At 47.1% G+C, this 72,089-nt stretch overlaps 6 protein-coding genes across 6 annotated transcripts in view; 4 read left to right on the forward strand and 2 right to left on the reverse strand.

Annotated features, from left to right (window-relative positions):
* The window catches only part of LOC138363702 (nascent polypeptide-associated complex subunit alpha, muscle-specific form-like), a 1,767-nt gene extending 1,097 nt beyond the window's left edge, over positions 1-670 (forward strand). The window contains exon 1 of the mRNA XM_069323090.1: positions 1-670. This exon is cut by the window's left edge and continues 1,097 nt beyond it. Within this exon, the coding sequence (XP_069179191.1) occupies positions 1-670 (670 nt within the window).
* A 1,750-nt stretch (positions 671-2,420) lies between these two features.
* LOC138363703 (antifreeze protein Maxi-like) lies at positions 2,421-5,175 on the forward strand. The gene is made up of 2 exons (XM_069323091.1): positions 2,421-2,536; positions 4,425-5,175. The coding sequence occupies exons 1-2, from the start codon at positions 2,421-2,423 to the stop codon at positions 5,173-5,175; spliced, it is 867 nt and encodes a 288-aa protein (XP_069179192.1).
* A 3,802-nt stretch (positions 5,176-8,977) lies between these two features.
* Positions 8,978-10,030, forward strand: LOC138363704 (uncharacterized). The gene has a single exon (XM_069323092.1). The coding sequence runs from the start codon at positions 8,978-8,980 to the stop codon at positions 10,028-10,030; it is 1,053 nt and encodes a 350-aa protein (XP_069179193.1).
* A 14,333-nt stretch (positions 10,031-24,363) lies between these two features.
* LOC138363705 (nascent polypeptide-associated complex subunit alpha, muscle-specific form-like) lies at positions 24,364-28,080 on the reverse strand. Its single transcript, XM_069323093.1, has one exon. It carries the CDS (start codon positions 28,078-28,080, stop codon positions 24,364-24,366), a length of 3,717 nt encoding a protein of 1,238 aa, XP_069179194.1.
* Positions 28,079-30,268, forward strand: LOC123758211 (melanoma-associated antigen C1-like). The gene has a single exon (XM_069323094.1). The coding sequence runs from the start codon at positions 28,079-28,081 to the stop codon at positions 30,266-30,268; it is 2,190 nt and encodes a 729-aa protein (XP_069179195.1).
* Positions 30,269-44,627: 14,359 nt separating this feature from the next.
* Positions 44,628-46,097, reverse strand: LOC123758212 (proteoglycan 4-like). Its single transcript, XM_045742333.2, has one exon. It carries the CDS (start codon positions 46,095-46,097, stop codon positions 44,628-44,630), a length of 1,470 nt encoding a protein of 489 aa, XP_045598289.2.
* Between the last annotated feature and the right edge of the window lie 25,992 nt (positions 46,098-72,089).

The following is a 72,089-nucleotide window of genomic DNA, read 5'->3' on the forward strand; positions in this document are numbered from 1 at the left end:
CCCCGCCGTCACTGTCCTGGGGCCCCGCCGTCCGCCGCTGTCCTGGGGCCCGCCGTCACTGTCCTGGGGCCCCGCCGTCACTGTCCTGGGGCCCCGCCGCCGCTGTCCTGGGGCCCCGCCGTCACTATCCTGGGGCCCCGCCGTCACTGTCCTGGGGCCCCGCCGTCCGCCGCTGTCCTGGGGCCCGCCGTCACTGTCCTGGGGCCCCGCCGTCACTGTCCTGGGGCCCCGCCGTCCGTCGCTGTCCTGGGGCCCCGCCGCCGCTGTCCTGGGGCCCCGCCGTCCGTCGCTGTCCTGGGGCCCCGCCGTCCGTCGCTGTCCTGGGGCCCCGCCGTCGCTGTCCTGGGGCCCCGCCGTCGCTATCCTCCCCGCGTTCGTCGCTGTCAGGAGCGGTCATCGTCCCCGCCGCTGGTGTCGCTGTCAGGAGCGGCCGTCGTCTCCGCCGTCGCTGTCAGGAGCGGCCGTCGTCTCCGCCGCCGCCCCCGTGGTCATTCTACAGTACGTTAATTACCGCTGCGGTCATCCCCGCCGCCGCCAGAATCGCAATGTCTACCGTGGCCGTCATCACAACATTGTCACAGTCGGGGAGGCTTCACAAGGCATAATCATATCATATCAACAAATGGGTTTCCACAAGGGCCCTTCCAGAGACCGCTGGTGTTCTTGGTGAACGAGCTGCAGTATTAAAAGTTATGACAAGTTTTGTAATAATAGGTATTTGTATGGTCAGCACAGTAACCGGACCAGGCAATGTGATATAGTCGTTGTGGTAATTCGCCTTTGGCAGGTTAGTGAGACTGAGCCACTACCAGAATACTCAGATTGTAAACTCTGTGATAAACCTTTAATGCACTCACTAGAACACTATATTGTTGAATGTGAAACCGTAAAGGACTTTAGACCTCCTGGCCTATTGTACCACCAACTGTGTAACTATTTCATTGACTCTTCAAAGAATGAAGAACAATTTTATTTATATTACTTCTAAGCTGCATCACTTATGAACCCATCCCTGCCCTTGTGTGGCAGTGCACCACAGATTGTTATATTCACATATTCATACATTAAAATATTGATTGTAACCGTGATATACATGTGCTTCCGCCTACAGTTTAGACTTATTGTCTTATGTATGACCCTCTGTCCTGCGTGACAGTGAATACCAGCATTATCCTCACTTTAATGAGACTTAATCGAAATCCTCAGATTAGGCAAAATTGTAATTAATTTTCAATAAAGATATTAATAATAATAATAAGTGAAGGACCCGCCCGAGGGAGTCAGCTCACACATGTCAGTGGGTGCAGGCGACGCAGAACTAATGAAGAACGTAAAAACAGAGGAGACCTTCAGTACGTTACAGCACTTAGACCAACTCTAGGAGCGGTAGTAGTAGGCAGCCATCAGTCTCAGGAGACTATGGAGTTGCGCTCTGGTTGTCGGTCTGGAGTGGCCTCACCAGGACGCAAAGCCAGGGTAGGTTGATTCGGGGGAGAAGCTGTTACCCAGGCAGCAGGTCCCCCCTCTCCACGGCGCTGAAAGGCTCCAAAGGAAAGGCATACGCCAATACGATTGGTTCCAGCGCCGTCGCAGGAACTGTGAGTTCCGGGGTTGACCTCGAAGTTGGTGAAGAAGGGCACAGGGACCTCCAACCCCGGAGACCGCCGTGGTCGGGGCCGGAGAAGAACCACCCCATCAAGGATATGAACGACCCCAGCCTCCTGAAGCAGAGCCTGGGCCGCACGACCCTCGGGAGGTGGACGTCCCGGTCCCGCACCTACGGGTTCCAGACAAGGATCGCCACAGCCCCCCCCCCCCCCCCACCCGAGGCCGGCCTCCTTCAAGACCAAGTAGAAGGAAGAGTGATAATTATTAAATACAACAATTATTATTATGATTATTATAATAATAATCGTAAATGTTTGTTACTCAATTGTAAATATTTGACCACTCTAGGAGTGGTCAAACACAAATGGTTGCTAGACTTAAGCCTCAACAAGTGTAAGGTCATAAGGATGGGAAAACGAGAGATGGTTTTAGGTAAGAATGATGCAGATGATTGAGGCCAGAGCTATGAGGGCTAAAGTATGAGGCAGGGTTAGGGAACTAAACCTCACAGCTCTGGAGGAGAACACAGGAGCCATGATCGCAGCATAAAAGATACTGAGGGGAGTAGCCAAGGTAGACAAAGCCTCTCTAAGCTGACAGAAAGCTGGACAAGCGGACACAGGTGGAAGCTGGAAACACAAATCAGTTGAAGGAATGTAAGGAAATACTTTGTAACCAGTACGGCTGGTCAACAAGTGGAATGATCTGAAAGAGAACATGCACCACTGCTGTTCCTTATTCTCATATCAGATATAGACAAAAATACAAGTCACAGCTTCGTATCATCCTTTGCAGATGACACAAAAATCAGCATGAAAATTACCTCTGCTGAAGACATTGAAAAGCTACAAACAGATATTAACACAGTTTTCGATTCGGCAGCAGAAAATATCATGATGTTTAACAGTGATAAATTCCAGGTACAAAGGTACGGCAAAAATGAGGACCTTAAACATAATACAGAGTACAAAACACAATCGAATCTGCCCATAGTAGGAAAACAGCATGTCAAGGATTTGGGAACAATGATGTCTGACGACCTAACGTTTAGGGAGCATAACCAAGCAAATATTGCGTCGGCCAAAAAAAAAAAAAAATGATAGGATGGATTACAAAAACTTTCATATCCAGGGATCCCATCACAATGGTTGTACTCTTCAAGTCACTTGTGTTGTCCCGTCTCGAGTACTGCTCAGTACTCACTTCCCCCTTCAGAGCAGGAGAGATTGCTGAAATAGAGGGAATACAGAGAACATATACGGCACGCATAGTCGAGATAAAGCACCTAAATTATTGGGATCGTCTCAAAGCTCTCCAAATGTACTCACTAGAAAGGAGACGAGAGAGATACCAAATAATATACACATGGAAAATACTGGAGGGTCAGGTCCCAAATCTACACAGTAAAATAACAACGTACTGGAGCGAATGATATGGAAGAAAATGCAAGATTGAACCAGTGAAGAGCAGAGGTGCCACAGGCACAATCAGAGAACACTGTATAAACATCAGAGGTCCACGGTTGTTCAACGTCCTCCCAGCGACTATAAGAAATATTGCCGGAACAACCGTGGACATCTTCAAGACTGGACTGTTTTCTAAGAGAAGTTCCGGAGCAGCCGGGCTGTGGTGGGTATGTGGCCCTGCGGGCCGCTCCAAGCAACAGCCTGGTGGACCAAAATCTCACAAGTCGAGCCTGGCCTCGGGCCGGGCTTGGGGAGTAGAAGAACTCCCAGAACCCCATCAAGCAACAGGTCCGGCACTGCTTGGAGGAATAAATCTAGTTTCCTCTTGAATAATGTTAAATTAGTTAAAAAAAATATGATAACACAACAGTTACAACAAGGCCATTATACGGGGCATGAAGAGCTAGGCTTCACTCCCCCGTAGTCACTGTTAGGTAAGACCTCACTCCCCCCGTAGTTACTGTTAGGTAAGACCTCACTCCCCCGTAGTTACTGTTAGGTAAGACCTCACTCCCCCCGTAGTTACTGTTAGGTAAGACCTCACTCCCCCCGTAGTTACTGTTAGGTAAGACCTCACTCCCCCGTAGTTACTGTTAGGTAAGACCTCACTCCCCCGTAGTTACTGTTAGGTAAGACCTCACTCCCCCGTAGTTACTGTTAGGTAAGACCTCACTCCCCCGTAGTTACTGTTAGGTAAGACTTCACTCCCCCGTAGTTACTGTTAGGTAAGACCTCACTCCCCCGTAGTTACTGTTAGGTAAGACCTCACTCCCCCGTAGTTACTGTTAGGTAAGACCTCACTCCCCCGTAGTTACTGTTAGGTAAGACCTCACTCCCCCGTAGTTACTGTTAGGTAAGACCTCACTCCCCCGTAGTTACTGTGAGGTAAGACCACACTCCCCCGTAGTTACTGTTAGGTAAGACCTCACTCCCCCGTAGTCACTGTTAGGTAAGACCTCACTCCCCCCCCCCTGTACTGTGTCTGTGGCCAGTGTCACTGTACCGCTGTACTGTGTCTATGGCCAGTGTCACTGTACCGCTGTACTGTGTCTATGGCCAGTGTCACTGTACCGCTGTACTGTGTCTGTGGCCAGTGTCACTGTACTGTGTCTATGGCCAGTGTCACTGTACCGCTGTACTGTGTCTGTGGCCAGTGTCACTGTACCGCTGTACTGTGTCTATGGCCAGTGTCACTGTACCGCTGTACTGTGTCTGTGGCCAGTGTCACTGTACCGCTGTACTGTGTCTGTGGCCAGTATCACTGTACTGTGTCTATGCAGCAGACAGGGTAGGAGGGGCGGCAATAGACAGAGGAACTAGTTATTAACCCACTGCTACGGTGACTGACAGTGTTGTTGCTGCTACGGTGACTGACAGTGTTGTTGTTGCTGCTACGGTGACTGACAGTGGTGTTGCTGCTACGGTGACTGACAGTGTTGTTGCTGCTACGGTGACTGACAGTGTTGTTGTTGCTACGGTGACTGACAGTGTTGTTGCTGCTACGGTGACTGACAGTGTTGTTGTTGCTGCTACGGTGACTGACAGTGTTGTTGTTGCTGCTACGGTGACTGACAGTGTTGTTGTTGCTGCTACGGTGACTGACAGTGTTGTTGCTGCTACGGTGACTGACAGTGTTGTTGTTGCTGCTACGGTGACTGACAGTGTTGTTGTTGCTGCTACGGTGACTGACAGTGTTGCTGTTGCTGCTACGGTGACTGACAGTGTTGTTGCTGCTACGGTGACTGACAGTGTTGCTGTTGCTGCTACGGTGACTGACAGTGTTGTTGCTGCTACGGTGACTGACAATGTTGCTGTTGCTGCTACGGTGACTGACAGTGTTGTTGCTGCTACGGTGACTGACAGTGTTGCTGTTGCTGCTACGGTGACTGACAGTGTTGTTGTTGCTGCTACGGTGACTGACAGTGTTGTTGTTGCTGCTACGGTGACTGACAGTGTTGCTGTTGCTGCTACGGTGACTGACAGTGTTGTTGCTGCTACGGTGACTGACAGTGTTGCTGCTACGGTGACTGACAGTGTTGTTGCTGCTACGGTGACTGACAGTGTTGCTGCTACGGTGACTGACAGTGTTGCTGTTCTCTAGCAACAAGTTGCATTCATGGGAATCCTACTTTGCAAAATACACTGGTAAAAGTTATGAAGAACTTCCGTGAAGTTCCTCACTTGTTCTCTCTCTCTCTCCCTCTCTCTCTCCCTCTCCTCTCTCCCTCTCTCCCTCCTCCCTACACGCCTCAGGTGGTATATAATTAAGTGGGAGTGACTCCCAAGGCTCGGCGCCCCCCACAGGTCTCTGGTCACCTGGGAACTCAACCCCACCTGAATAATGTCAGAGCCTGGCGATTCCAGGCTGCTGGCGCCCTTGACCAGGGTGATGGTGGTGGTGGCAGAGGGTGACGGTGGTGGTGGCAGAGGGTGATGGGGTAGATTAAACGAGTGATGGGGTAGATTAAACGAGTGATGGGGTAGATCAAACGAGTGATGGGGTAGATTAAACGAGTGATGAGGTAGATTAAACGAGTGATGGGGTAGATCAAACGAGTGATGGGGTAGATTAAACGAGTGATGGGGTAGATCAAACGAGTGATGGGGTAGATCAAACGAGTGATGGGGTAGAGTAAACGAGTGATGGGGTAGAGTAAACGAGTGACGGGGTAGATCAAACGAGTGATGGGGTAGATCAAACGAGTGACGGGGTAGATCAAACGAGTGATGGGGTAGATCAAACGAGTGATGGGGTAGATCAAACGAGTGATGGGGTAGATTAAACGAGTGATGGGGTAGATCAAACGAGTGATGGGGTAGATTAAACGAGTGATGGGTAGATTAAACGAGTGATGGGTAGATTAAACGAGTGATGGGGTAGATTAAACGAGTGATGGGGTAGATCAAACGAGTGGTGGGGTAGATTAAACGAGTGATGGGGTAGATTAAACGAGTGATGGGGTAGATCAAACGAGTGATGGGGTAGATCAAACGAGTGATGGGGTAGATCAAACGAGTGATGGGGTAGATCAAACGAGTGATGGGGTAGATCAAACGAGTGATGGGGTAGATCAAACGAGTGATGGGGTAGATCAAACGAGTGATGGGGTAGATCAAACGAGTGATGGGGTAGATCAAATGAGTGATGGGGTAGATCAAACGAGTGATGGGGTAGATTAAACGAGTGATGGGGTAGATCACACGAGTGATGGGGTAGATTAAACGAGTGATGGGGTAGATTAAACGAGTGATGGGGTAGATCAAACGAGTGATGGGGTAGATTAAACGAGTGATGGGGTAGATTAAACGAGTGATGGGGTAGATCAAACGAGTGATGGGGTAGATTAAACGAGTGATGGGGTAGATCAAACGAGTGATGGGGTAGATCGAACGAGTGATGGGGTAGATCAAACGAGTGATGGGGTAGATCAAACGAGTGATGGGGTAGATTAAACGAGTGATGGGGTAGATTAAACGAGTGATGGGGTAGATAAATGGTGATGGGAGTGTTCTCCATTAGTGCCATTACCAATCTGCCACTAACAACGCTAGTTGCGTTGTTAGTTATGGAGTAATAAGCCAGTACCTGCAACGATGCGTGTTGGTTCAAAGTTTTAAATGGAGGTGGGGTTTCCTCCTTTTTCCCTGTTTCTTTTTCGCTTCTGTTTTAGTGCACTGGCTTTAGTCTTGTTTTAATAACATTATCTTGGTGACGGATGTTCGTGCAGAATGTTCACTAATGTGCTCCATTCTTCAACGGCTTTTCTAATCATTGTTGTGGCTGTGGAATGTGCATCTAATGTAGCTGCTGTCGTTGGATTAATGTTGAGTTTGATGCGCAGGGCTTCAGTAGCTTCACATTCCAGTAAGTAGTGCAATAGTGGCGCCTCTGCTTCTGTTCCACAGATATGACACTCTTTAACTATTGGGTTCATTACCTCCCAGCAGCACTTGTACCCAAGTCTGAGTCTGTGTATGGCTACTGCAATGTCTCTGGATATCTTTTTGCCAGGCTTGAAAGAGTAGTTCCCAGTGGCTTGTTCGTACCATATCGCAGTGGATCTTCCTTCCGCTACTTTGGCTCTGTGGCGACTTTTGATAGTTGGGAGTATTTTCTTCTTGATTTGCTCCTTAATCTGTGAGAAACTTGGAGGTATTTGAACCTGTACAACAGGTAGAGCAGTGGCAGATTTTGCTAGTGAGTCTGCCTTTTCATTACCATCTATGCTAATGTGACATGGTATCCAATTTAGGGTGATTGACAGCCCTAGATTATGGGCTTCTTTTCCTATATGTTGAATTTCTGTGAGGAGTTGTATATTATCTCTGTGCTGACTGGATAACAATGTCTGGAGCGAAGACTTAGAGTCTGTATGAATGATGACATCATGTAAATTATTCTCAATTGTATAGTTTATTTCCTCCTTCAGGGCATATAATTCTGTATGCAATGTTGAGCACGCACTAATCATGCTCCAGTAAGCTTCATGGTTGGTAGTGTAAACTGCTGCCCCAGCAGAACCTCTTTCTTGATCAACTGATCCGTCTGTTAAGATGTGAGTCGTTGTCGGTCTTGAGATGGTTTCCATTTGTTGTTCAGAGGCTTTAAGCCTCTGCGGGTCACATGCTGATTTTTTAACTGGTAATCCTTCAATGATTATCTGTAGACACGATTCTTCCCATGGAGGAGGCTGCCGAAAGTGTTGATATGGCCTATCTTCCCCTTTGTTATTAATGGTCCATTTAAGGTCCACTTTCTCTAGAATCTTAACCAAATTATCCGTCCATGCACTTGTTCTAAATTGAAGGTTTCTCTGAAGCGATCTGTGTAAGCTATCTTTGACTAACAGTCTGGCGGTGGTTCCAACAAGTTTTGCTGTTATAGTGGCTATCCTTTGTTTGATCCTGGTTTCCTTCTAATGGTAAGTTGCTTTCCATTCTTAGATTCTCTCTACGCGTCCATATAGATGCTCCCAGCATTGTTCTGAGGGCATCATTTTGAGACACTTCCACACTGAGGGCTGTAAGAGTAGGAGCAGCATAGTCAATGAGTGATCTAACTGCTTGATCGTAGAACATTTTGAGTACTGGTAGAGATGGGAAGCGCCAAGCCGTTACGACTATATAGCACTGGGAAACGGGGTCAGGATAAGGATTTTTGGAGATGGGACGCGGAGAAAGGAATGGTGCCCAACCACTTGTGTGGACAGTCGGGGGATCGAACGCCGACCTGCATGAACCGTAGCCGTTCTTAAAGCGAGGTTTTGATAGTTACAGTGGACCAAACTCTCACAAGTTAAGCCTGGCCTCGGGCCGGGCTTGGGGAGTAGAAGAACTCCCAGAACCCCATCAACCAGGTATCAACCAGGTTACAGCGACCGGGGTACAAGAGGACCACACCGGGTAACAGAGAGGCCGGATATAAAGAGGATAGGCAAGAGACCACCAACACCGGACCGCCGCGAGACGCTCCGGCCGGATACACGTCAATAGCCGGATATTCCCTTCTTCCCTAATGTAGGTATCCGGACACTTAAGTCTTTCTCTAATTCTTGATATCCGGATATTTCTTCTTCTCGTATATTGGTTATCCGGATACTGATATAGTGATCCAGGATACAGACTACAGGTTTACAGGATACAGGTTTACAGGATACAGGTTTACAGGATACAGGATACAGAATACAGACTACAGGTTGCAGGATACAGGCTACAGAATACAGGCTACAGGATACAGGCTACAGAATACAGACTACAGGATACAGGATGCAGGATACATGCTACAGGCAACAGGATACAGACTACAGAATACAGGCTAGAGGATACAAGCTACAGGATACAAGCTATGGGATATAGACTACAGAATACAGGCTACAGGATACAAGCTACAGGATACAGGCTACATGCTACGGGATACAAGCTACAGAATACAGGTTACAGGATACAAGCTACAGAATACAGGTTACAGGATACAAGCTACAGGATATAGACTACAGAATACAGGCTACAAGCTACAGGATACATGCTACAGGATACATGCTACAGGATACATGATACATGCTACAGGATACAGGATACATGCTACAGGATACATGCTACGGGATACAAGCTACAGGATACATGCTACAGGATACAGGCTACATGCTACAGGATACATGCTACAGGCTACATACTACAGGATACATGCTACAGGATACAGGCTACATGCTACAGGATACAGGATACATGCTACAGGATACATGCTACAGGATACAGGCTACATGCTACAGGATACATGCTACAGGATACAAGCTACGGGATACAAGCTACAGGATACATGCTACGGGATACAAGCTACAGGATACAGGCTACAGGATACATGCTACAGGATACATGCTACAGGATACAAGCTACAGGATACATGCTACAGGATACAAGCTACATGCTACAGGATACAGCATACAGGCTACATGCTACAGGATACATGCTACAGGATACAGGATACAAGCTACAGGATACAAGCTACGGGATACAAGCTACAGGATACAGGCTACATGCTACGAGATACAAGCTACAGGATACATGCTACAGGCTACAGGATACATGCTACATGCTACAGGATACATGCTACAGGACACAAGCTACAGGATACATGCTACAGGATACAAGCTACATGCTACAGGATACATGCTACAGGATACATGCTACAGGATACAGGCTACATGATACAGGATACATGCTACAGGATACAAGCTACAGGATACATGCTACAGGATACATGCTACAGGATACAGGCTACATGTACAGTATACATGCTACAGGATACATGCTACAGGATACATGCTACAGGAAACAGAATACAGGATACATGCTACATGCTACAGGATACATGCTACAGGATACAAGCTACAGGATACATGCTACGGGATACATGCTACAGGATACATGCTACAGGATACAAGCTACAGGCTACATGATACAGGCTACATGCTACAAGATACAGAATACAGGATACATGCTACATGCTACAGGAAACAGAATACAGGATACATGCTACAGGATACAGAATACAGGATACATGCTACAGGATACAAGCTATAGGATACAGGCTACTGGATACAGGCTACAGAATACATGCTACATGCTACAGGATACAGGCTACATGATACAGAATACAGGATACAGAATACAGGCTACATGCTACAGGATACAGAATACAGGCTACATGCTACAGGCTACATGCTACAGGCTACATGCTACAGGATACAGGATACAGAATACAGGCTACATGCTACAGGATACAGAATACAGAATACAGGATTCATGCTACATGCTATAGGATACATGTTACATGCTACAGGATACATGCTACAGGATACAGAATACAGGCTACATGCTAAGGATACAGGATACATGCTAATTGCTACAGGATACATGCTACATGCTACAGGATACATGATATAGAATACAGGATACATGCTACAGGATACAGGCATCAGGATACAGAATATAGGCTACAGGATACAGGATACATGATACATGCTACAGGACACAGACTAAAGAATATAGGCTACAGGATACAAGCTACAGGATACAGGCTACAGGATACATGATACATGCTACAGGATACATGATACATGCTATAGGACACAGGCAACAGGACACAGACTAAAGAAAATAGGCTACAGGATACAAGCTACAGGCTACAGGCTACAGGATACAAGCTACAGGCTACAGGCCTGGATTTTGTTCTCCCGGGTACGTATTTAGCGCTAGTTGAGAAAAAAGTTGCCAAAACGACTCCGTCATATACTGGAAAATATATATCCCTACTGTACCATTTTCCCGACACATTCCGTCACAAATGTGACGTATAAGTCAGAATTGAAGCACCGTAATATTGTCGTTTTCTATGAATAAGTTTCGGGAGGTTAGGATAGGTTAGGCGGGTTGGTTGGGTTCGTGCGTGTATGGACAAGCTAAACAGTCCTGTTTTTGACGGAGTGTCTCACGTGACCAGCAGGAAGGGGGGGGGGGGGGTGAGGTGGTGTCTAGCTGACCCCTGATCTTCACAGTGGAAGGTCACCACCACCACCACCACCACCACCAACACCTATTACCTATTAGGTAATAGGCAATAGGCCACTGATAGGCAAGTACTGTTAGGTAACCACTGATAGGCAAGTACTGTTAGGTAACTACTGATAGGCAACTACTGTTAGGTAACCTCTGATAGGCAAGTACTGTTAGGTAACCACTGATAGGCAAGTACTGTTAGGTAACTACTGATAGGCAACTACTGTTAGGTAACCACTGATAGGCAAGTACTGTTAGGTAACCACTGATAGGCAAGTACTGTTAGGTAACCACTGATAGGCAAGTACTGTTAGGTAACTACTGATAGGCAAGAGCCACCACAACCAACCACAGTATCTAAAGGTTCAATTATATTTGGAATAATTGCTTGGGGTAAAACTTTCCGAACCTAATCCTAACTTAACCCAATTTTACCCAACACAGAACTTATCCCAAACTTACCTAAATATATGATCATTTTTTTAATTTAAAACGCGACCAAATTCAAATTAAAAAAATAAAAATATTTGAATCTAAGCAATTGAATTTACATAAGAACAGACAAGGCGTGATTGGGAGCTTCAGTATTGAGGTTCAAGAGCTAGAGCTTGCGCAGCACGACATGGGGATAAACCTAGGTCATATGGTAGTAGTATTGAGGCTACACCCAGACCCTGCGGTGGTAGTCCCAGGGCTACACCCAGATCCTGTGGTGGTAGTCAGAGGGCTACACCCAGACCCTGTGGTGGTAGTCCTAGGGCTACACCCAGATCCCGTGGTGGTAGTCCTAAGGCTACACCCAGATCCCGTGGTGGTAGTCCTAAGGCTACACCCAGACCCCGTGGTGGTAGTCCCAGGGCTACACCCAGACCCTGTGGTGATAGTCCCAGGGTTACACCCAGACCCTGTGGTGGTAGTCCCAGGGCTACACCAAGACCCTGTGGTGATAGCCCCAGGGCTACACCCACGTAGTGATAGCCCCAAAGCTACACCCACGTAGTGATAGCCCCAGGGATACACCCAGACAACGTGGTGATAGCCCCAAGGCTACACCCAGACCACGTGGTGGTAGCCCCAGGGCTACACCCAGACAACGTGGTGATAGTCTCAAGGCTATACCCAGACCACGTGGTGGTAGCCCCAGGGCTACACCCAGACAACGTGGTGATAGCCCCAAGGCTATACCCAGACCACGTGATGATAGCCCCAAGGCTATACCCAGACCACGTGGTGGTAGCCCCAGGGCTACACCCAGACAACGTGGTGATAGCCCCAAGGCTACACCCAGACAACGTGGTGATAGTCCCAAGGCTACACCCAGACCACGTGGTGGTAGCCCCAGGGCTACACCCAGACAACGTGGTGATAGCCCCAAGGCTATACCCAGACCACGTGATGATAGCCCCAAGGCTATACCCAGACCACGTGGTGGTAGCCCCAGGGCTACACCCAGACAACGTGGTGATAGCCCCAAGGCTATACCCAGACCACGTGATGATAGCCCCAAGGCTATACCCAGACCACGTGGTGGTAGCCCCAGGGCTACACCCAGACAACGTGGTGGTAGCCCCAGGGCTACACCCAGACAACGTGGTGATAGCCCCAAGGCTATACCCAGACAACGTGATGATAGCCCCAAGGCTGCATTAGGACAGTGAACCTTGAGATTAAAAAACATTAAAAATCTTATCTGATGTTACTGGAAGCCTCAACAAGCTTAGTGTTTCCCGATAAGATATTATGGGTTGATCAACACACACACACAGGAATATGATAACATCAACAAAGCATGCACAGACAGGGCAGCAACAACAGTGGCACACAGAATGGGAGCTAAACCTCTAGCCATGGGAGACCTAAATCATGGAGAGATTGACTGGGAATCCAGAAATCCTCTAGTGGGGAAGAAACGTGGGGAGCAAACTTAGTAGAAGTTGTAGAAAGAAACGTCTTAACATAACATGTAATGGAGGACATACAAGAAAGGGAAGGAGAACATATAATAACTCGCGGGTCAATAGACAGTACCAGAAAGCAGGAGGGAGTGGAGGAAATACTGACACGGCAAAGGACAGAGGTACATAAAACGGAATAGATGCAACAGGGCCAGGAATGATTACATAAACATAAGATTGGCAGAAACTATGAAAATGATATTGCCTCCAAAGACAAACTCCTACATAGCTATATAAGAAGGAAAATGAGAGAGAATGACTAAGTAAAGAAAAAGTGGGAGGCCAGTATTCAGAAAATGATAAAGAAATTTGTGAGGAGGAATTCAATGTCAGCTTCCATGGAGTGTTCACTGAGCCTGAACAACTCCCAGAGCTGGACGAGGAAGCAGCTCCTGATGAGAAACAACTAAATACTGAGGTAACAAGAGAGGAAGTAAGGATACAGCTAGCATCACTAAATATAACTTAAGCTACTGAACCTGATAGAATATTACCGTAGATGTTAAAAGAAGCAGCGTAGGTCCTCAGCATACCTCTAGCACTAATATATAATGAGTCCCTTACAAGGAGGGTATTGCCCTCCCCCCCCCCCTTGTATGGGTATTGTATACCCATCCATTTTAGGGTACAGATATTTCATCGAATCACCTCGCTTAAAATTGACCATCGAGTGCTGTCGGGGGTTGGGTTAAAAGTCTCACGACTTACAACCTTTTTGTACAGTCAGTGTGGTCTAGTTAGTATAGTACTGGACACGTTAAGGTTCATGAAGCCCTGGCTGTCTGGGTTCGAATTCTTTAGGGGTGAAGAGTTTTCGCTTAATATATATATATATATATATATATATATATATATATATATATATATATATATATATATATATATATATAAAATTACTCTTTCGTTCTCTCTCTCTCTCTCTCTCTCTCTCTCTCTCTCTCTCTCTCTCTCTCTCTCTCTCTCTCTCTCTCAACACGACACAATTTTTCCCCACACACTGAGTTTTTCTCTCTTAACCTTCCGTTCCTCGTGGCTTCTCTTTCTCCTCCCTCGCCTCGGTGGTGAGAGGGGCGAGGAGGGTGCTGGGAGCATTCCCTCTCTCTGTCTGTCTCTGTCTCTCTGTCTGCATGTTCACCTTTGTGTCTCTCCTGCTCTGTGTCCGTCTATCTCTCTGTCTTTCAGTGTATTGATATATACAGAAAGTATAAAGTATACAAAGTATTGAAATCTCATTAACGTGATGTTATCAATGAGAAAATGAGTGGGCGCTTGGGAATACCCAGAACACAGGTTCGAATCCTTATCACGGCTCCTACTGATTGTCTTAAAACAGATATTCGTCTAGACTTTGAGTAAGACTTATAGTCCGGGTTCGAATCCCCGCAACAGGATGAGATAGACCAGATGGGACTAAGGTCTGCCTGTCCCGAAAGACTTCAAAATAGGACCCGTTATAAAGCCAGAGAGTCTTATAAGATCTGAAGAGAAAATGTATATTTTCCCCTGTGTTAGTGTGATGGAGCACACACATAGATCAACAAGGATCATCGGCATATGCAAGGTAAAGAAGCGCCTGTACTGCTTTCATAAATTTATAATAGTTCTTCTAAATTATGTGCATCACATACGTCAGACCATTTCAAAAATATGCAGCGTTTTGACCTTATCAAGCACGTAAGTCGGAAAATATCCAATCGTGTATTACGACATATAGAATATAATCATATGCAACCCTTGAACAATATAGGCTTAAATAATTAAAGCCTTGACCCACAAAAATTACACCAATAAACATAATTAAGTTTAATTAATCACATGAATAAGTCAGTATTTAACGGTCAAATATTGTTTTAAAAAAATCTGTTAAAAAACTGTTATGTAAATTCTTTTGAATAATTTTGATTATCGAGACTGATATAGAATATTTTTGTAAAGTAATATAATAAAGGGGAATTAAATCCATAGCCACAAAAAAGAACTACCCACATATACCCACACACCGGGCCCGGCCGGGGGCGGTGAGTGTTGCTACCCACACCAGTGGGTTGTGGAGCCAGGAGTCACCATACCAACTCTTCAGCCCCTCCCCCCCCCCCTCCCCTCCCCTCCCTGTTGGACACACACACACACACACACACACACACACATGATAGAGATAGGGTAAATCTTGCCTTACAGCTTGATAGAATTCTACGATCAGGTGACAATTCCCCCATTTTGCACCCGCAAGATAACGTAAGCTTTTAAGGGTTGATAGATGTTAATCTTCTTGTTTGAGGAGCTGTTCACTTGAGACAGTTAAGCAAGTCCCAGCTGTGTCTGGGTACAAGTGACAGGATGAACAACCCAGCGGGGTTTCTTCCTATTGGGGAGTGTTGTACATGCTGCTATGGCGGTGTGTCCACTCACAAGATGAGTGGCGCTGCCCAATAAACTCGCCCCTCGGGGCAAAATTTAAAATTTAAAGATTAAGCAAGACAGAGAAGGCTGGGCGGACTGCATTTTCTTGGATTGTCGGAAAGCCTTTGACATAGTACCGCATAAGAGGCTGGTACATAAGCTGGAGAGACAGGCAGGTGTAGCTGGGGACACAGGTGGAAACTGAATGCCCAAATGAGCCACAGAGATATTAGAAAGAACTTTTTTAGTGTCAGAGTGGTTGACAAATGAAATGCATTAGGAAGTGATGTGGTGGAGGCTGACTCCATACACAGTTTCAAGTGTAGATATGATAGAGCCAAATAGGCTCAGGAATCTGTACACCTGTTGATTGACGGTTGAGAGGCGGGACCAAAGAGCCAGAGCTTAACCCCCGCAAGCACAATTAGGTGAGTACAATTAGGTGAGTACACACACACACACACACACACACACCACACCATGCCTAACAAACCTTTTAGAATTCTATGACAAAGTAACAAGGATAAGGCAGGACAGAGAAGGCTGGGCAGACTGCATATTTCTTGACTGCCAAAAGGCCTTTGATACAGTACCGCACATGAGACTGCTATACAAACTTGAGAGGCAGGCAGGAGTAAGCGGAAAGGCCCTAGTATGGGTGAAGAACTACCTAACAGGAAGGAGCCAGAGGGTAATGGTAAGGGGCGAGAAGTCGGACTGGCGAACAGTAACAAGTGGAGTACCTCAAGGATCGGTGCTGGGACCAATCCTCTTTCTAATTTACGTAAATGATATGTTTACAGGAGTGAAATCATACATGTCAATGTTTGCGGATGACGCAAAATTAATGAGAAGAGTTGTGACAGACGAGGATTGTAGGATCCTCCAAGAGGACTTAAACAAGTTGCAGAGATGGTCAGGAAAATGGCTACTGGAGTTCAACACCAGTAAATGTAAAGTTATGGAAATGGGATCAGGTGATAGGCGACCAAAGGGACAGTACACAATGAAGGGGAACTGCCTACCTGTAACGATTCGAGAAAGAGACCTGGGAGTGGATTTGACACCTAATCTAACTCCTGAGGCACATATAAATAGGATAACGACAGCAGCGTACTCTACACTGGCGAAAATTAGAACTTCATTCAGAAACCTAAATGAGGAGGCTTTTAGGGCGCTTTACACTGCCTACGTGAGACCCGTCTTAGAGTGTGCCGCCTCATCATGGAGCCACAACCTGAAGAAACACATAATGAAACTGGAGAAGGTTCAGAGGTTTGTGACGAGGCTTGTCCCAGAGTTACGAGGGATGGGATATGAAGAGCGTCTGAAGGAACTGAACCTTACGACACTAGAGAAAAGAAGGGAGAGAGGAGATATGATAGGAACATATAAAATACTCAGGGAGATTGACAAAGTGGAAATAGATGAAATGTTCACACGTAATAATAACAGAACGAGGGAACATGGGTGGAAGCTGGAAACTCAGATGAGTCACAGAGATGTTAGGAAGTTTTCTTTTAGCGTGAGAGTAGTGGAAAAATAGAATTCACTTAAGGAACAGGTTGTGGAAGCAAACTTTATCATAATTCTAAAACTAGGTATGATAGGGAAATGGGACAGGAGTCATTGCTGTAAACAACCAATGGCTAGAAAGGCGGGATCCAAGAGCCAATGCTCGATCCTGCAAGCACAAAAGGTGAATACACACACACACACACACACAAACACACACACACACAAACACACACACACACACATATATATATATATATATATATATATATATATATATATATATATATATATATATATATATATATATATATATACAATATATATATATATATATACAATATATATATATATATATACAATATATATATATATATATATATATATATATATATATATATATATATATATATATATATATATATATATATATATATTATATATATATTATTAAATATGACCGAAAAAGTAAGATTAATAATTCTAACACGAATTTTCTCAATCTTTCGTACATTTCTTTTCACTGTTGGAGGTAATTCAAAAATCAATTCTCCAAAATTCATTTTTATTTCTAGTCTGACGCGACACTTGAGCGCGTTTCGTAAAACTTATTACATTTTCAAAGACTTTACACATACACAACTGAATAGAACTTACATATTTCCGATTTGTTTATATCTACATTTGAGTGAGGTGGATGGGGTGAGGTGGTATTTAATAGGGTATTAATTTCATCAACACAAGACAGAACACGAAACAATGGGTATTGAAATGGAAGTGATTGTAGAAAGCCTATTGGTCCATATTTCTTGATGCTTCTATATTGGAGCGGAGTCTTGAGGTGGGTAGAATATAGTTGTGCATTAATTGGCTGTTGATTGCTGGTGTTGACTTCTTAATGTGCAGTGCCTCGCAAACGTCAAGCCGTCTGCTATCGCTGTATCTATCGATGATTTCTGAGTTGTTTACTAGGATTTCTCTGGCGATGGTTTGGTTGTGGGAAGAGATTATATGTTCCTTAATGGAGCCCTGTTGCTTATGCATCGTTAAACGCCTAGAAAGAGATGTTGTTGTCTTGCCTATATACTGGGTTTTTTGGAGCTTACAGTCCCCAAGTGGGCATTTGAATGTATAGACGACGTTGGTCTCTTTTAAAGCGTTCTGCTTTGTGTCTGGTGAGTTTCTCATGAGTAGGCTGGCCGTTTTTCTGGTTTTATAGTAAATCGTCAGTTGTATCCTCTGATTTTTGTCTGTAGGGATAACGTTTCTATTAACAATATCTTTCAGGACCCTTTCCTCCATTTTATGAGCTGTGGAAAAGAAGTTCCTGTAAAATAGTCTAATAGGGGGTATAGGTGTTGTGTTAGTTGTCTCTTCAGAGGTTGCATGGCGTTTCACTTTCCTTCTTATGATGTCTTCGACGAAACCATTGGAGAAGCCGTTGTTGACTAGGACCTGCCTTACCCTACAGAGTTCTTCGTCGACTTGCTTCCATTCTGAGCTGTGGCTGAGAGCACGGTCGACATATGCGTTAACAACACTCCTCTTGTACCTGTCTGGGCAGTCGCTGTTGGCATTTAGGCACATTCCTATGTTCGTATCCTTAGTGTAGACTGCAGTGTGGAAACCTCCGCTCTTTTCCATGACTGTTACATCTAGAAAGGGCAGCTTCCCATCCTTTTCCATCTCGTAAGTGAAACGCAGCACGGAACTCTGCTCAAATGCCTCCTTCAGCTCCTGCAGATGTCTAACATCAGGTACCTGTGTAAAAATGTCGTCAACATACCTGCAGTATATGGCCGGTTTCAAGTTCATGTCGACTAAGACTTTTTGCTCGATGGTACCCATGTAGAAGTTTGCAAACAGGACACCTAGGGGAGAACCCATGGCGACCCCATCTACTTGCTTATACATGTGCCCATCCGGGCTCAAGAAGGGTGCCTCTTTAGTACAAGCTTGGAGTAATTTCCTCAGAATATTTTCTGGTATGTCAAGAGGAGTACAGGCTGGCTCACGATACACTCTGTCGGCTATCATCCCGATTGTCTCGTCCACAGGTACGTTGGTAAACAGCGATTCTACGTCCAACGAGGCTCTTATCCCTGTGGCCCGTGTGCCCCGCAGTAAGTCAACAAATTCCTTTGGAGACTTCAGGCTGAAGGCGCAAGGAACATAAGGAGTCAGCAGGCCGTTGAGTCGCTTCGCCAGTCTGTACGTGGGTGTGTGAATTACCACCAACAGTGAAAAGAAATGTACGAAAGATTGAGAAAATTCGTGTTAGAATTATTAATCTTACTTTTTCGGTCATATTTAATAATATATGTCTACAGGAAAGACTGCTACCAAAATATACTAATATATTATATATATATATATATATATATATATATATATATATATATATATATATATATATATATATATATATATCATAGGAAGGTGAACACTGACCCAGTTGGCTTTTCTCAATATAACGATATATGGATATGTTTTTCACGGGGATATTTAAATTTTTGTAATATTTTACATTAGTCTGGGATATACCTGGATATCCTTCGCTCTCCTATCCACGTGGATATAAATATGTATTGGTATATTTTAGAATATGTTGGATATTGAAAGGAAAGACAATTTTAAATAAGCTAGGATATGTCAGGCTCTGAAATACGTAGATATTCTAGGCTTTGAGCTACGAGGATATGCTAGGATATAAGACATATAGACATATACATATACTAGGATATAAGGCAGATATACCAGCATGTGATATACAATGGGTGCAGTATACCGAGATATGATATATCGTTGTGTTATATATATTTGTTTGATATATCTGTTTGATATACCGAGGGTATGGTATATCCCTGAGCTGGGACAGGTGGGGGTTGAGCTCTGGCTCTTTGGTCCCGCCTCTCAACCGTCAATCAACTGGTGTACAGGTTCCTGAGCCTATTGGGCTCTATCATATCTACACTTGAAACTGTGTATGGAGTCAGCCTCCACCACATCACTTCCCAATGCATTCCATTTGACACGGAAAAAGTTCTTTCTAACGTCCCTGTGGCTCATTTGGGTACTCAGTTTCCACCTGTGTCCCCTTGTTCGTGTCCCACCCGTGTTAAACAGATTATCTTTATCTACCCTGAGAGAGAGAGAGAGAAAGAGAGAGAGCGAGAGAGAGAGAGAGAGAGAGAGAGAGAGAGAGAGAGAGAGAGAGAGAGAGAGAGAGAGAGAGAGAGAGAGAGAGAGAGAGAGAGAGAGCAAGCACCAATGCCCCACACTTCACACTGCCTCCCTCCTCGCCCTCTCTCTTTATCCCCCGTCATTCACACATTACATACACCCATACATCACATTCACCCGTTTGTAATGTTTCAAAAACCTCTTATAAAACCCAACAAAACAGACATGAATAATTATCTAATATAACTATTCCATATAATTTAAATACCCCCACCCAAAAAAAAAAAAAGATGAATTAATTTAGCGTCGTGTAACAAGCACTTGTTACAGCTAACTGTAACTGAATGTTCAATAATCTCCCTTTGTCGGATTTTCCGGTTTCCGTGTGTGTGTTCTCTCTCTCTCTCTTCCCTGTTTCTAATCGCCTGTTCTTTTCTCTCTCTCTTTATCGCCTCTCACTTATAAGCTACGATTTTTTTTTTTTGGTGCCGTTATAGAGGGGTGTCCGTTGTGTGTTAGGTGGAGATTACAGGAGGGGGGGGGGCGAGGCGCCCCAGCCAGCCGCCCCCCACACCGCCAGGAGCGGGCGGGCCGGAGGACATGGCGGCCCGGCCACTTGTTAGCCCCCGGTAATGTCACGCATCCAAACATTCCCTATCTAGCAATCCATCTCCCAGCACCACAGCTCGGGGGATATGCACGCCACGATGACACGAGCCTGAGGGACATGATGAGGAAGGGCAGGGAGGGGTAATGAGTGAGAGAGAGCGATGAGGAAGGGTTAATATGCCTCAAGATGAGAGCCCATTACGCAGCCTTGTGGGGAAGTTACCCGGAGACGAATTCCCTTTTTCCCTTCAACACCCCGACCTCGCTATAGCCACCGGCCCCGCGCCCGCCCGATTCTCCTCCCGATTTTTATTTGCCGCCAAATGACCGCCTGGTTGGGCGGGTTGAGGGGCGGGGTATGGGGCAGCGGGGGCAGAGAGGGTGGAGGCGGGGAAAGGTGTGGTGGAAGATTAGCGGGGAGGGGGGCGGGGTAGGTGTCGGTGGGTCGATGAGACACCCTCGCACCACCGGAGGAGAGGCCAAATGTTGTGAGAACTTGATGCGCATCTAAGCCTTCAATTGTTTTGTTGTTTACCTCTTCTACCACGTGGTGAAATTTCCCGCCAAACCCACGTAGCGGCAGATGATAGCGGGCGGCGCCAAGCCCCAGCCGCCAAAATTGCTCACACAAAAGCCACCACAAACAAAAAAGGAAAAAAGATAAACAAAAAAGAGGTACGAATGTTTCCCATGAGCGGCAGGCCGCCCCAATGGTCGCCGTTGAGCATCACAAAATCAATACCCTCGAAATTGGTTGAGGACGCGGCTAGGTAACGTCAAGATCTCCCCCCCCCCCACCCCCCCACTCCACATATTCTGCACATATGACCGGTGTGCTTGCAGCATTGCATCACGGAGATATATGTTGCAAGCGGGGAGGGGGGGGGGTAGTGCAAGTGAGGGGTGAAGTCTGAACAAAGGAGAGGTGACTGGTAAGGAGGGGGGGGGGGCAGTAGCACCCCCCCCCTCCTCCTTGCTTACAGACCCCCCCCCCCCCCAACCCCCGACCCCCTCACCTCTGGCTAATAAGCAACCATTAACCTAGAATGGATTTTAATAGCTTTCACTCCTCTCTCTCTCTCTCTCTCTCTCTCTCTCTCTCTCTCTCTCTCTCTCTCTCTCTCTCTCTCTCTCTCTCTCTCTCTCTCTCTCTCACAAGACGTGGATATTTTTACCCATAATAATGTTCTGATATCTAACGCTATCTAGAGTCAGCTGGGTATCATGCCACACTATGTCAAGTTTGCTTTTTAAAATAACATTGTGAGAAGGCCCTATCGCTGGCCTACCATCGCTAGGCTCATCCTCAAGTGATCTTAAACAGCTGGCAGATGAGCCCAGCATCTGACACACAGGGCATCTTCACGGCATCTTTGCCTGCTGGGAGATGAGCCCAGCACCCTCCCAGCGCTGGGCTCATCCTCAGCGCTGCTGATCTGAGAATACATCCGGCACGACAAGACGGCACTTATACATCTCCCGTCTCCGGTGATTTAATTGTAATATGCAAATTTTAATCCCACAGAGAAGTTCTTATAAGGTCTTCTGTAATTCTTTGATTCCACCAATATCTAGTGAGGTAATCTACTATGGGAAGGGAAAGCTCTCAGCCAGCTAACAGGAGTCAGCAGTCATCTGCTCCTGTACCCTCCTGTGTGTAAAACTAGTAGGGTAAGGCTTACCATGAGCTATGGGAAGGGAAAGCTCTCAGCCTGCTAACAGGAGTCAGCAGTCGTCTGCTCCTGTACCCTCCTGTGTGTAAAACTAGTAGGGTAAGGCTTACCAAGAGCTATGGGAAGGGAAAGCTCTCAGCCAGCTAACAGGAGTCAGCAGTCGTCTGCTCCTGTACCCACCTGTGTGTAAAACTAGTAGGGTAAGGCTTACCATGAGCTATGGGAAGGGAAAGCTCTCAGCCAGCTAACAGGAGTCAGCAGTCGTCTGCTCCTGTACCCTCCTGTGTGTAAAACTAGTAGGGTAAGGCTTACCATGAGCTATGGGAAGGGAAAGCTCTCAGCCAGCTAACAGGAGTCAGCAGTCGTCTGCTCCTGTACCCTCCTGTGTGTAAAACTAGTAGGGTAAGGCTTACCATGAGCTATGGGAAGGGAAAGCTCTCAGCCAGCTAACAGGAGTCAGCAGTCGTCTGCTCCTGTACCCACCTGTGTGTAAAACTAGTAGGGTAAGGCTTACCAGGAGCTATGGGAAGGGAAAGCTCTCAGCCTGCTAACAGGAGTCAGCAGTCGTCTGCTCCTGTACCCTCCTGTGTGTAAAACTAGTAGGGTAAGGCTTACCATGAGCTATGGGAAGGGAAAGCTCTCAGCCAGCTAACAGGAGTCAGCAGTCGTCTCCTCCTGTACCCACCTGTGTGTAAAACTAGTAGGGTAAGGCTTACCATGAGCTATGGGAAGGGAAAGCTCTCAGCCAGCTAACAGGAGTCAGCAGTCGTCTGCTCCTGTACCCACCTGTGTGTAAAACTAGTAGGGTAAGGCTTACCATGAGCTATGGGAAGGGAAAGCTCTCAGCCAGCTAACAGGAGTCAGCAGTCGTCTGCTCCTGTACCCTCCTGTGTGTAAAACTAGTAGGGTAAGGCTTACCATGGGCTATGGGAAGGGAAAGCTCTCAGCCAGCTAACAGGAGTCAGCAGTCGTCTGCTCCTGTACCCTCCTGTGTGTAAAACTAGTAGGGTAAGGCTTACCATGAGCTATGGGAAGGGAAAGCTCTCAGCCAGCTAACAGGAGTCAGCAGTCGTCTGCTCCTGTACCCACCTGTGTGTAAAACTAGTAGGGTAAGGCTTACCATGAGCTATGGGAAGGGAAAGCTCTCAGCCAGCTAACAGGAGTCAGCAGTCGTCTGCTCCTGTACCCACCTGTGTGTAAAACTAGTAGGGTAAGGCTTACCATGAGCTATGGGAAGGGAAAGCTCTCAGCCAGCTAACAGGAGTCAGCAGTCGTCTGCTCCTGTACCCACCTGTGTGTAAAACTAGTAGGGTAAGGCTTACCATGAGCTATGGGAAGGGAAAGCTCTCAGCCAGCTAACAGGAGTCAGCAGTCGTCTGCTCCTGTACCCACCTGTGTGTAAAACTAGTAGGGTAAGGCTTACCATGAACTATGGGAAGGGAAAGCTCTCAGCCTGCTAACAGGAGTCAGCAGTCGTCTGCTCCTGTACCCACCTGTGTGTAAAACTAGTAGGGTAAGGCTTACCATGAGCTATGGGAAGGGAAAGCTCTCAGCCAGCTAACAGGAGTCAGCAGTCGTCTGCTCCTGTACCCACCTGTGTGTAAAACTAGTAGGGTAAGGCTTACCATGGGCTATGGGAAGGGAAAGTCTTGCTTGTGTTCCCGTGTGAAAGTGAGACAGATGGGAATCAGTTGACATTTACCAGTCACGAACAGCCTCGAACTGTGACCAGCACCAACACATCCTCGCCACATCTACGAGTGGCCGCTGTGACGAAGCTGTTCCTCACCCTCACCTACGTGAGACCTGCTCTAGAGTCTGCATCTCCGCCATTGGTCCTGGACACCAAGAAATTACAAAATAAATCCTTAACAAAAGGGTTAGGCAGAGAGGCCTATCCTAGAGTGTGTATGAGTGTCTTGGGGGCGTGGATGAGTGTCTTGGGGGCGTGGATGAGTGTCTTGGGGGCGTAGATGAGTGTCTTGGGGGCGTGGATGAGTGTCTTGGGGGCGTAGATGAGTGTCTTGGGGGCGTGGATGAGTGTCTTGGGGGCGTAGATGAGTGTCTTGGGGGCGTGGATGAGTGTCTTGGGGCGTGGATGAGTGTCTTGGGGGCGTGGATGAGTGTCTTGGGGGCGTAGATGAGTGTCTTGGGGGCGTGGATGAGTGTCTTGGGGGCGTAGATGAGTGTCTTGGGGGCGTGGATGAGTGTCTTGGGGGCGTAGATGAGTGTCTTGGGGGCGTGGATGAGTGTCTTGGGGGCGTGGATGAGTGTCTTGGGGCGTGGATGAGTGTCTTGGGGCGTGGATGAGTGTCTTGGGGGCGTAGATGAGTGTCTTGGGGGCGTGGATGAGTGTCTTGGGGGCGTGGATGAGTGTCTTGGGGCGTGGATGAGTGTCTTGGGGCGTGGATGAGTGTCTTGGGGCGTGGATGAGTGTCTTGGGGGCGTGGATGAGTGTCTTGGGGCGTGGATGAGTGTCTTGGGGCGTGGATGAGTGTCTTGGGGCGTGGATGAGTGTCTTGGGGCGTGGATGAGTGTCTTGGGGCGTGGATGAGTGTCTTGGGGGCGTGGATGAGTGTCTTGGGGCGTGGATGAGTGTCTTGGGGCGTGGATGAGTGTCTTGGGGCGTGGATGAGTGTCTTGGGGGCGTGGATGAGTGTCTTGGGGCGTGGATGAGTGTCTTGGGGGCGTGGATGAGTGTCTTGGGGCGTGGATGAGTGTCTTGGGGGCGTGGATGAGTGTCTTGGGGCGTGAATGAGTGTCTTGGGGCGTGGATGAGTGTCTTGGGGGCATAGATGAGTGTCTTGGGGCGTGGATGAGTGTCTTGGGGCGTGGATGAGTGTCTTGGGGGCGTAGATGAGTGTCTTGGGGGCGTAGATGAGTGTCTTGGGGGCGTGGATGAGTGTCTTGGGGGCATAGATGAGTGTCTTGGGGGCGTGGATGAGTGTCTTGGGGCGTGGATGAGTGTCTTGGGGCGTGGATGAGTGTCTTGGGGCGTGGATGAGTGTCTTGGGGGCGTAGATGAGTGTCTTGGGGGCGTGGATGAGTGTCTTGGGGGCGTAGATGAGTGTCTTGGGGGCGTGGATGAGTGTCTTGGGGGCGTGGATGAGTGTCTTGGGGGCGTGGATGAGTGTCTTGGGGCGTGGATGAGTGTCTTGGGGGCGTGGATGAGTGTCTTGGGGGCGTAGATGAGTGTCTTGGGGCGTGGATGAGTGTCTTGGGGGCGTAGATGAGTGTCTTGGGGGCGTGGATGAGTGTCTTGGGGGCGTAGATGAGTGTCTTGGGGGCGTGGATGAGTGTCTTGGGGCGTGGATGAGTGTCTTGGGGCGTGGATGAGTGTCTTGGGGCGTGGATGAGTGTCTTGGGGGCGTAGATGAGTGTCTTGGGGGCGTGGATGAGTGTCTTGGGGGCGTGGATGAGTGTCTTGGGGCGTGGATGAGTGTCTTGGGGGCGTGGATGAGTGTCTTGGGGGCGTAGATGAGTGTCCTTGGGGGCGTGGATGAGTGTCTTGGGGGCGTAGATGAGTGTCTTGGGGGCGTGGATGAGTGTCTTGGGGGCGTGGATGAGTGTCTTGGGGGCGTGGATGAGTGTCTTGGGGCGTGGATGAGTGTCTTGGGGCGTGGATGAGTGTCTTGGGGCGTGGATGAGTGTCTTGGGGGCGTGGATGAGTGTCTTGGGGGCGTGGATGAGTGTCTTGGGGGCGTGGATGAGTGTCTTGGGGCGTGGATGAGTGTCTTGGGGGCGTGGATGAGTGTCTTGGGGCGTGGATGAGTGTCTTGGGGCGTGGATGAGTGTCTTGGGGGCGTAGATGAGTGTCTTGGGGCGTGGATGAGTGTCTTGGGGCGTGGATGAGTGTCTTGGGGGCGTGGATGAGTGTCTTGGGGGCGTGGATGAGTGTCTTGGGGGCGTAGATGAGTGTCTTGGGGGCGTGGATGAGTGTCTTGGGGGCGTGGATGAGTGTCTTGGGGGCGTGGATGAGTGTCTTGGGGGCGTGATGAGTGTCTTGGGAGCGTGGATGAGTGTCTTGGGGGCGTGAATGAGTGTCTTGGGGGCGTGGATGAGTGTCTTGGGGGCGTGGATGAGTGTCTTGGGGGCGTGGATGAGTGTCTTGGGGGCGTGGATGAGTGTCTTGGGGGCGTGGATGAGTGTCTTGGGGGCGTAGATGAGTGTCTTGGGGGCGTGGATGAGTGTCTTGGGGGCGTAGATGAGTGTCTTGGGGGCGTGGATGAGTGTCTTGGGGGCGTAGATGAGTGTCTTGGGGGCGTGGATGAGTGTCTTGGGGCGTGGATGAGTGTCTTGGGGCGTGGATGAGTGTCTTGGGGCGTGGATGAGTGTCTTGGGGGCGTGGATGAGTGTCTTGGGGGCGTGGATGAGTGTCTTGGGGGCGTGGATGAGTGTCTTGGGGCGTGGATGAGTGTCTTGGGGGCGTGGATGAGTGTCTTGGGGCGTGGATGAGTGTCTTGGGGCGTGGATGAGTGTCTTGGGGGCGTAGATGAGTGTCTTGGGGGCGTGGATGAGTGTCTTGGGGCGTGGATGAGTGTCTTGGGGGCGTGGATGAGTGTCTTGGGGGCGTGGATGAGTGTCTTGGGGGCGTAGATGAGTGTCTTGGGGGCGTGGATGAGTGTCTTGGGGGCGTGGATGAGTGTCTTGGGGGCGTGGATGAGTGTCTTGGGGGCGTGAATGAGTGTCTTGGGAGCGTGGATGAGTGTCTTGGGGGCGTGAATGAGTGTCTTGGGGGCGTGGATGAGTGTCTTGGGGGCGTGGATGAGTGTCTTGGGGGCGTGGATGAGTGTCTTGGGGGCGTGGATGAGTGTCTTGGGGGCGTGGATGAGTGTCTTGGGGCGTGGATGAGTGTCTTGGGGGCGTAGATGAGTGTCTTGGGGGCGTGGATGAGTGTCTTGGGGGCGTGGATGAGTGTCTTGGGGCGTGGATGAGTGTCTTGGGGCGTGGATGAGTGTCTTGGGGCGTGGATGAGTGTCTTGGGAGCGTGGATGAGTGTCTTGGGGCGTGGATGAGTGTCTTGGGGGCATAAATGAGTGTCTTGGGAGCGTGGATGAGTGTCTTGGGGGCGTGAATGAGTGTCTTGGGGGCGTGGATGAGTGTCTTGGGGCGTGGATGAGTGTCTTGGGGGCGTGGATGAGTGTCTTGGGGGCGTGGATGAGTGTCTTGGGGCGTGGATGAGTGTCTTGGGGCGTAGATGAGTGTCTTGGGGGCGTGGATGAGTGTCTTGGGGGCGTGGATGAGTGTCTTGGGGGCGTGGATGAGTGTCTTGGGGGCGTGGATGAGTGTCTTGGGGGCGTAGATGAGTGGCTTGGGGGGATGGATGAGTGTCTTGGGGGCGTGGATGAGCGTCTTGGGGGCGTGGATGAGTGTCTTGGGGGCATGGATGAGTGTCTTGGGGGCGTGGATGAGTGTCTTGGGGGCGTGGATGAGTGTCTTGGGGGCATGGATGAGTGTCTTGGGGGCGTGGATGAGTGTCTTGGGGGCATGGATGAGTGTCTTGGGGGGCGTGGAAGAGTGTCTTGGGGGCGTGGATGAGTGTCTTGGGGGCGTGGATGAGTGTCTTGGGGGCGTGGATGAGTACCCTGAGAGCACGGAAGAGTATCCTGAGAGCATGGAAGAGTACCCTGAGAGCACGGAAGAGTATCCTGAGAGCACGGAAGAGTATCCTGAGAGCACGGAAGAGTGTCCTGAGAGCACGGAAGAGTGTCCTGAGAGCACGGAAGAGTGTCCTGAGAGCATGGAAGAGTATCCTGAGAGCACGGAAGAGTGTCCTGAGAGCACGGAAGAGTGTCCTGAGAGCATGGAAGAGTATCCTGAGAGCATGGAAGAGTATCCTGAGAGCATGGAAGAGTATCCTGAGAGCACGGAAGAGTATCCTGAGAGCATGGAAGAGTATCCTGAGAGCATGGAAGAGTATCCTGAGAGCATGGAAGAGTATGTTGAGAGCATGGAAGAGTATCCTGAGAGCATGGAAGAGTATCCTGAGAGCACGGAAGAGTACCCTGAGAGCATGGAAGAGTATCCTGAGAGCATGGAAGAGTATCCTGAGAGCACGGAAGAGTACCCTGAGAGCATGGAAGAGTATCCTGAGAGCATGGAAGAGTATCCTGAGAGCACGGATGAGTATCCTGAGAGCATGGAAGAGTATCCTGAGAGCATGGAAGAGTATCCTGAGAGCACGGAAGAGTACCCTGAGAGCATGGAAGAGTATCCTGAGAGCATGGAAGAGTACCCTGAGAGCATGGAAGAGTATCCTGAGAGCACGGAAGAGTATCCTGAGAGCATGGAAGAGTATCCTGAGAGCATGGAAGAGTATCCTGAGAGCACGGAAGAGTATCCTGAGAGCACGGAAGAGTATCCTGAGAGCATGGAAGAGTATCTTGAGAGCATGGAAGAGTATCCTGAGAGCATGGATGAGTATCCTGAGAGCATGGAAGAGTATCCTGAGAGCATGAAAGAGTATCCTGAGAGCATGGAAGAGTATCCTGAGAGCATGGAAGAGTACCCTGAGAGCATGGAAGAGTATCCTGAGAGCACGGAAGAGTATCCTGAGAGCACGGAAGAGTGTCCTGAGAGCATGGAAGAGTATCTTGAGAGCATGGAAGAGTATCCTGAGAGCATGGATGAGTATCCTGAGAGCATGGAAGAGTATCCTGAGAGCATGAAAGAGTGTCCTGAGAGCATGGAAGAGTGTCCTGAGAGCATGGAAGAGTATCCTGAGAGCATGGAAGAATACCCTGAGAGCATGGAAGAGTATCCTGAGAGCACGGAAGAGTATCCTGAGAGCACGGAAGAGTGTCCTGAGAGCACGGAAGAGTGTCCTGAGAGCATGGAAGAGTACCATGAGAGCACGGAAGAGTATCCTGAGAGCACGGAAGAGTATCCTGAGAGCACGGAAGAGTGTCCTGAGAGCACGGAAGAGTGTCCTGAGAGCATGGAAGAGTACCCTGAGAGCATGGAAGAGTATCCTGAGAGCACGGAAGAGTATTTTGAGAGCATGGAAGAGTATCCTGAAAGCATGGAAGAGTATCCTGAGAGCACGGAAGAGTATCCTGAGAGCACGGAAGAGTATCCTGAGAGCATGGAAGAGTATCCTGAGAGCACGGAAGAGTATCCTGAGAGCACGGAAGAGTATCCTGAGAGCATGGAAGAGTATCCTGAGAGCATGGATGAGTATCCTGAGAGCATGGAGGAGTATCCTGAGAGCATGGAAGAGTATCCTGAGAGCACGGAAGAGTATCCTGAGAGCATGGAAGAGTATCCTGAGAGCATGGATGATTATCCTGAGAGCATGGAAGAGTATCCTGAGAGCATGGAAGAGTATCCTGAGAGCATGAAAGAGTGTCCTGAGAGCATGGAAGAGTATCCTGAGAGCACGGAAGAGTATCCTGAGAGCATGGATGAGTATCCTGAGAGCATGGAAGAGTATCCTGAGAGCATGGAAGAGTATCCTGAGAGCATGGAAGAGTATCCTGAGAGCACGGAAGAGTATCCTGAGAGCATGGATGAGTATCCTGAGAGCATGGAAGAGTATCCTGAGAGCATGGAAGAGTATCCTGAGAGCATGGAAGAGTATCCTGAGAGCACGGAAGAGTATCCTGAGAGCATGGATGAGTATCCTGAGAGCATGGAAGAGTACCCTGAGAGCATGGAAGAGTACCCTGAGAGCATGGAAGAGTATCCTGAGAGCATGGAAGAGTATCCTGACAGCATGGAAGAGTATCCTGAGAGCATGGAAGAGTACCCTGAGAGCATGGAAGAGTATCCTGAGAGCACGGAAGAGTATCCTGAGAGTGGATAAGGACACAGGATAGAGTGGATAAACGCCTAGAGTGAGAGCGAAGGTATATATTCTCCAAGAATGAATAAAACAACGTGAGGAGCCATTCTTAAGAAGAGGAGGGAGAGGTGAGGCGCTGTGGGAGAGAGAGTGAGAGTGAGGGAGAGCCGTGGGTGGGGGAGAGGCAGGGGATGATGGGGGAGGAGGTAGGAGGATAGGGAATCAGTGTAGGTGGCGGAGAGGTGAGAGACTGTCCCTAGGGAGTTGTACCATGGGAGTGGATAGGGAGGGGTAGATGGGGTGATGGGTAGGGGAGGAGGGGGATGGGTAGGGAGGGTTAGGGAAAACGGAGAATGCTAGCCTAGCGGAAGCTCAAATGTCGCCCGAGGAATATTTACCTGATACATGTGTCACCAGGTGGGTACATGTGTCACTAGGTGGGTACATGTGTCACTAGGTGGGTACATGTGTCACTAGGTGGGTACATGTGTCACTAGGTGGGTACATGTGTCACTAGGTAGGTACATGTGTCACTATGTGGGTACATGTGTCACCAGGCGGGTACATGTGTCACTAGGTGGGTACATGTGTCACTAGGTGGGTACATGTGTCACTAGATGGGTACATGTGTCACTAGGTGGGTACATGTGTCACCAGGTGGGTACATGTGTCACTAGGTGGGTACATGTGACACTAGGTGGGTACGTGTGTCCCTAGGTGGGTACATGTGACACCAGGTGGGTACATGTGTCACCAGGTGGGTACATGTGTCACTAGGTGGGTACATGTGACACTAGGTGGGTACATGTGTCACCAGGTGGGTACATGTGTCACTAGGTGGGTACATGTGTCACTAGGTGGGTACATGTGTCACTAGGTGGGTACATGTGTCACTAGGTGGGTACATGTGTCACTAGGTGGGTACATGTGTCACTAGGTGGGTACATGTGTCACCAGGTGGGTACATGTGACACTAGGTGGGTACATGTGTCACCAGGTGGGTACATGTGTCACCAGGTGGGTACATGTGTTACTAGGTGGGTACATGTGTCACTAGGTGGGTACATGTGTCATTAGGTGGGTACATGTGTCACCAGGTGGGTACATGTGTCACCAGGTGGGTACATGTGTCACCAGGTGGGTACATGTGTCACTAGGTGGGTACATGTGTCACTAGGTGGGTACATGTGTCACTAGGTGGGTACATGTGTCACTAGGTGGGTACATGTGTCCCTAGGTGGGTACATGTGTCACTAGGTGGGTACATGTGTCACTAGGTGAGTACATGTGTCACTAGGTGGGTACATGTGTCACCAGGTGGGTACATGTGTCAGTAGGTGGGTACATGTGTCACCAGGTGGTTACATGTGTCACCAGGTGGGTACATGTGTCCTAGGTGGGTACATGTGACACTAGGTGGGTACATGTGTCACCAGGTGGGTACATGTGTCACCAGGTGGGTACATGTGTCACTAGGTGGGTACATGTGTCACTAGGTGGGTACATGTGTCACTAGGTGGGTACATGTGTCACCAGGTGGGTACATGTGTCAGTAGGTGGGTACATGTGTCACCAGGTGGGTACATGTGTCACCAGGTGGGTACATGTGTCACTAGGTGGGTACATGTGTCACTAGGTGGGTACATGTGTCACTAGGTGGGTACATGTGTCACCAGGTGGGTACATGTGTCACCAGGTGGGTACATGTGTCACTAGGTGGGTACATGTGACACTAGGTGGGTACATGTGTCCCTAGGTGGGTACATGTGTCACCAGGTGGGTACATGTGTCAGTAGGTGGGTACATGTGTCACCAGGTGGGTACATGTGTCACCAGGTGGGTACATGTGTCACTAGGTGGGTACATGTGACACTAGGTGGGTACATGTGACACTAGGTGGGTACATGTGTCACTAGGTGGGTACATGTGTCACCAGGTGGGTACATGTGTCACCAGGTGGGTACATGTGTCCCTAGGTGGGTACATGTGTCACTAGGTGGGTACATGTGACACTAGGTGGGTACATGTGTCACCAGGTGGGTACATGTGTCACTAGGTGGGTACATGTGTCCCTAGGTGGGTACATGTGTCACCAGGTGGGTACATGTGCCACCAGGTGGGTACATGTGTCACCAGGTGGGTACATGTGTCACCAGGTGGGTACATGTGTCACTAGGTGGGTACATGTGTCACTAGGTGGGTACATGTGTCACCAGGCGGGTACATGTGTCACTAGGTGGGTACATGTGTCACTAGGTGGGTACATGTGTCACTAGGTGGGTACATGTGTCACCAGGTGGGTACATGTGTCACTAGGTGGGTACATGTGTCACTAGGTGGGTACATGTGTCACCAGGTGGGTACATGTGTCACCAGGTGGGTACATGTGTCACTAGGTGGGTACATGTGTCACTAGGTGGGTACATGTGTCACTAGGTGGGTACATGTGTCACTAGGTGGGTACATGTGTCCCTAGGTGGGTACATGTGTCACTAGGTGGGTACATGTGTCACTAGGTGGGTACATGTGTCACTAGGTGGGTACATGTGTCACCAGGTGGGTACATGTGTCACTAGGTGGGTACATGTGTCACCAGGTGGGTACATGTGTCACTAGGTGGGTACATGTGTCACTAGGTGGGTACATGTGTCACCAGGTGGGTACATGTGTCACTAGGTGGGTACATGTGTCACTAGGTGGGTACATGTGTCACCAGGTGGGTACATGTGTCACTAGGTGGGTACATGTGACACTAGGTGGGTACATGTGTCACCAGGTGGGTACATGTGTCACCAGGTGGGTACATGTGTTACTAGGTGGGTACATGTGTCCCTAGGTGGGTACATGTGTCTCTAGGTGGGTACATGTGTCCCTAGGTGGGTACATGTGTCACCAGGTGGGTATATGTGTCACTAGGTGGGTACATGTGTCACTAGGTGGGTACATGTGTCACTAGGTGGGTAATGTGTCACCAGGTGGGTACATGTGTCACTAGGTGGGTACATGTGTCACTAGGTGGGTACATGTGTCACCAGGTGGGTACATGTGTCACTAGGTGGGTACATGTGTCACTAGGTGGGTACATGTGTCACCAGGTGGGTACATGTGTCACTAGGTGGGTACATGTGTCACTAGGTGGGTACATGTGTCACCAGGTGGGTACATGTGTCACCAGGTGGGTACATGTGTCACTAGGTGGGTACATGTGTCCCTAGGTGGGTACATGTGTCTCTAGGTGGGTACATGTGTCCCTAGGTGGGTACATGTGTCACCAGGTGGGTATATGTGTCACTAGGTGGGTACATGTGTCACTAGGTGGGTACATGTGTCACTAGGTGGGTACATGTGTCACCAGGTGGGTACATGTGTCACTAGGTGGGTACATGTGTCACTAGGTGGGTACATGTGTCACCAGGTGGGTACATGTGTCACTAGGTGGGTACATGTGTCACCAGGTGGGTACATGTGTCACTAGGTGGGTACATGTGTCACTAGGTGGGTACATGTGTCACCAGGTGGGTACATGTGTCACCAGGTGGGTACATGTGTCACCAGGTGGGTACATGTGTCACCAGGTGGGTACATGTGTCACTTGGTGGGTACATGTGTCACCAGGTGGGTACATGTGTCACTAGGTGGGTACATGTGTCACTAGGTGGGTACATGTGTCACCAGGTGGGTACATGTGTCACTAGGTGGGTACATGTGTCACCAGGTGGGTACATGTGTCACTAGGTGGGTACATGTGTCACTAGGTGGGTACATGTGTCACCAGGTGGGTACATGTGTCACCAGGTGGGTACATGTGTCACTAGGTGGGTACATGTGCCACTAGGTGGGTACATGTGTCACTAGGTGGGTACATGTGCCACCAGGTGGGTACATGTGTCACTAGGTGGGTACATGTGTCACTAGGTGGGTACATGTGTCACTAGGTGGGTACATGTGTCACCAGGTGGGTACATGTGTCACTAGGTGGGTACATGTGTCACTAGGTGGGTACATGTGTCACCAGGTGGGTACATGTGTCACTAGGTGGGTACATGTGTCACCAGGTGGGTACATGTGTCACTAGGTGGGTACATGTGTCACTAGGTGGGTACATGTGTCACCAGGTGGGTACATGTGTCACCAGGTGGGTACATGTGTCACCAGGTGGGTACATGTGTCACCAGGTGGGTACATGTGTCACTAGGTGGGTACATGTGTCACCAGGTGGGTACATGTGTCACTAGGTGGGTACATGTGTCACCAGGTGGGTACATGTGTCACCAGGTGGGTACATGTGTCACCAGGTGGGTACATGTGTCACTAGGTGGGTACATGTGTCTCTAGGTGGGTACATGTGTCACCAGGTGGGTACATGTGTCACCAGGTGGGTACATGTGTCACCAGGTGGGTACATGTGTCACCAGGTGGGTACATGTGTCACCAGGTGGATACACATTTCCCCTGAGATAGACAAGATTAATGTACATATAAATATAAGAGCCTCGCTCCCAGTCCCAAGAAAGAACTATCCACCGCTGGTCCCGGCAACAACAGTACAGGGATAGAGAGGTTTCGTAACAAAAGCCCAAGCTGAGTGACTCTAATGTGTGGTAGCTGAAGCTGATGCCTTACATATACTCCTTAATAACTTGGACCCTGCACCCTCTCCGAGACATACCAGGATAGCTCGAGTGCAGGGGGGAGTTGTGTAAAAACCCTGGTTTGAGTCTCGGAGAGGCTGCAGGATCCTAGTAAATTCAGTAAAACTTCTGGTTTAAACACTTTTTGACTGTGTCGTAGCTCAGTCGACTAAGGCAGCGTCTGGGATGCTCTCGGACGCAGGTTCGAATCCTCGTCACGGCCCTTGTGGATTTGTTCATTTGATGCATCACGTTATTGTGATTTCTGCGTGTATGTGAGAGCCGTTGAGGGTGTAGAGTGCGGGGAGAGGAGGAACGCCCAGCTGGCCGCTGCCACAAATGGTGAAGAATCAGAAAATGATTTTAAAAATAGTTTCCATTCTAAGAGGACGAGGAGGACGATGAGGAGGAGGACGATGAGGAGGAGGACGATGCTGAAAATTCACAAAAACAAAAGTTGAGTGCGTGAGGTCACGCGTGTTTGGAATATTGAAGACTAAAAGCCTAATACATAGGCAAAAGTCTAATACATAGGCAAAAGCCTAATACATAGGCAAAAGTCTAATACATAGGCAAAAGTCTAATACATAGGCGAAGGCCTAATACATAGGCAAAAGCCTAATACATAGGCAAAAGCCTAATACATAGGCAAAGGCCTAATACATAGGCAAAAGTCTAATACATAGGCGAAGGCCTAATACATAGGCAAAAGCCTAATACATAGGCAAAAGTCTAATACATAGGCAAAAGCCTAATACATAGGCAAAAGTCTAATACATAGGCAAAGGCCTAATACATAGGCAAAAGTCTAATACATAGGCAAAAGCCCAATGAATAAACAATGTATAAACTAAAGCTCTATGTATAAAATGTATAAACAAAAGCCCCAATGTATAAATAAAAGCCCAATGTATTAACAATGTATAAACAATAGCTCCAATGTATAAACAATAGCTCCAATGTATAAACAAAAGCCACAATGTATAAACAAAAGCCCCAATGTATAAATAAAAGCCCAATGTATTAACAATGTATAAACAATAGCCCCAATGTATAAACAATGTATAAATAAAAGCCCAATGTATTAACAATGTATAAACAATAGCCCCAATGTATAAACAAAAGCCCCAATGTATAAACAAAAGCCCCAATGTATAAACAAAAGCCCCAATGTATAAACAATGTATAAATAAAAGCCCAATGTATTAACAATGTATAAACAATAGCCCCAATGTATAAACAAAAGCCACAATGTATAAACAAAAGCCACAATGTATAAACAAAAGCCACAATGTATAAACAAAAGCCCCAATGTATAAACAAAAGCCCCAATGTATAAACAAAAGCCCCAATGTATAAACAAAAGCCCCAATGTATAAACAAAAGCCCCAATGTATAAACAATAGCCCCAATGTATAAACAAAAGCCCCAATGTATAAACAATAGCCCCAATGTATAAACAAAAGCCCCAATGTATAAACAAAAGCCCCATTGTATAAACAAAAGCCACAATGTATAAACAAAAGCCACAATGTATAAACAAAAGCCACAATGTATAAACAAAAGCCCCATTGTATAAACAAAAGCCCCAATGTATAAACAATGTATAAACAAAAGACCCAATGTATAAACAATGTATAAACAAAAGCCCCAATGTATAAACAATGTATAAACAAAAGCCACAATGTATAAACAATGTATAAACAAAAGACCCAATATATAAACAAAAGCCAAAATGTATAAACAATGTATAAACAAAAGCCCCAATGTATAAACAATGTATAAACAAAAGACCCAATGTATAAACAAAAGCCACAATGTATAAACAAAAGCCACAATGTATAAACAAAAGCCCCAATGTATAAACAATAGCCCAAATGTATAAACAAAAGCCACAATGTATAAACAAAAGCCCCAATGTATAAACAAAAGCCACAATGTATAAACAAAAGACCCAATGTATAAACAATGTATAAACAAAAGCCACAATGTATAAACAATGTATAAACAAAAGCCACAATGTATAAACAAAAGCCACAATGTATAAACAAAAGCCCCAATGTATAAACAAAAGCCACAATGTATAAACAAAAGCCACAATGTATAAACAAAAGCCCCAATGTATAAACAAAAGCCACAATGTATAAACAAAAGCCACAATGTATAAACAATAGCCCAAATGTATAAACAAAAGCCACAATGTATAAACAAAAGCCACAATGTATAAACAATAGCCCAAATGTATAAACAAAAGCCACAATGTATAAACAAAAGCCCCAATGTATAAACAAAAGCCCCAATGTATAAACAATGTATAAACAAAAGCCCCAATGTATAAACAAAAGCCACAATGTATAAACAATAGCCCAAATGTATAAACAAAAGCCACAATGTATAAACAAAAGCCCCAATGTATAAACAAAAGCCACAATGTATAAACAATGTATAAACAAAAGCCCCAATGTATAAACAAAAGCCACAATGTATAAACAAAAGCCCCAATGTATAAACAAAAGCCACAATGTATAAACAATGTATAAACAAAAGCCCCAATGTATAAACAAAAGCCACAATGTATAAACAAAAGACCCAATGTATAAACAATGTATAAACAAAAGCCACAATGTATAAACAATGTATAAACAAAAGCCCCAATGTATAAACAAAAGCCACAATGTATAAACAAAAGCCACAATGTATAAACAAAAGCCACAATGTATAAACAAAAGCCCCAATGTATAAACAAAAGCCCCAATGTATAAACAAAAGCCCCAATGTATAAACAATGTATAAACAAAAGCCCCAATGTATAAACAAAAGCCACAATGTATAAACAAAAGCCACAATGTATAAACAAAAGCCCCAATGTATAAACAAAAGCCACAATGTATAAACAAAAGCCCCAATGTATAAACAAAAGCCACAATGTATAAACAAAAGCCACAATGTATAAACAAAAGCCCCAATGTATAAACAAAAGCCACAATGTATAAACAAAAGCCCCAATGTATAAACAAAAGCCACAATGTATAAACAAAAGCCCCAATGTATAAACAAAAGCCACAATGTATAAACAAAAGCCACAATGTATAAACAAAAGCCACAATGTATAAACAATAGCCCCAATGTATAAACAAAAGCTACAATGTATAAACAAAAGCCACAATGTATAAACAAAAGCCACAATGTATAAACAAAAGCCACAATGTATAAACAGAAGCCACAATGTATAAACAAAAGCCACAATGTATAAACAAAAAGCATAATGTATACATCAGAACCGAAGAATGCGGTCAAATTTCGTGTGTATTAACTATGTATGTTTGCAGGCCGGGCCGCGGCTTCAGCTCCTGGACCCCACCTTTACCCCGCCCGCCGTGAAGACCTACGGGTACAGGACCGCACAGTCCTGTACTCACCTATTTGTGCTTGCGGGGGTTGAGCTCAGGCTCTTTGGTCCCGCCTCTCAACCGTCAATCAACTGGTGTACAGATTCCTGAGCCTATTGGGCTCTATCATATCTACACTTGAAACTGTGTATGGAGTCAGCCTCCACCACATCACTGCCTAATGCATTCCATCCGTTAACTACTCTGACACTGAAAAAGTTCTTTCTAACGTCTCTGTGGCTCATGTGGGTACTCAGTTTCCACCTGTGTCCCCTTGTTCGCGTCCCACCAGTGTTGAATAGTTTATCCTTGTTTACCCGGTCGATTCCTCTGAGGATTTTGTAGGTTATGATCATGTCTCCCCTTACTCTTCTGTCTTCCAGTGTCGTAAGGTGCATTTCCCGCAGCCTTTCCTCGTAATTCATGCCTCTTAGTTCTGGGACTAGTCTAGTGGCATACCTTTGGACTTTTTCCAACTTCGTCTTGTGCTTGACAAGGTACGGGCTCCATGCTGGGGCCGCATACTCCAGGATTGGTCTTACATATGTGGTGTACAAGATTCTGAATGATTCCTTACACAGGTTCCTGAACGCTGTTCTGATGTTAGCCAGCCTCGCATATGCCGCAGACGTTATTCTTTTTATGTGGGCTTCAGGAGACAGGTTTGGTGTGATATCTACTAGATCTTTCTCTCTGTCTGTTTCATTAAGTACTTCATCTCCTATTCTGTATCCTGTGTCTGGCCTCCTATTTCCACTGCCTAGTTTCATTACTTTGCATTTACTCGGGTTGAACTTCAACAGCCATTTGTTGGACCATTCACTCAGTCTGTCTAGGTCATCTTGTAGCCTCCTATTATCGTCCTCAGTTTCAATCCTCCTCATAATTTTTGCATCATCGGCAAACATTGAGAGAAACGATTCTATTCCCTCTGGGAGATCATTTACATATACCAGAAACAGTATAGGTCCAAGGACTGACCCCTGCGGGACTCCACTTGTAACGTCTCGCCAATCTGAGACCTCACCCCTCACACAGACTCGTTGTCTCCTGTTACTTAGGTACTCCTGTATCCAACGGAGTACCTTCCCTTTCACTCCAGCCTGCATCTCCAGCTTTTTCACTAGCCTCTTGTGTGGCACTGTATCAAAGGCTTTCTGACAATGCAAAAATATGCAGTCTGCCCACCCTTCTCTTTCTTGCCTTATTTTTGTTGCCTGGTCGTAGAATTCAAGTAACTCTGTGAGGCACTACCTGCCATCCCTGAACCCATGTTGATGCTGTGTTACAAAGTTCCATCGCTCCAGATGCTCCACTAGCTTTCTTCGCACAATCTTCTCCATCAGCTTGCATGGTATGCAGGTTAGGGACACTGGCCTGTAATTCAGTGCCTCCTGTCTATCCCCTTTCTTGTATATCGGGACTACGTTAGCTGCTTTCCAAATTTCTGGCAGTTCCCCTGTTGCCAGTGATTTGTTATACACTATGGAGAGTGGCAGGGACAGTTCTTCTGCTCCTTCCTTTAGTATCCATGGGGAGATTCCATCTGGGCCTGTAGCCTTTGTCACATCCAACTCTAGTAAACACTTCCTTACTTCCCCACTGGTAATCTCAAACTCTTCCAGTGGTTCCTGGTTAACTATTCCCTCTCTTATCTCTGGGATTTCTCCTTGCTCTAAGGTGAAGACCTCCTGGAATTTCTTATTCAGTTCCTCACACACTTCCTTGTCGTTTGTAGTGAATCCTTCTGCCCCTATCCTTAATTTCATAACCTGTTCCTTTACTGTTCTTTTTCTCCTGATGTGGCTATGCAACAATTTAGGCTGAGTCTTTGCCTTGCTTGCGATGTCATTTTCGTATTGTCTTTCTGCCTCTCTTCTCATCCTGACATATTCATTCCTGGCATTCTGGTATCTTTCTCTGCTCTCCAGTGTCCTGTATGTGTCTATATGTGCGTGTGTTCATGTGTACATGTGCACATAGCTGCAAGATCCTGGTACAATGAACCTCTCCAAATAGAAATAAATGAACTGCTTCACTAGTCATGCTAACGATTCACTCAACCAATCACCACCCAACCAATCATAACTCAACCAATCATAACTCAACCAATCATCCCTCAACCAATCATCACTCAACCAATCATCCCTCAAGCAATCACCACTCAAGCAATCATCACTCAAGCAATCACCACCCAACCAATCATCCCTCAACCAATCATCACTCAACCAATCATCCCTCAACCAATCATCCTTCAACCAATCATCACTCAACCAATCATCCCTCAACCAATCACCACTCAAGCAATCATCCCTCAACCAATCATCACTCAACCAATCATCCCTCAACCAATCATCCCTCAACCAATCATCACTCAACCAATCATCCCTCAACCAATCACCACTCAAGCAATCATCCCTCAACCAATCATCACTCAACCAATCATCCCTCAACCAATCATCCCTCAACCAATCATCACTCAACCAATCATCCCTCAACCAATCATCACTCAACCAATCATCCCTCAACCAATCACCACTCAACCAATCACCACTCAAGCAATCATCACTCAAGCAATCACCACCCAATCAATCATCCCTCAAGCAATCATCACTCAACCAATCATCCCTCAAGCAATCATCCCTCAAGCAATCATCACTCAACCAATCATCCCTCAACCAATCACCACTCAAGCAATCATCCCTCAACCAATCACCACTCAAGCAATCATCCCTCTACCAATCATCCCTCAACCAATCATCCCTCAACCAATCATCACTCAACCAATCATCCCTCAACCAATCACCACTCAAGCAATCACCACTCAAGCAATCACCACTCAACCAATCACCACTCAACCAATCACCACTCAACCAATCACCACTCACCCAATCACCACTCACCCAATCACCACTCAACCTATCACCACTCAAGCAATCACCACTCAAGCAATCACCACTCAATCACCACTCAACCAATCACCTCTCAACCAATCACCACTCACCCAATCACCACTCAACCTATCACCACTCAACCAATGTATAAACAAAAGCCACAATGTATAAACAAAAGCCACAATGTATAAACAATGTATAAACAAAAGCCACAATGTATAAACAATGTATAAACAAAAGCCACAATGTATAAACAAAAGCCCAATGTATTAACAATGTATAAACAAAAGCCACAATGTATAAACAAAAGCCCAATGTATTAACAATGTATAAACAAAAGCCACAATGTATAAACAAAAGCCCAATGTATTAACAATGTATAAACAAAAGCCACAATGTATAAACAAAAGCCACAATGTATAAACAAAAGCCACAATGTATAAACAAAAGCCCCAATGTATAAACAATAAGCATAATGTATACATCATTTACATCGAAATAGGGAGTGAGCTAGGGAACAGTGATCACAAAGAAATCAGATTTAGCATAGAATGGAATAGACCAGTAGGAGAAAATTCTGTTAAAGTGCCAGATTTTCGAAAAGCTGATTTTAATAGCCTAAGAAATTTTTTGGGTCAAATTGATTGGAAAGTCTTGGGTATGGGGTGTGGGCCGGTCTTGGAGCGAGACATGAACCCAGCGATAGGTGACTTAAATGGGGATTTCGATGTGGATTCAATATATAACTTATTTAAGAATATTCTAAACAAAGCACAGGAACGTAGTATACCATACAAATTGAATAGATCGTATACTAATGACCCAAAGTGGATAACAAAGAATTTGAAGAACCTTATAGGTAAAAAGAGAGCTTGGTACAAAAGGATTAAAAATGGGGAGGTCACTTTAGAACAGGAATTCGTACAACTGGTTAGAAATGTTAAAAAAGAGATAAGGAAAGCAAAAAGAAACTATGAAGTTCGCATAGCAGGGCAAGCAAAGACAAATCCTAAAGGGTTTTTTCAGTTATATCGTACTAAGACTAGGGAAAGGATAGGTCCATTAAAAACTGAGACAGGTCAAATAACAGATAGTGATGAAGAGATGAGTAGTATTTTTAATAAATATTTTGTATCTGTATTTACTAAAGAGGAACTTAACAATATGCCTTCAGCCGAACAAGTCTATGTGGGTGGGGACGAGGACAGGTTGACGAGTTTAGCAGTTACCAGGGAGGATGTTCTTAAACAAATAGTAAAACTCAAACCAAACAAATCCCCAGGGCCGGATGAAGTGTTTGCCAGGGTGCTTAAATAATGCAAAGAGGAGCTTTGTGACCCACTGTCAACCATATTTAATAAATCAATAGAGTCAGGCAGAGTGCCAGAGTTTTGGAAAGTTGCTAATGTGATACCAGTTTTTAAGAAAGGAGATAGATCACTTGCGTCTAACTATCGACCAATTAGCCTAACGTCTATTGTGGGAAAGTTACTCGAATCTATAATAGCAAATAAAATTCGTCTTCATCTTGAAAAACATAAATTAATAATTGAGTCGCAACATGGTTTTATAAATGGCCGTTCATGTTTAACAAATTTGTTATCTTTTTATTCTAGCATTGTTGAGGCAGTTGATAGTGGTAAGGATTGTGTTGTTGTGTACCTTGACTTTAGCAAAGCTTTTGATACACTGCCACATGAAAGACTGATTAAAAAGATAGAGTCTCATGGTATTGGGGGTGCTATATTAAGCTGGATTAGGGCATGGCTATACCAAAGGAAACAGAGAGTTAGTATAAATGGAGTCAAGTCAGAGTGGGAAAATGTTGTAAGTGGAGTGCCTCAAGGCTCTGTCCTGGGACCTCTGTTGTTTATAATATATATAAATGATTTAGATTCAGGTTTGAGTAGCAACATTTGCAAATTTGCCGATGATACGAAAATCGGTAGGGAAATTAATTCGGAGGAGGACTCACTATCACTTCAAGTTGATCTAGATAGGGTTTTGAAATGGTCAAAGGATTGGCAGATGCAGTTTAATGCTGATAAATGTAAAGTTCTGAGGTTAGGTAATGATGATAGAGTTACAAGATACGAGCTAGATGGTGTTGAGATTGCGAAGTCGGATTGCGAAAGGGATCTGGGAGTTATGATTAGTAAGAATTTAAAACAAAAGGATCAATGCATAAATGTTCGTAATAAGGCAAATCGGACACTTGGATTTATTAATCGCAGCGTTAGTAACAAGACACCTGGTGTGGTTCTCAAGCTATATCTTGCTCTAGTTAGGCCCCATTTAGATTATGCAGTTCAGTTTTGGTCGCCATATTATAGAATGGATATAAGTTCACTTGAACGTGTCCAGCGTAGGATGACTAAGTTAATTCCCCAAATTAGAAATCTTTCATATGAAGAAAGATTAACAAAGCTTAAGTTGCATTTACTGGAAAGGCGAAGAGTTAGGGGCGACATGATAGAGGTTTACAAGTGGGTGAATGGACATAACAAAGTCACTCAACCAATCTCCACTCAACCAATCATCACTCAACCAATCACCACAACCAATCATCACTCAACCAATCACCACTCAACCAATCATCACCCAACCAATCATCACTCAACCAATCAAAACTCAACCAATCATCACGCAACCAGTCATCACTCAACCAATCACCACTCAACCAATCATCCCTCAACCAATCATCACTCAACCAATCACCACTCAACCAATCACCACTCAACACTCAACTAATCACCACTCAAGCAATCATCACTCAAGCAATCATCACTCAAGCAATCATCACTCAAGCAATCACCACTCAACCAATCACCACTCAACCAATCACCACTCAACCAATCATCCCTCAACCAATCATCCCTCAACCAATCACCACTCAACCAATCACCACTCAACCAATCATCACTCAACCAATCATCACTCAACCAATCACCACTCAACCAATCACCACTCAACCAATCACCACTCAAGCAATCATCACTCAACCAATCACCACTCAACCAATCACTCAACCAATCATCCCTCAACAAATCATCACCCAACCAATCATCACTCAACCAATCATCACTCAACCAATCACCACTCAACCAATCATCATTCAACCAATCATTACTCAACCAATCACCACTCAACCAATCATCCCTCAACCAATCATCCCTCAACCAATCATCACCCGACCAATCATCCCTCAACCAATCATCACCCAACCAATCATCACACCAACCATTCACCACTCAACCAATCACCTGAAGATAACAACACTTGTTATCTGCGGTAATTACCATCCGTGTCACCAGTTGGACCTCTTGACTGCCACCCCGTCATAAAAGCAGCCGTTTTGCCTAACCAGAAACCGACGCACCCAAGCAGCCCGCCTAACCCATCGAGGCAGAAGCATAGAAAACGTTCAGATTACGGTGCTTTAATTTGAATTAATGCGTGGCCATTTTTAACGGTTCTGTACCCGAGGGGTCTGTACCCGTGGGGTCTGTACCCGTGGGGTCTGTACCCGAGGGGTCTGTACCCGAGGAGTCTGTACCCGTGGGGTCTGCACCCGAGGGGTCTGTACCCGAGGGGTCTGTACCCGTGGGGTCTGCACCCGAGGGGTCTGTACCCGTGGGGTCTGTACCCGTGGGGTCTGTACCCGAGGGGTCTGTACCCGAGGGGTCTGTACCCGTGGGGTCTGCACCCGAGGGGTCTGTATACGTGGGGTCTGTACCCGAGGGTCTGTACCCGTGGGGTCTGTACCCGTGGGGTCTGTACCCGAGGGGTCTGTACACGTGGGGTCTGTACCCGAGGGGTCTGTACCCGAGGGGTCTGTATACGTGGGGTCTGTACCCGAGGGGTCTGTACCCGAGGGGTCTGTACCCGTGGGGTCTGTACCCGTGGGGTCTGTACCCGAGGGGTCTGTACCCGAGGGGTCTGTACCCGTGGGGTCTGTACCCGAGGGGTCTGTACCCGTGGGGTCTGTACCCGAGGGGTCTGTACCCGTGGGGTCTGTACACGTGGGGTCTGTACCCGAGGGGTCTGTACCCGTGGGGTCTGTACCCGAGGGGTCTGTACCCGAGGGGTCTGTACCCGTGGGGTCTGCACCCGAGGGGTCTGTACCCGAGGGGTCTGTACCCGAGGGGTCTGTACCCGAGGGGTCTGTACCCGTGGGGTCTGCACCCGAGGGGTCTGTACCCGAGGGGTCTGTACCCGTGGGGTCTGTACCCGAGGGGTCTGTACCCGTGGGGTCTGTACCCGAGGGGTCTGTACCCGTGGGGTCTGTACACGTGGGGTCTGTACCCGAGGGGTCTGTACCCGAGGGGTCTGTACCCATGGGGTCAGTACCCAAGGGGTCTGTACCCGTGGGGTCTGTACCCGAGGGGTCTGTACCCGTGGGGTCTGTACCCGAGGGGTCTGTACCCGAGGGGTCTGTACCCGTGGGGTCTGTACCCGTGGGGTCTGTACCCGAGGGGTCTGCACCCGAGGGGTCAGTACCCAAGGGGTCTGTACCCGTGGGGTCTGTACCCGTGGGGTCTGCACCCGAGGGGTCTGTTCCCGAGGGGTCTGTACCCGTGGGGTCTGTACCCGAGGGGTCTGTACCCGTGGGGTCTGTACCCGAGGGGTCTGTACCCGAGGGGTCTGTACCCGAGGGGTCTGTACCCGTAAGGTCTGTACCCGAGGGGTCTGTACCCGAGGGGTCTGTACCCGAGGGGTCTGTACCCGAGGAGTCTGTACCTGTGGGGTCTGTACCTGAGGGCTCTGTACCCGATGGGCTCTGCACCCTAGGGGTTAACACCCGAAGGGTCTTCAACCCGTGATACATCAATGTATCGACCACCTTCGTCAACATCATCAATATATCGACCAGCATCAACATCAGCACCATCAATACATCCAACAACACTTCCAATATCACCATCAACACCTCCATCAACTCATCATTCTCTCCTCAACCCCCATACGAATATACATTTGAATATCCACCTTGGTACTCGACGAATGTGCTACCGCCCTACTCTGCACCAACAGTAGGATCAGAGAATGTTGGCCGCCCCAGCGTGGAGGTGGGTGGAGGCAAGCAGCTCACAGTGCTCGGGGACTCCCTTGCCTGGGACACAGGTGTGTGGAGTGGGAATATCCCGCTGGGTGAACACCAACAAATGCAATCAACGGATGATAGTATATATATCTAATAATAGAGCGCTCATCCGATCCCTCACCCGATGTCGCCTCTCAACAGATAAAAACACCCCATGACATAGACACATGATAGAATAACTGTCGACTGGAACAAGAATAACTGTCCACTGGAACAAAAGAATAACTGTCAACTGGAACAAAAGAATAACTGTCGACTGGAACAAAAGAATAACTGTCGACTGGAACAAAAGAATAACTGTCGATTGGAACAAAAGAATAACTGTCAACTGGAACAAGAATAACTGTCGACTGGAACAAGAATAACTGTCGACTGGAACAAAAGAATAACTGTCAATTGGAACAAGAATAACTGTCGACTGGAACAAGAATAACTGTCGACTGGAACAAGAATAACTGTCGACTGGAACAAGAATAACTGTCGACTGGAACAACAATAACTGTCGACTGGAACAAGAATAACTGTCGACTAGAACAAGAATAACTGTCAACTGGAAAAAGAATAACTGTCAACTGGAACAAGAATAACTGTCGACTGGAACAAGAATAAATGTCAACTGGAACAGAAGAATAACTGTCGACTGGAACATGAATAACTGTCGACTGGAACAAGAATAACTGTCAACTGGAACAAGAATAACTGTCGACTGGAACAAGAATAACTGTCGACTGGAACAAGAATAAATGTCGACTGGAACAAGAATAACTGTCGACTGGAACAGAAGAATAACTGTCGACTGGAACAGAAGAATAACTGTCGACTGGAACAAGAATAACTGTCGACTAGAACAAGAATAACTGTCGACTGGAACAGAAGAATAACTGTCGACTGGAACAAGAATAACTCAACTGGAACAAGAATAACTGTCGACTGGAACAGAAGAATAACTGTTGACTGGAACAAGAATAACTGTCGACTGGAACAGAAGAATAACTGTCGACTGGAACAGAAGAATAACTGTCAACTGGAACAAGAATAACTGTCGACTGGAACAGAAGAATAACTGTCGACTGGAACAAGAATAACTGTCGACTGGAACAGAAGAATAACTGTCGACTGGAACAGAAGAATAACTGTCAACTGGAACAAGAATAACTGTCGACTGGAACAAGAATAACTGTCGACTAGAACAAGAATAACTGTCGACTGGAACAGAAGAATAACTGTCAACTGGAACAAGAATAACTGTCGACTGGAACAGAAGAATAACTGTTGACTGGAACAAGAATAACTGTCGACTGGAACAGAAGAATAACTGTCGACTGGAACAAGAATAACTGTCGACTGGAACAGAAGAATAACTGTCGACTGGAACAAGAATAACTGTCGACTGGAACAGAAGAATAACTGTTGTCTGGAACAAGAATAACGGTCGACTGGAACAAGAATAACTGTCGACTGGAACAAGAATAACTGTCGACTGGAACTGAAGAATAACTGTCGACTGGAACAAAAGAATAACTCGACTGGAACAAGAATAACTGTCGACTGGAACAAGAATAACTGTCGACTGGAACAAAAGAATAACTGTCGACTGGAACAAGAATAACTGTCGACTGGAACAAGAATAACTGTCGACTGGAACAAAAGAATAACTGTCGACTGGAACAAGAATAACTGTCGACTGGAACAAAAGAATAACTGTCGACTGGAACATGAATAACTGTCGACTGGAACAAGAATAACTGTCGACTGGAACAAAAGAATAACTGTCGACTGGAACAAAAGAATAACTGTCGACTGGAACAAGAATAACTGTCGACTGGAACAAAAGAATAACTGTCGACTGGAACAAGAATAACTGTCGACTGGAACAAGAATAACTGTCGACTGGAACATAAATAACTGTCGACTGGAACAAGAATAACTGTCGACTGGAACAAAAGAATAACTGTCGACTGGAACAAGAATAACTGTCGACTGGAACAAAAGAATAACTGTCGACTGGAACATGAATAACTGTCGATTGGAACATGAATAACTGTCGACTGGAACAAAAGAATAACTCTCGACTGGAACAAAAGAATAACTCGACTGGAACAAAAGAATAACTCTCGACTGGAACAAAAGAGTAACTGTCGACTGGAACAAAAGAATAACTGTTGACTGGAACAAGAATAACTGTCGACTGGAACAGAAGAATAACTGTCGACTGGAACAGAAGAATAACTGTCAACTGGAACAAGAATAACTGTCGACTGGAACAGAAGAATAACTGTCGACTGGAACAAGAATAACTGTCGACTGGAACAGAAGAATAACTGTCGACTGGAACAGAAGAATAACTGTCAACTGGAACAAGAATAACTGTCGACTGGAACAAGAATAACTGTCGACTAGAACAAGAATAACTGTCGACTGGAACAGAAGAATAACTGTCAACTGGAACAAGAATAACTGTCGACTGGAACAGAAGAATAACTGTTGACTGGAACAAGAATAACTGTCGACTGGAACAGAAGAATAACTGTCGACTGGAACAAGAATAACTGTCGACTGGAACAGAAGAATAACTGTCGACTGGAACAAGAATAACTGTCGACTGGAACAGAAGAATAACTGTTGTCTGGAACAAGAATAACGGTCGACTGGAACAAGAATAACTGTCGACTGGAACAAGAATAACTGTCGACTGGAACTGAAGAATAACTGTCGACTGGAACAAAAGAATAACTCGACTGGAACAAGAATAACTGTCGACTGGAACAAGAATAACTGTCGACTGGAACAAAAGAATAACTGTCGACTGGAACAAGAATAACTGTCGACTGGAACAAGAATAACTGTCGACTGGAACAAAAGAATAACTGTCGACTGGAACAAGAATAACTGTCGACTGGAACAAAAGAATAACTGTCGACTGGAACATGAATAACTGTCGACTGGAACAAGAATAACTGTCGACTGGAACAAAAGAATAACTGTCGACTGGAACAAAAGAATAACTGTCGACTGGAACAAGAATAACTGTCGACTGGAACAAAAGAATAACTGTCGACTGGAACAAGAATAACTGTCGACTGGAACAAGAATAACTGTCGACTGGAACATAAATAACTGTCGACTGGAACAAGAATAACTGTCGACTGGAACAAAAGAATAACTGTCGACTGGAACAAGAATAACTGTCGACTGGAACAAAAGAATAACTGTCGACTGGAACATGAATAACTGTCGATTGGAACATGAATAACTGTCGACTGGAACAAAAGAATAACTCTCGACTGGAACAAAAGAATAACTCGACTGGAACAAAAGAATAACTCTCGACTGGAACAAAAGAGTAACTGTCGACTGGAACAAAAGAATAACTGTCGACTGAAAAAGAATAACTGTCGACTGGAACAAGAATAACTGTCGACTGGAACAAAGAATAACTGTCGACTGGAACAAAAGAATAACTGTCGACGGGAACAATGAATAACTGTCGACTGGAACATGAATAACTGTCGACTGGAACAAAAGAATAACTGTCGACTGGAACAAAAGAATAACTGTCGACTGGAACAAGAATAACTGTCGACTGGAACAAAGAATAACTGTCGACTGAACAAGAATAACTGTCGACTGGAACAAGAATAACTGTCGACTGGAACAATGAATAACTGTCGACTGGAACATGAATAACTGTCGACTGGAACAAGAATAACTGTCAACTGGAACAAAGAATAACTGTCGACTGGAACAAAGAATAACTGTCGACTGGAACAAGAATAACTGTCGACTGGAACAAAAGAATAACTGTCGACTGGAACAAAAGAATAACTGTCGACTGGAACAAAAGAATAACTGTCGACTGGAACAAAAGAATAACTGTCGACTGGAACAAAAGAATAACTGTCGACTGGAACATGAATAACTGTCGACTGGAACATGAATAACTGTCGACTGGAACAAAAGAATAACTGTCGACTGGAACAAAAGAATAACTGTCGACTGGAACAAAGAATAACTGTCGACTGGAACAAGAATAACTGTCGACTGGAACAAAAGAATAACTCGTCGACTGGAACAAAGAATAACTCTCGACTGGAACATGAATAACTGTCGACTGGAACAATGAATAACTCGTCGACTGGAACAAAGAATAACTGTCGACGGGAACATGAATAACTGTCGACTGGAACAATGAATAACTGTCGACTGGAACAAAAGAATAACTGTCGACTGGAACAAAAGAATAACTGTCGACTGGAACAAGAATAACTGTCGACTGGAACAAAAGAATAACTGTCGACTGGAACAAGAATAACTGTCGACTGGAACAAGAATAACTGTCGACTGGAACATGAATAACTGTCGACTGGAACAATGAATAACTGTCGACTGGAACAAGAATAACTGTCAACTGGAACAAAAGAATAACTGTCGACTGGAACAAAAGAATAACTGTCGACTGGAACAAGAATAACTGTCGACTGGAACAAAAGAATAACTGTCGACTGGAACAAAAGAATAACTGTCGACTGGAACAAAAGAATAACTGTCGACTGGAACAAAAGAATAACTGTCGACTGGAACAAAAGAATAACTGTCGACTGGAACATGAATAACTGTCAACTGGAACAATGAATAACTGTCGACTGGAACAAAAGAATAACTGTCGACTGGAACAAAAGAATACCTGTCGACTGGAACAAAAGAATAACTGTCGACTGGAACAAGAATAACTGTCGACTGGAACAAAAGAATAACTCTCGACTGGAACAAAAGAATAACTCTCGACTGGAACAAAAGAATAACTGTCGACTGGAACAAAAGAATAACTGTCGACTGGAACATGAATAACTGTCGACTGGAACAAAAGAATAACTCTCGACTGGAACAAAAGAATAACTAGACTGGAACAAAAGAATAACTCTCGACTGGAACAAAAGAGTAACTGTCGACTGGAACAAAAGAATAACTGTCGACTGAAACAAGAATAACTGTCGACTGGAACAAGAATAACTGTCGACTGGAACAAAAGAATAACTGTCGACTGGAACAAAAGAATAACTGTCGACGGGAACATGAATAACTGTCGACTGGAACATGAATAACTGTCGACTGGAACAAAAGAATAACTGTCGACTGGAACAAAAGAATAACTGTCGACTGGAACAAGAATAACTGTCGACTGGAACAAAAGAATACCTGTCGACTGGAACAAGAATAACTGTCGACTGGAACAAGAATAACTGTCGACTGGAACATGAATAACTGTCGACTGGAACATGAATAACTGTCGACTGGAACAAGAATAACTGTCAACTGGAACAAAAGAATAACTGTCGACTGGAACAAAAGAATAACTGTCGACTGGAACAAGAATAACTGTCGACTGGAACAAAAGAATAACTGTCGACTGGAACAAAAGAATAACTGTCGACTGGAACAAAATAATAACTGTCGACTGGAACAAAAGAATAACTGTCGACTGGAACATGAATAACTGTCAACTGGAACATGAATAACTGTCGACTGGAACAAAAGAATAACTGTCGACTGGAACAAAAGAATAACTGTCGACTGGAACAAAAGAATAACTGTCGACTGGAACAAGAATAACTGTCGACTGGAACAAAAGAATAACTCTCGACTGGAACAAAAGAATAACTCTCGACTGGAACATGAATAACTGTCGACTGGAACATGAATAACTCTCGACTGGAACAAAAGAATAACTGTCGACGGGAACATGAATAACTGTCGACTGGAACATGAATAACTGTCGACTGGAACAAAAGAATAACTGTCGACTGGAACAAAAGAATAACTGTCGACTGGAACAAGAATAACTGTCGACTGGAACAAAAGAATAACTGTCGACTGGAACAAGAATAACTGTCGACTGGAACAAGAATAACTGTCGACTGGAACATGAATAACTGTCGACTGGAACATGAATAACTGTCGACTGGAACAAGAATAACTGTCAACTGGAACAAAAGAATAACTGTCGACTGGAACAAAAGAATAACTGTCGACTGGAACAAGAATAACTGTCGACTGGAACAAAAGAATAACTGTCGACTGGAACAAAAGAATAACTGTCGACTGGAACAAAAGAATAACTGTCGACTGGAACAAAAGAATAACTGTCGACTGGAACAAAAGAATAACTGTCGACTGGAACATGAATAACTGTCAACTGGAACATGAATAACTGTCGACTGGAACAAAAGAATAACTGTCGACTGGAACAAGAATAACTGTCGACTGGAACAAAAGAATAACTCTCGACTGGAACAAAAGAATAACTCTCGACTGGAACAGAAGAATAACTGTCGACTGGAACAAAAGAATAACTGTCGACTGGAACATGAATAACTGTCGACTGGAACAAAAGAATAACTCTCGACTGGAACAAAAGAATAACTGTCGACTGGAACAAGAATAACTGTCGACTGGAACAAAAGAATAACTGTCGACTGGAACAAGAATAACTGTCGACTGGAACAAGAATAACTGTCGACTGGAACATGAATAACTGTCGACTGGAACATGAATAACTGTCGACTGGAACAAGAATAACTGTCAACTGGAACAAAAGAATAACTGTCGACTGGAACAAAAGAATAACTGTCGACTGGAACAAGAATAACTGTCGACTGGAACAAAAGAATAACTGTCGACTGGAACAAAAGAATAACTGTCGACTGGAACAAAAGAATAACTGTCGACTGGAACAAAAGAATAACTGTCGACTGGAACAAAAGAATAACTGTCGACTGGAACATGAATAACTGTCAACTGGAACATGAATAACTGTCGACTGGAACAAAAGAATAACTGTCGACTGGAACAAAAGAATAACTGTCGACTGGAACAAAAGAATAACTGTCGACTGGAACAAGAATAACTGTCGACTGGAACAAAAGAATAACTCTCGACTGGAACAAAAGAATAACTCTCGACTGGAACAAAAGAATAACTGTCGACTGGAACAAAAGAATAACTGTCGACTGGAACATGAATAACTGTCGACTGGAACAAAAGAATAACTCTCGACTGGAACAAAAGAATAACTCTCGACTGGAACAAAAGAATAACTCTCGACTGGAACAAAAGAATAACTCTCGACTGGAACAAAAGAATAACTCTCGACTGGAACAAAAGAATAACTCTCGACTGGAACAAAAGAATAACTCTCGACTGGAACAAAAGAATAACTGTCGACTGCAACAAAAGAATAACTCTCGACTGGAACATGAATAACTCTCGACTGGAACATGAATAACTGTCGACTGGAACATGAATAACTCTCAGCTGGAACAAAAGAATAACTCTCGACTGGAACAAAAGAATAACTCTCGACTGGAACATGAATAACTGTCGACTGGAACATGAATAACTCTCGACTGGAACAAAAGAATAACTCTCGACTGGAACAAAAGAATAACTCTCGACTGGAACAAAAGAATAACTCTCGACTGGAACAAAAGAATAACTCTCGACTGGAACAAAAGAATAACTCTCGACTGGAACAAAAGAATAACTCTCGACTGGAACAAAAGAATAACTCTCGACTGGAACAAAAGAATAACTGTCGACTGCAACAAAAGAATAACTCTCGACTGGAACATGAATAACTCTCGACTGGAACATGAATAACTCTCGACTGGAACAAAAGAATAACTCGACTGGAACAAAAGAATAACTCTCGGCTGGAACAAAAGAATAACTGTCGACTGGAACAAAAGAATAACTCTCGACTGGAACATGAATAACTCTCGACTGGAACAAAAGAATAACTCTCGACTGGAACAAAAGAATAACTCGACTGGAACAAAAGAATAACTCTCGACTGGAACAAAAGAATAACTCGACTGGAACAAAAGAATAACTCTCGACTGGAACATGAATAACTCTCGACTGGAACAAAAGAATAACTCTTGACTGGAACAAAAGAATAACTCTCGACTGGAACAAAAGAATAACTCTCGACTGGAACAAAAGAATAACTCTCGACTGGAACAAAAGAATAACTCTCGACTGGAACAAAGGAATAACTCTCGACTGGAACAAAAGAATAACTCTCGACTGGAACAAAAGAATAACTCTCGACTGGAACAAAAGAATAACTCTCGACTGGAACAAAAGAATAACTCTCGACTGGAACAAAAGAATAACTCGACTGGAACAATAGAATAACTGTCGAATGGAACAAAAGAATAACTCTCGACTGGAACAAAAGAATAACTCTCGACTGGAACAAAAGAATAACTCTCGACTGGAACAAAAGAATAACTCTCGACTGGAACAAAAGAATAACTCGACTGGAACAAAAGAATAAATCTCGACTGGAACAAAAGAATAACTCGACTGGAACAAAAGAATAACTCGACTGGAACAAAAGAATAACTCTCGACTGGAACAAAAGAATAACTCTCGACTGGAACAAAAGAATAACTGTCGACTGGAACAAAAGAATAAATCTCGACTGAAACAAAAGAATAACTCGACTGGAACAAAAGAATAACTCTCGACTGGAACAAAAGAATAACTCGACTGGAACAAAAGAATAACTCTCGACTGGAAGAAAAGAATAACTCGACTGGAACAAAAGAATAACTCGACTGGAAGAAACGAATAACTCGACTGGAACAAAGGAATAACTCTCGACTGGAACAAAAGAATAACTCGACTGGAACAAAAGAATAACTCTCGACTGGAACAAAAGAATAACTCGACTGGAACAAAAGAATAACTCTCGACTGGAACAAAAGAATAACTCTCGACTGGAACAAAAGAATAACTCTCGACTGGAACAAAAGAATAACTCACGACTGGAACAAAAGAATAACTCTCGACTGGAACAAAAGAATAACTCTCGACTGGAACAAAAGAATAACTTGACTGGAACAATAGAATAACTGTCGAATGGAACAAAAGAATAACTCTCGACTGGAACAAAAGAATAACTCTCGACTGGAACAAAAGAATAACTCTCGACTGGAACAAAAGAATAACTCTCGACTGGAACAAAAGAATAACTCGACTGGAACAAAAGAATAACTCTCGACTGGAACAAAAGAATAACTCGACTGGAACAAAAGAATAACTCTCGACTGGAACAAAAGAATAACTCTCTACTGGAACAAAAGAATAACTCTCGACTGGAACAAAAGAATAACTGTCGACTGGAACAAAAGAATAAATCTCGACTGGAACAAAAGAATAACTCGACTGGAACAAAAGAATAACTCTCGACTGGAACAAAAGAATAACTCGACTGGAACAAAAGAATAACTCTCGACTGGAACAAAAGAATAACTCGACTGGAACAAAAGAATAACTCGACTGGAAGAAAAGAATAACTCGACTGGAACAAAAGAATAACTCTCGACTGGAACAAAAGAATAACTCGACTGCAACAAAAGAATAACTCTCGACTGGAACAAAAGAATAACTCGACTGGAACAAAAGAATAACTCTCGACTGGAACAAAAGAATAACTCGACTGGAACAAAAGAATAACTCTCGACTGGAACAAAAGAATAACTCTCGACTGGAACAAAAGAATAACTCTCGACTGGAACAAAAGAATAACTCACGACTGGAACAAAAGAATAACTCTCGACTGGAACAAAAGAATAACTCACGACTGGAACAAAAGAATAACTCTCGACTGGAACAAAAGAATAACTCTCGACTGGAACAAAATAATAACTCTCGACTGGAACAAAAGAATAACTCTCGACTGGAACAAAAGAATAACTCTCGACTGGAACAAAAGAATAACTCTCGACTGGAACAAAAGAATAACTCTCGACTGGAACAAAAGAATAACTCGACTGGAACAAAAGAATAACTCTCGACTGGAACAAAAGAATAACTCTCGACTGGAACAAAAGAATAACTCTCTACTGGAACAAAAGAATAACTCTCGACTGGAACAAAAGAATAACTCTCGACTGGAACAAAATAATAACTCTCGACTGGAACAAAAGAATAACTCTCGACTGGAACAAAAGAATAACTCTCGACTGGAACAAAAGAATAACTCTCGACTGGAACAAAAGAATAACTCTCGACTGGAACAAAAGAATAACTCGACTGGAACAAAAGAATAACTCGACTGGAACAAAAGAATAACTCTCGACTGGAACAAAAGAATAACTCTCGACTGGAACAAAAGAATAACTCTCGACTGGAACAAAAGAATAACTCGACTGGAACAAAAGAATAACTCTCGACTGGAACAAAAGAATAACTCGACTGGAACAAAAGAATAACTCGACTGGAACAAAAGAATAACTCTCGACTGGAACAAAAGAATAACTCTCGACTGGAACAAAAGAATAACTGTCGACTGGAACAAAAGAATAACTCGACTGGAACAAAAGAATAACTCTCGACTGGAACAAAAGAATAACTCGACTGGAACAAAAGAATAACTGTCGACTGGAACAAAAGAATAACTGTCGACTGGAACAAAAGAATAACTCTCGACTGGAACAAAAGAATAACTCGACTGGAACAAAAGAATAACTCTCGACTGGAACAAAAGAATAACTCGACTGGAACAAAAGAATAACTCTCGACTGGAACAAAAGAATAACTCTCGACTGGAACAAAAGAATAACTCTTGACTGGAACAAAAGAATAACTCTCGACTGGAACAAAAGAATAACTCGACTGGAACAAAAGAATAACTCTCGACTGGAACAAAAGAATAACTCTCGACTGGAACAAAAGAATAACTCGACTGGAACAAAAGAATAACTCTCGACTGGAACAAAAGAATAACTCTCGACTGGAACAAAAGAATAACTCTCGACTGGAACAAAAGAATAACTCTCGACTGGAACAAAAGAATAACTCGACTGGAACAAAAGAATAACTCTCGACTGGAACAAAAGAATAACTCGACTGGAACAAAAGAATAACTCGACTGGAACAAAAGAATAACTCTCGACTGGAACAAAAGAATAACTCTCGACTGGAACAAAAGAATAACTGTCGACTGGAACAAAAGAATAACTCGACTGGAACAAAAGAATAACTCTCGACTGGAACAAAAGAATAACTCGACTGGAACAAAAGAATAACTCTCGACTGGAACAAAAGAATAACTGTCGACTGGAACAAAAGAATAACTCTCGACTGGAACAAAAGAATAACTCGACTGGAACAAAAGAATAACTCTCGACTGGAACAAAAGAATAACTCTCGACTGGAACAAAAGAATAACTCTCGACTGGAACAAAAGAATAACTCTCGACTGGAACAAAAGAATAACTCTCGACTGGAACAAAAGAATAACTCTTGACTGGAACAAAAGAATAACTCTCGACTGGAACAAAAGAATAACTCGACTGGAACAAAAGAATAACTCTCGACTGGAACAAAAGAATAACTCTCGACTGGAACAAAAGAATAACTCTCGACTGGAACAAAAGAATAACTCTCGACTGGAACAAAAGAATAACTCTCGACTGGAACAAAAGAATAACTCTCGACTGGAACAAAAGAATAACTCTCGACTGGAACAAAAGAATAACTCTCGACTGGATCAAAATAATAACTCTCGACTGGAACAAAAGAATAACTCTCGACTGGAACAAAAGAATAACTCTCGACTGGAACAAAAGAATAACTCTCGACTGGAACAAAAGAATAACTTTCGACTGGATTTTAGTATAAAATAATAACATTTAAATTTCCATGAGAAAATAACCTCATTTTAAAAGGCATTTACGTATAATTAGGAAATGTTAATAATTATTTGATATATTACAAGTTAAACAGTGTCATTACCCTCACCCTTGACGACTACATGTTCACCCTTCCGTCACCCTAGTCTAGCATGTTCACCCTTCCGTCACCCTAGTCTAACATGTTCACCCTTCCGTCACCCTAGTCTAACATGTTCACCCTTCCGTCACCCTAGTCTAGCATGTTCACCCTTCCGTCACACTAGTCTAACATGTTCACCCTTCCGTCACCCTAGTCTAGCATGTTCATCCTTCCGTCACCCTAGTCTAACATGTTCACCCTTCCGTCACCCTAGTCTAGCATGTTCATCCTTCCGTCACCCTAGTCTAACATGTTCACCCTTCCGTCACCCTAGTCTAGCATGTTCACCCTTCCGTCACCCTAGTCTAACATGTTCACCCTTCCGTCACCCTAGTCTAACATGTTCACCCTTGTGTCACCCTAGTCTAACATGTTCACCCTTCCGTCACCCTAGTCTAACATGTTCACCCTTCTGTCACCCTAGTCTAACATGTTCACCCTTCCGTCACCCTAGTCTAACATGTTCACCCTTCCGTCACCCTAGTCTAGCATGTTCACCCTTCCGTCACCCTAGTCTAACATGTTCACCCTTCCGTCACCCAAGTCTAACATGTTCACCCTTCCGTCACCCTAGTCTAACATGTTCACCCTTCCGTCACCCTAGTCTAACATGTTCACCCTTCCGTCACCCTAGTCTAACATGTTCACCCTTCCGTCACCCTAGTCTAACATGTTCACCCTTCCGTCACCCTAGTCTAACATGTTCACCCTTCCGTCACCCTAGTCTAACATGTTCACCCTTCCGTCACCCTAGTCTAACATGTTCACCCTTCCGTCACCCTAGTCTAACATGTTCACCCTTCCGTCACCCTAGTCTAACATGTTCACCCTTCCGTCACCCTAGTCTAACATGTTCATCCTTCCGTCACCCTAGTCTAACATGTTCACCCTTCCGTCACCCTAGTCTAACATGTGTTCACCCTTGTGTCACCCTAGTCTAACATGTTCACCCTTCCGTCACCCTAGTCTAACATGTGTTCACCCTTGTGTCACCCTAGTCTAACATGTTCACCCTTCCGTCACCCTAGTCTAACATGTGTTCACCCTTGTGTCACCCTAGTCTAACATGTTCACCCTTCCGTCACCCTAGTCTAACATGTTCATCCTTCCGTCACCCTAGTCTAACATGTTCACCCTTCCGTCACCCTAGTCTAACATGTTCACCCTTCTGTCACCCTAGTCTAACATGTTCACCCTTCCGTCACCCTAGTCTAACATGTTCACCCTTCCGTCACCCTAGTCTAGCATGTTCACCCTTCCGTCACCCTAGTCTAACATGTTCACCCTTCCGTCACCCTAGTCTAACATGTTCACCCTTCCGTCACCCTAGTCTAACATGTTCACCCTTCCGTCACCCTAGTCTAACATGTTCACCCTTCCGTCACCCTAGTCTAGCATGTTCACCCTTCCGTCACCCTAGTCTAACATGTTCACCCTTCCGTCACCCTAGTCTAACATGTTCACCCTTCCGTCACCCTAGTCTAACATGTTCACCCTTCCGTCACCCTAGTCTAACATGTTCACCCTTCCGTCACCCTAGTCTAACATGTTCACCCTTCCGTCACCCTAGTCTAACATGTTCACCCTTCTGTCACCCTAGTCTAACATATGTTCACCCTTGTGTCACCCTAGTCTAACATGTTCACCCTTCCGTCACCCTAGTCTAACATGTTCATCCTTCCGTCACCCTAGTCTAACATGTTCACCCTTCCGTCACCCTAGTCTAACATGTTCACCCTTCCGTCACCCTAGTCTAACATGTTCACCCTTCCGTCACCCTGGCCTTCCAACCTTCACCCTAGAATTCTGTTCCTTCACCCTAGTACCTGTTCCTTCACCCTAATATCCAGTTCCTTCACCCTAGCTCGAGGCCTGGTTGAAGACCGGGCCGCGGGGACGTTGAGCCCCGAAATCGTCGCAAGGTACCATACCTTCACCCTAGTCTCCTATTCGGACTCATTCCTACACCTATACAACCACCCATCAACAACCATCCATCTACATTAACCACCATCCACCAACAACAACCATCAACCACCACCACCAACCATCCAACAACCACCATCAACCACCAACACCAACCATCCAACAACCACCACCACCACCATCCACCAACAACCACCATCAACCACCACCACCAACCATCCAACAACCACCACCAACCACCATAACCACCACCACCACCACCATCCACCAACAACAACCATCAACCACCACCACCAACCATCCAACAACCACCATCAACCACCACCACCAACCATCCAACAACCATCCAACAACCCTCCAACAACCACCACCACCACCATCCACCAACAACAACCATCAACCACCACCACCACCATCCACCAACAACAACCATCAACCACTACCACCAACCATCCAACAACCACCATCAACCACCACCACCAACCATCCAACAACCATCCAACAACCACCACCACCACCATCCAACAACCATCAACCACCACCACCATCCACCAACAACAACCATCAACCACTACCACCAACCATCCAACAACCATCAACCACCACTACCACCAACCATCCAACAACCATCAACCACCACCATCCACCAACAACAACCATCAACCACTACCAACAACCATCAACCACCACCACCAACAACCATCCAACAACTATCCAACAACCACCACCACCACCATCCACCAACAACAACCATCAACCACTTCCACCAACCATCCAACAACCATCAACCACCACCACCAACAACCATCCAACAACCATCAACCACCACCACCAACAACCATCCAACAGGGTCTTTACCACTGTCCAGCCATCATAGCTTCCCTTTATTTTCTCTATCTTCATAATGGCCAACATAAATAAATAATTGCTGGCTATGTGGCCGCTGTTTGATAAATTCTCGTTTCCTCTAACCTGGTGCATTTGCAGTACGTTCAAATTTAAATTCAAATATTCAAACGTTCAAATTTAAATTCAAACATTGCAACGTTCAAAATTTAAATTCAAACATTGAAACTGTATGCAAAAATTATATAACGATAAATTGCCTGACCGTTATTTTTAATTATAGTTATGTACATAATGGGAACGAATTTTTTAATAAATATATATATAATATTATTGGAAGCCAGGTACGCGAGAGAATATTAATAAAGGTTTCTGGCATTCGTAGCTATGTTAGAGGGAAGGGGGGGGGGGGGGGGTTATTGGCTATCTGTACTGGCTATCGTGGTGGACTTTATAGCGAGGGGGTCTAAAAGGACACCTCACCAGTACGGTCACATGGAAGAGGTTAGATGATGCAGAAGTCGTTGAAGCTAATTCAAAATTTGAAATTTAAACGTTCTAAACACCTTGAGAAATGAGTCATTGCATTAATCTAATAATATTCGGAAGGCGGGGCTAGTGAGCTTAGCTCGACCCTGCCAGTACATCTAGGTGAGTACATCACTCTACCAATTGTGGCGTTAAATCTCGTTTATTTCCGTTAAATGCCGTTATTTCTCGTTAATTTCCGGTACATGTTGATAATTCTCGTTAAATGTTGTTTTGTCTAGTTAATTTATGTTAAATGTCGTTAATCTGCCTCACGGACAATTTGCCCTGACTACTGGCTAGTTGTTACCTCATAATTAACTCGTTATACCACATAAATTAAATTTAAAATTTAGATTTAAGGTTTAGATATTGAGCCGGCTGGGATGGTACCACTATCCCTGCCGGCTGGGATGGTACCACTATCCCAGCCGGCTGGGATGGTACCACTATCCCTGCCGGCTGGGATGGTACCACTATCCCTGCCGGCTGGGATGGTACCACTATCCCTGCCGGCTGGGATGGTACCACTATCCCTGCCGGCTGGGATGGTACCACTATCCCTGCCGGCTGGGATGGTACCACTATCTCTGCCGGCTGGGATGGTACCACTATCCCTGCCGGCTGGGATGGTACCACTATCCCTGCCGGCTGGGATGGTACCACTATCCCAGCCGGCTGGGATGGTACCACTATCCCTGCCGGCTGGGATGGTACCACTATCCCTGCCGGCTGGGATGGTACCACTATCCCTGCCGGCTGGGATGGTACCACTATCCCTGCCGGCTGGGATGGTACCACTATCCCTGCCGGCTGGGATGGTACCACTATCCCTGCCGGCTGGGATGGTACCACTATCCCTGCCGGCTGGGATGGTACCACTATCCCTGCCGGCTGGGATGGTACCACTATCCCTGCCGGCTGGGATGGTACCACTATCCCTGCCGGCTGGGATGGTACCACTATCCCTGCCGGCTGGGATGGTACCACTATCCCTGCCGGCTGGGATGGTACCACTATCCCTGCCGGCTGGGATGGTACCACTATCCCTGCCGGCTGGGATGGTACCACTATCCCTGCCGGCTGGGATGGTACCACTATCCCTGCCGGCTGGGATGGTACCACTATCCCTGCCGGCTGGGATGGTACCACTATCCCTGCCGGCTGGGATGGTACCACTATCCCTGCCGGCTGGGATGGTACCACTATCCCTGCCGGCTGGGATGGTACCACTATCCCTGCCGGCTGGGATGGTACCACTATCCCTGCCGGCTGGGATGGTACCACTATCCCAGCCGGCTGGGATGGTACCACTATCCCTGCCGGCTGGGATGGTACCACTATCCCTGCCGGCTGGGATGGTACCACTATCCCTGCCGGCTGGGATGGTACCACTATCCCTGCCGGCTGGGATGGTACCACTATCCCTGCCGGCTGGGATGGTACCACTATCCCTGCCGGCTGGGATGGTACCACTATCCCTGCCGGCTGGGATGGTACCACTATCCCTGCCGGCTGGGATGGTACCACTATCCCTGCCGGCTGGGATGGTACCACTATCCCTGCCGGCTGGGATGGTACCACTATCCCTGCCGGCTGGGATGGTACCACTATCCCTGCCGGCTGGGATGGTACCACTATCCCTGCCGGCTGGGATGGTACCACTATCCCTGCCGGCTGGGATGGTACCACTATCCCTGCCGGCTGGGATGGTACCACTATCCCTGCCGGCTGGGATGGTACCACTATCCCTGCCGGCTGGGATGGTACCACTATCCCTGCCGGCTGGGATGGTACCACTATCCCTGCCGGCTGGGATGGTACCACTATCCCTGCCGGCTGGGATGGTACCACTATCCCTGCCGGCTGGGATGGTACCACTATCCCTGCCAGCTGGGATGGTACCACTATCCCTGCCGGCTGGGATGGTACCACTATCCCTGCCGGCTGGGATGGTACCACTATCCCTGCCGGCTGGGATGGTACCACTATCCCAGCCGGCTGGGATGGTACCACTATCCCTGCCGGCTGGGATGGTACCACTATCCCTGCCGGCTGGGATGGTACCACTATCCCTGCCGGCTGGGATGGTACCACTATCCCTGCCGGCTGGGATGGTACCACTATCCCTGCCGGCTGGGATGGTACCACTATTCCTGCCGGCTGGGATGGTACCACTATCCCTGCCGGCTGGGATGGTACCACTATCCCTGCCGGCTGGGATGGTACCACTATCCCTGCCGGCTGGGATGGTACCACTATCCCTGCCGGCTGGGATGGTACCACTATCCCAGCCGGCTGGGATGGTACCACTATCCCTGCCGGCTGGGATGGTACCACTATCCCTGCCGGCTGGGATGGTACCACTATCCCAGCCGGCTGGGATGGTACCACTATCCCTGCCGGCTGGGATGGTACCACTATCCCTGCCGGCTGGGATGGTACCACTATCCCTGCCGGCTGGGATGGTACCACTATCCCTGCCGGCTGGGGTGGTACCACTATCCCTGCCGGCTGGGATGGTACCACTATCCCTGCCGGCTGGGATGGTACCACTATCCCTGCCGGCTGGGATGGTACCACTATCCCTGCCGGCTGGGATGGTACCACTATCCCTGCCGGCTGGGATGGTACCACTATCCCTGCCGGCTGGGGTGGTACCACTATCCCTGCCGGCTGGGATGGTCACCCAACACATCCCTGCCGGCTGGGATGGTCACCCAACACATCCCTGCCGGCTGGGATGGTTACCCAACACATCCCTGCCGGCTGGGATGGGCTCCAACACATCCCTGCCGGCTGGGATGGTCACCCAACACATCCCTGCCGGCTGGGATGGTCACCCAACACATCCCTGCCGGCTGGGATGGGCTCCAACACATCCCTGCCGGCTGGGATGGGCACCAACACATCCCTGCCGGCTGGGATGGCCACCTACATATCCCTGCCGGCTGGGATAGCCACCTACACATCCCTGCCGGCTGGGATGGCCACCTACACATCCCTGCCGGCTGGGATAGGCACCAGCACATCCCTGCCTTCTGGGATAGGCACCAGCACATCCCTGCCGGCTGTGATAGGCACCAGCACATCCCTGCCGGCTGGGATGAGCACCCAACGCATCCCTGCCGGCTGGGATAGGCACCAGCACATCCCTGCCGGCTGGGATAGGCACCAGCACATCCCTGCCGGCTGGGATGGTACCAAACACATCCCTGCCGGCTGGGATGGGCACCAGCACATCCCTGCCGGCTGGGATGAGCACCCAACACATCCCTGCCGGCTGGGATAGCCACCTACACATCCCTGCCGGCTGGGATAGGCACCAGCACATCCCTGCCGGCTGGGATATGCACCAGCACATCCCTGCCGGCTGGGATAGGCACCAGCACATCCCTGCCGGCTGGGATAGGCACCAGCACATCCCTGCCGGCTGGGATAGCCACCTACACATCCCTGCCGGCTGGGATGGGCACCCAACACATCCCTGCCGGCTGTCTCCGCTAATTAACGAGGCTTACAGCAAATACGAAAATGAAACATTTTATTCATTTTTGTCAACAAACACTCAAAATTAGTTTAATTGCTGAACCGTCAACGAGATGACAAATGACGGACGTTCAACGAGGCTGCGTGTGACCCCACACACACACTGGTTGCTAGAGTTCAACACTAGCAAGTGCAAGGTTAGAGAGGAGGAAGCAGAGCGGAGGAGACATAATTCAGACGTATAAAATACTTAGAGGAATTGACAATGTGGAAACGGTGGAAATGTTTATAATATCAACAGAACTATTGGGCACGGATGAAAGGTTGAGACGCAGATGTGTCATAGAGATGTTAAGAGTTTTGTTTTTAGATAAGACGCATGAACAGTTCATGTGTCACTGTATTAAACTGGCGGACGGAAAGGCGGGGTCCAGGAGCTGATGCTTCTTCCTTCAGGCACACATAGGTGAAAACACACACTTGGGGCCACACTTGGTCACACACTTGGGGCCACACTTGGCCACACTTGGCCACACACTTGGGGCCACACTTGGCCACACACTTGGGGCCACACTTGGCCACACACTTGGGGCCACACTTGGCCACACACTTGGGCCACACTTGGCCACACACTTGGGGCCACACATGGCCACACACTTGGGGAAACACTTGGCCACACACTTGGGGCCACACACTTGGGGAAACACTTGGCCACACACTTGGGGCCACACACTTGGGGAAACACTTGGCCACACACTTGGGCCACACTTTGCCACACACTTGGGGCCACACTTGGGGCCACACTTGGCCACACACTTGGGGCCACACTTGGCCACACACTTGGGGCCACACTTGGCCACACACTTGAGGCCACACTTGGCCACACACTTGGGGCCACACTTGACTACACATTTGGGGCAACACTTGGCCACACACTTGGGGCCTACTTGGCCACACACTTGGGGCCACACTTGGCCACACACTTGGGGCCACACTTGGCAACACTCTTGGGACCACACTTGGCCACACACTTGGCCACACACTTGGCCACACTTGGGGCCACACTTGGGCCACACACTTGGGGCCACACTTGGGGCCACACACTTGGGGCCACACTTGGGGCCACACACTTGGGGCCACACTTGGGGCCACACACTTGGGGCCACACTTGGGGCCACACACTTGGGGCCACACTTGGGGCCACACACTTGGGGCCACACTTGGCCACACTTGGGGCCACACTTGGGGCCACACACTTGGGGCCACACTTGGGGCCACACACTTGGGGCCACACTTGGGGCCACACACTTGGGGCCACACTTGGGGCCACACACTTGGGGCCACACTTGGGGCCACACACTTGGGCCACACACTTGGGCCACACACTTGGGGCCACACTTGCCCACACACTTGGGGCCACACTTGGGGCCACACTTGCCCACACACTTGGGGCCACACTTGGCCACACTTGGGGCCACACTTGGGGCCACACACTTGGGGCCACACTTGGGGCCACACTTGGCCACACTTGGGGCCACACTTGGGGCCACACACTTGGGGCCACACTTGGGGCTAGGTACCTATAGCAAATAACCAAATTAGGTTTAGAGATAATGCATTACACAACCGCCAATTGGGAAGGCGGGGCCCAGGAGCTAATCGCATGATTCTACAAGCAAAAATAGCTTGAACACACACACACATTTATATATAGATTATATGTTGTTATTTATTCATAGTGAATTATGTAGAATGTTAGTGTATTGCGGGGAATATTGGCGGTGGCGAGCGCTGGCAACTACGGCACAGGTTGCCAATGTCTGTTAACAGTTTTAATTGGTTTGTGTGACTGTTCTCTCGTTCTCTCTCTCTCTCTCTCTCTCTCTCTCTCTCTCTCTCTCTCTCTCTCTCTCTCTCTCTCTCTCTCTCTCTCTCTCTCTCTCTCTCTCTCTCTCTCTCTCTCTCTCTCTCTCTCTCTCTCTCTCTCTCTCTCTCTCTCTCTCTCTCTCTCTCTCTCTCTCTCTCTCTCTCTCTCTCTCTCTCTCTCTCTCTCTCTCTCTCTCTCTCTCTCTCTCTCTCTCTCTCTCTCTCTCTCTCTCTCTCTCTCTCTCTCTCTCTCTCTCTCTCTCTCTCTCTCTCTCTCACTCTCTCTCTCTCTCTCTCTCTCTCTCTCTCTCTCTCTACGACCAACACACAGTGACCACCACCAACACACAGTGACCACCACCAACACACAGTGACCACCAACACACAGTGACCACCAACACACAGTGACCACCACCAACACACAGTGACCACCAACACACAGTGACCACCATCAACACACAGTGACCACCACCAACACACAGTGACCACGACCAACACACAGTGACCACCACCAACACACAGTGACCACCACCAACACACAGTGACCACCACCAACACACAGTGACCACCACCAACACACAGTGACCACGACCAACACACAGTGACCACCAACACACAGTGACCACCAACACACAGTGACCACCACCAACACACAGTGACCACCACCAACACACAGTGACCACCACCAACACACAGTGACCACCACCAACACACAGTGACCACCACCAACACACAGTGACCACGACCAACACACAGTGACCACGACCAACACACAGTGACCACCAACACACAGTGACCACCAACACACAGTGACCACCACCAACACACAGTGACCACCACCAACACACAGTGACCACCACCAACACACAGTGACCACCACCAACACACAGTGACCACCACCAACACACAGTGACCACCAACACACAGTGACCACCACCAACACACAGTGACCACCAACACACAGTGACCACCAACACACAGTGACCACCACCAACACACAGTGACCACCACCAACACACAGTGACCACCACCAACACACAGTGACCACCACCAACACACAGTGACCACCACCAACACACAGTGACCACCACCAACACACAGTGACCACCACCAACACACAGTGACCACCACCAACACACAGTGACCACCACCAACACACAGTGACCACCACCAACACACAGTGACCACCACCAACACACAGTGACCACCAACACACAGTGACCACCACCAACACACAGTGACCACCACCAACACACAGTGACCACCAACACACAGTGACCACCACCAACACACAGTGACCACCAACACACAGTGACCACCACCAACACACAGTGACCACCACCAACACACAGTGACCACCACCAACACACAGTGACCACCAACACACAGTGACCACCACCAACACACAGTGACCACCACCAACACACAGTGACCACCAACACACAGTGACCACCACCAACACACAGTGACCATCAACACACAGTGACCACCACCAACACACAGTGACCACCAACACACAGTGACCACCACCAACACACAGTGACCACCACAAACACACAGTGACCACCACCAACACACAGTGACCACCAACACACAGTGACCACCACCAACACACAGTGACCACCACCAACACACAGTGACCACCAACACACAGTGACCACCACCAACACACAGTGACCATCAACACACAGTGACCACCACCAACACACAGTGACCACCACCAACACACAGTGACCACCAACACACAGTGACCACCACCACCACACAGTGACCATCAACACACAGTGACCACCACCAACACACAGTGACCACCAACACACAGTGACCACCACCAACACACAGTGACCACCACCAACACACAGTGACCACCACCAACACACAGTGACCACCAACACACAGTGACCACCACCAACACACAGTGACCACCACCAACACACAGTGACCACCACCAACACACAGTGACCATCAACACACAGTGACCACCAACACACAGTGACCACCATCAACACACAGTGACCACCACCAACACACAGTGACCACCACCAACACACAGTGACCACCACCAACACACAGTGACCACCAACACACAGTGACCACCACCAACACACAGTGACCACCACCAACACACAGTGACCACCACCAACACACAGTGACCACCACCAACACACAGTGACCACCAACACACAGTGACCACCACCAACACACAGTGACCACCACCAACACACAGTGACCACCACCAACACACAGTGACCACCACCAACACACAGTGACCACCACCAACACACAGTGACCACCACCAACACACAGTGACCACCACCAACACACAGTGACCACCACCAACACACAGTGACCACCACCAACACACAGTGACCACCACCAACACACAGTGACCACCACCAACACACAGTGACCACCAACACACAGTGACCACCACCAACACACAGTGACCACCACCAACACACAGTGACCACCAACACACAGTGACCACCACCAACACACAGTGACCACCAACACACAGTGACCACCACCAACACACAGTGACCACCACCAACACACAGTGACCACCACCAACACACAGTGACCACCAACACACAGTGACCACCACCAACACACAGTGACCACCACCAACACACAGTGACCACCAACACACAGTGACCACCACCAACACACAGTGACCATCAACACACAGTGACCACCACCAACACACAGTGACCACCAACACACAGTGACCACCACCAACACACAGTGACCACCACCAACACACAGTGACCACCACCAACACACAGTGACCACCAACACACAGTGACCACCACCAACACACAGTGACCACCACTAACACACAGTGACCATCAACACACAGTGACCACCACCAACACACAGTGACCACCACCAACACACAGTGACCACCACCAACACACAGTGACCACCAACACACAGTGACTACCACCAACACACAGTGACCACCAACACACAGTGACCACCAACACACAGTGACCACCAACACACAGTGACCACCACCAACACACAGTGACCACCACCAACACACAGTGACCACCACCAACACACAGTGACCACCACCAACACACAGTGACCACCACCAACACACAGTGACCACCACCAACACACAGTGACCACCACCAACACACAGTGACCACCACCAACACACAGTGACGACCACCAACACACAGTGACCACCACCAACACACAGTGACCACCACCAACACACAGTGACCACCACCAACACACAGTGACCACCACCAACACACAGTGACCACCACCAACACACTGTGACCACCACCAACACACAGTGACCACCACCAACACACAGTGACCACCACCAACACACAGTGACCACCACCAACACACAGTGACCACCACCAACACACAGTGACCACCACCAACACACAGTGACCACCAACACACAGTGACCACTAACACACAGTGACCACCACCAACACACAGTGACCACCAACACACAGTGACCACCAACACACAGTGACCACCACCAACACACAGTGACCACCAACACACAGTGACCACCACCAACACACAGTGACCACCACCAACACACAGTGACCACCACCAACACACAGTGACCACCACCAACACACAGTGACCACCAACACACAGTGACCACCACCAACACACAGTGACCACCAACACACAGTGACCACCACCAACACACAGTGACCACCACCAACACACAGTGACCACCACCAACACACAGTGACCACCAACACACAGTGACCACCAACACACAGTGACCACCAACACACAGTGACCACCACCAACACACAGTGACCACCACCAACACACAGTGACCACCACCAACACACAGTGACCACCACCAACACACAGTGACCACCACCAACACACAGTGACCGCCACCAACACACAGTGACCACCATCAACACACAGTGACCACCACCAACACACAGTGACCACCAACACACAGTGACCACCAACACACAGTGACCACCACCAACACACAGTGACCACCACCAACACACAGTGACCACCACCAACACACAGTGACCACCACCAACACACAGTGACCACCACCAACACACAGTGACCACCACCAACACACAGTGACCACCACCAACACACAGTGACCACCACCAACACACAGTGACCACCACCAACACACAGTGACCACCAACACACAGTGACCACCACCAACACACAGTGACCACCACCAACACACAGTGACCACCACCAACACACAGTGACCACCAACACACAGTGACCACCAACACACAGTGACCACCAACACACAGTGACCACCACCAACACACAGTGACCACCAACACACAGTGACCACCACCAACACACAGTGACCACCAACACACAGTGACCACCACCAACACACAGTGACCACCACCAACACACAGTGACCACCACCAACACACAGTGACCACCAACACACAGTGACCACCACCAACACACAGTGACCACCACCAACACACAGTGACCACCACCAGCACACAGTGACCACCAACACACAGTGACCACCACCAACACACAGTGACCATCAACACACAGTGACCACCACCAACACACAGTGACCACCAACACACAGTGACCACCACCAACACACAGTGACCACCACCAACACACAGTGACCACCACCAACACACAGTGACCACCAACACACAGTGACCACCACCAACACACAGTGACCACCACCAACACACAGTGACCACCAACACACAGTGACCACCAACACACAGTGACCACCACCAACACACAGTGACCACCACCAACACACAGTGACCACCACCAACACACAGTGACCACCAACACACAGTGACCACCAACACACAGTGACCACCACCAACACACAGTGACCACCACCAACACACAGTGACCACCACCAACACACAGTGACCACCAACACACAGTGACCACCAACACACAGTGACCACCAACACACAGTGACCACCACCAACACACAGTGACCACCACCAACACACAGTGACCACCACCAACACACAGTGACCACCACCAACACACAGTGACCACCACCAACACACAGTGACCACCACCAACACACAGTGACCACCATCAACACACAGTGACCACCACCAACACACAGTGACCACCAACACACAGTGACCACCAACACACAGTGACCACCACCAACACACAGTGACCACCACCAACACACAGTGACCACCACCAACACACAGTGACCACCACCAACACACAGTGACCACCACCAACACACAGTGACCACCACCAACACACAGTGACCACCACCAACACACAGTGACCACCACCAACACACAGTGACCACCACCAACACACAGTGACCACCACCAA

This window comes from Procambarus clarkii, chromosome 11 (genome assembly GCF_040958095.1).
Source record: "Procambarus clarkii isolate CNS0578487 chromosome 11, FALCON_Pclarkii_2.0, whole genome shotgun sequence".
In the NCBI taxonomy this organism is placed as follows: Eukaryota; Metazoa; Arthropoda; class Malacostraca; order Decapoda; family Cambaridae; genus Procambarus; species Procambarus clarkii.

Coding starts and splice junctions, on each gene's coding strand:
- LOC123758212 (XM_045742333.2), bottom strand. CDS start 46,097: ATGGAGGTGTTGATGGTGATATTGGAAGTGTTGTTGGATGTATTGATG.
- LOC138363703 (XM_069323091.1), top strand. CDS start 2,421: ATGAAAATTACCTCTGCTGAAGACATTGAAAAGCTACAAACAGATATT. Junction 2,537..4,424: donor GATAAATTCCAGGTACAAAG/GTACGGCAAAAA, acceptor GGTGACTGACAG/TGTTGTTGCTGCTACGGTGA.
- LOC138363704 (XM_069323092.1), top strand. CDS start 8,978: ATGCTACGGGATACAAGCTACAGAATACAGGTTACAGGATACAAGCTA.
- LOC123758211 (XM_069323094.1), top strand. CDS start 28,079: ATGGAAGAGTACCCTGAGAGCACGGAAGAGTATCCTGAGAGCACGGAA.
- LOC138363705 (XM_069323093.1), bottom strand. CDS start 28,080: ATGCTCTCAGGATACTCTTCCGTGCTCTCAGGGTACTCATCCACGCCC.